At 46.1% G+C, this 71,587-nt stretch overlaps 1 protein-coding gene and 1 long non-coding RNA gene across 2 annotated transcripts; both read right to left on the bottom strand.

The window, feature by feature from the left end:
- Window positions 1–40,339: 40,339 nt before the first annotated feature.
- LOC132666996 (uncharacterized) lies at window positions 40,340–43,498 on the bottom strand. The gene is made up of 3 exons (XR_009604933.3): window positions 42,002–43,498; window positions 41,731–41,772; window positions 40,340–41,544 (listed from the first exon to the last, which is right to left on the bottom strand). It is a non-coding gene; the product is annotated as an uncharacterized LOC132666996 (long non-coding RNA).
- Window positions 43,499–58,442: 14,944 nt separating this feature from the next.
- Window positions 58,443–65,861, bottom strand: SRSF3 (serine and arginine rich splicing factor 3). The gene is made up of 6 exons (XM_081795738.1): window positions 65,785–65,861; window positions 63,988–64,195; window positions 62,602–62,736; window positions 60,353–60,391; window positions 60,029–60,115; window positions 58,443–59,875 (listed from the first exon to the last, which is right to left on the bottom strand). Exons 2-6 carry the CDS (start codon window positions 64,191–64,193, stop codon window positions 59,848–59,850), a joined length of 495 nt encoding a protein of 164 aa, XP_081651864.1. The 5' UTR covers window positions 64,194–64,195; window positions 65,785–65,861; the 3' UTR covers window positions 58,443–59,847.
- Between the last annotated feature and the right edge of the window lie 5,726 nt (window positions 65,862–71,587).

The raw sequence follows: 71,587 nt of genomic DNA, 5'->3' as shown, positions 1-71,587 counted from the left end.
CTCTGTGCTGACAGCTGAGAGCCTGAAGCCTGCCTCGGATTCTGTGTCTCCTTCTCTCTCTGCCCCTCCCCCACTCATGCTTTGTCTCTCTCTCTCTCTCTCTCTCTCAAAAATAAATAATCATTAAAAAAAAAAAGAAAAGAAAGTCTAGCAACTTTCTGCTTTTGCATTCTTGGGGGCCTTGAAACATGTGTGAGACTTTGATTACTCTGAGACCACCATGTTGTGAGAAATCATGTGAAGAGGCCACGTGCAAGACAACTGAACCCCTCCCCGACACACACCAAATAGCCCCATCTGACCTCCTAGCTCATGGCCAGCATTAATGTGCCAGCCATGTGAGCAGCACCCTCTTGAAAGTTGATTTCCCAGGCGAGCCTTCCCAGTCGAAGCCGCATGGAGTAGAGACAAGCCGTCCCCCATGTGCACCTGCCTGAATTATGGAATTGTGAGCAAATAACGATTGTGCTTGTCACCACGTTCTAACATGGTTTCTTGTTCATTAAAACAGGGCTCAATCATTTTCACTGTTATTTAACATCCGGTGGTCCCCATCTCCTGTCAGGGAGCACTTGGGTTATTTCCAATATTGTGTTATTCTATTCTGACTATTCTTATCCAATCCTCTAGGGCACACATGCCAGAATTTGTCTTGGATATACACCTAGGAGTAGAACTGCCCACCATCTTCCTGTCAGGAAAAGTGATTGAGAAACACCACCCAGTGTCTGGGCCCGTCTATCTCTTTCAGGATTATTGGAGCAAGCGTAAAGCACTGAACAAATAGTAGGGATTATCATTGTTTGCATTTTTGTGGAGGAACAAACAGGAATCCAAAACAATGAAGCAGTAATGTTGGAATTACAGATATCAGGCACCTGAGAGCAGACATTTGGTGGAAAAGGAAACTACCCACAGACACTGGGTTCACTGGCCCTCAAAGCTCCAAGACACCCTTCTCCCAGCCCCATTAGCTGAGAACAGCCTTCTGGATGATCCCCCAAAGAGTAGGAGTTATGTGATATTTCACTGTTTTCTTCTCTCATATTATCTTTAAGTACCTCCCAAAGAATAGCCCCGGCGTACACATCAAAGTCCTGAGGGTGTTGGGTTTGGATCTTTTGATTGCACAGAAGTGTGGAGTCTTAGGAAGTGATTTCAGAATTTCAGATTTATTATCTCACGCCTCACGATCTTTTCCTCCCTGCCTCCCCATCCACGACAGGTGTTGTGTGTGTGTGCGCGCGTGTGTGTGTTTTAAGTAGACTCTACACCCAACATGGAGCCTGAACTCCCGACCCAGAGATCAAGAGTCACCTGCTCTACCGGCTGAGCCAGCCAGGCACCCCCACGACAAGTGTTTTAGACTCATATTACAGATGGGGAAACGGAGGCCCCAGGAGGCACTGACTTTGGCTGAGGTGACACGGGCAGAGAGGCTGGGCAGGCCCAGGCCTCTGGCTGTGGCCCCACCCTCCCATCAGCTGCTTGTCCTTGTCTTTGCTTCCCTAGGATGGCTCTGAGCGTCACCCATAGTCATAATACCGCCAGGGCCATTGCCGAATGCCAACAGCTGCAACCACCAAGCCCCAAATGCTGGTGGCCCGAATCTCAGAGCGAGGAGGGAGACAATATCTCCTGTTCCACACATTCAGTTTGCTGTAAGGAATAATTGAACGGTTGTCCTCATCTCCTTTTGGGTACATGTAAGCAGCTCAAGGCTGGACTTAGGAAGAAAAGTGGGGGGTGTGTGTGCGGATGCTACTACCCACCGTAACAAATAAACTCTCCAACTGATTTTCAAGACAACCCAAAGAAGTGTATTTCTCACACACGTATGAATACAACTAAGGTGTTGTGGCTGGCGAGTGGCTGACCTCCACGTGGTGATTCAGGGATGCAGGTTCTTTCCACCCTGTAGTTCCCCATCCCCTAGGACATCAGGGTCTCTGCTTCCAGCAGGCCTATGCCTTTCTTCACATCTGGCTCAGAAGTCACGTGTATCATTTCCCACCCCCATTTCATTGATAAGAACTTGTCATGCGTCCCCACCTAGATGCAAGGGTCAATGTAGTCCCTGGATAGGGGCACAGATTTGTGATGAGCTGCTAGTCATCTGTGCCACAGCAGGAGAGAGAGGCAAATGAAAGCCTCTCCTTGCCTTCTACCCCCGCCCCCCACCTTCCTATAAGAGAGTCTTTTCCTTTTTTTTTTTTTTATGAGAGTCTTTTTTTTTTAAATGTTTATTCATTTCTGAGAGAGAGAGAGAGAGAGAGCACAAACGGGGGAGGAGCAGAGACAGAGACAGACACACACACAGAATCCGAAGCAGGCTCCAGGCTCTGAGCTGTCAGCACAGAGCCCCACATGGGGCTCGAACTCACAAACCGCGAGATCATGACCCGAGCCGAAGTCAGAAGCTTAACCGACTGAGCCACCCAGGTGCCCCAAGAGAGTCTTTTCCTGATGAGGTTCTGGACCTTGCCACAAGAAGAACAGTGCCACCTCTGAGCCGCGTGAACTTAGACCTCAATATCTTCATCTATAAGATGGGTACTTTCATATCCACGGTCTTACAACCTCCCTGAGAGGATGGAAAAACATGAAATAGGCCTGATACTCCTCAGTTCCCAAAGGAGGAAACCAGCACACAAAGAGACAGTGTGACTTGTCTAAAGTCACACAGCGGGATCCAATTTCCTCTCTCTGGTACACAGGTTTGTTTTGTTTTGTTTTGTTTTTACTAGTCAACATCAAAGTCTGCTGAGAACACTGAAATGCATGGAAAACCCCTTACTCAGCAAATCCATCTGAAAACTGCCTGGGGGCCTTGGAGGATTGTTAAGAAAGGGCCTTTTATTGCCTGAAATGCAGGTACAGAGACCCTGACAGGTTCTTGATGGGGTTTGTGGGAGCCAGCCTGGCTGGTGGGGCCGGGGGTGAGGCTTCAGGGAGGGCCCCATCCTCTATCACCGTGTAGAGGCCTGAACTCTCTCCATCAGACCTCGCTCCCTCTAGTTCACTGCCTCTCAACAGAGTGGGAAGAAAGGAAAACCCCTTTGGAAAAATGTTCAGATCCTGCAAACATATGGGCTCTCTCTGGAAGAAGACACAAGAAATAATGACTGCGTCACCCACGTCCGGGGCACCGAGCACCATCCAACTGCGTGGACAGTGCCCCCTGGAGTTGTGCTGTGTACAGCCTGCTTGGCCCCGGGGTACAAGGTAGGCTTATTCCTCATAATGTATCTTTGTAATCATTAATATCATTTTGTTTTTTTAATGTTTATTTATTTATTTTGAGAGAGAGAGAGAGAGAGAGAGAGAGAATCCCAAGTGGGCTCCACACTCAATGCAGAACCCAACGTGGGAATCAATGTCACAAATCATGAGATCATGATCTGAGCCAAAATCAAGAGTCGGACACTTAATCGACTGAGCCACCCAGGCGCCCCTCATTTTATTTTTTTATGTTTATTTACTTAGTTTTGAGAGAGAGAGAGCATGTGGGAGCTAGGTAGGGGCAGAGAGAGGGAGAGAGAGAATTCCAAGCAGGCTCTGTGCTGTCAGCACGATTTCTGGCCCTCTCCAAACCTACTGAATGAAAATTGGGTGAGGGTCAGCCAGCTATGCAAGTTCACAGGTCATTTGAAAAGTCTCCCGGGTGCCTGAGACATCCACATCCTCCACCCTCACAGCTTTGGGGACCCTGATGTAGTCTATCCAGGCTCAAGACCCCTTCCTCAGCTCAAGAAGTTCTCAGCAGACCCTTCTACCCTGGTGAGAACGAGAGAAGTAGGGATGGGGGTGCAGGAGGGGTGCTCGAGGCTGAGTGAGCAGAAGGCTGGCTTTTCCTCCTGGGCAGTCGGCACCCCCCACCCTGCAGCGCTGAAGCCCCCACTCCCTTCCCCCTCCCGCCCGCAGAACGCCAAGTCAGCCTCTCTGGAGGCACAGCTCAGGCTTGGCCTTGCCCGGGCTAGTCTTTTGTTACATCATCCTCTGGCCTTGCGGGTGCTAGGGGAGCCAGCCGCCCACTCACCGCTGGATACAACCAGCTAATTATATCACCCAGAGACCCAGGGCGGGGGCGTGTGGGCATTTTTCAGCTGACCCAGCCTGTTTCTACTTGCTCTGCATGATCGTTCTTGATTTTTCATAATAATAATAACCACTACCAGCCAGGAAAAAAAAAAAATCGCCCGGGGCTGTGGAGCAGGCTGCTGGAGCAGGAGCCCGGGGCCACCTGCTGCTCCAGAGAGACCTACTCAGCATTCTTGGTTTACAAAATGAAAAGCAAGTCTCCGGATTCCCAAATCAGGGCTCCGTAGGCGAAGCGGCTCTCAGGACAGGATACGCTGGAATCAGCAGAATCAAAAAGACAAATATTGTTTCGAGGGCATCAACAACAGTAGCACAGTAATGTAGTTTTTCCAAATCTTTCAAGTTCCATTTATAGTTTAGTCAAAAGTGCAGGGAGTTCTGCTTCTCCATAATTTCCTGTATTTATTTTTTTTGAGGAGACAATGCACTCACGTGTTTTGTAGTCAAAAGATGCAAAAGAAAATGCAGTGAAAATGTTCTATCCTATCCCTGCCCTCCAGCCACCCATTTCCTTCCCAGAGGCTGTGGCTGGTTGCTGCGTCTCCTGCCAGAGGTAGACCCGTGGACATCCAGGTCCCCAGTCCTTCCTCCAAACCCCAGGGGACAGACTGGTTTCAGAATCTAGAACTTTTCAGATTTCAGACATGTAATAAGGTGCAAACGCACGTACTCAGTAACACCCCCCACCCGATTAGGTTGTATATTAGGATGACTCACCTTTGGGGTTTCCGTACCGTCAGCTCCGTGCCCAGGGAACCCTGTCGGTCCCAGGCAAACAGGATGATTGGTCGCCCGAGGTCTGGGGTGTAAGATATTCACACTAATAGGGGTAAGTAACACTGCAAAATGTCTTCACATCCTTTTAGCTCTGGTATTGCTACCGTACAAATTTGACACAAACCAAAGATTGTGTATATATATGAATATATAAATATTCATATATTCCCATCACCTGGCCACATGGAAGCACAGTGTGGGGCACGTTGCTTTTTTCCACTCAATTTGTCCGACAGCTATTCCACGTCGGTACAAGGAGCCCCATTCCCTTTGCCATCGCATGGCACTCCATCATGTGGACAAACATTTTGGCTGCCCCTAGTCTTTCGTTATTACAAACACACATGGTTTTAGATGTAGCTGCCTGCATGGCAGGTAGCAAAGGAAGAATTGATCTTCATTTCTAATGCTTATTTGTGACTGAAAGTTTAAGTCCAAGCCTGATCAAGAGTCCGGCAAGGGGCGCTTGGGTGCCTCACAGTCAGTTAAGCAACCAACTCTTGATTTCAGCTCAGGTCATGATCTCACGATTCGTGAGTTTGAGCCCCATGATGGGCTCTGTACCGACAGCGGAGAGCCTTCTTGGGATTCTCTCTCTGTCCCTCTGTGTCTGCCCCTCCCCTGCATGCTCGCTCTCTCTCTCTCTCAAAATAAATAAGTAAACTTAAAAAAAAAAAAAAGGAGGCAAGATACAAGAAGTCCTGCTGACCTCTCCCAGACCTCCTGCACCTGTCCAAGCATTTAACATCATGAAAAGGCATCAAGAATGATTTTTTTTTTCCAAGTAAGAAAGACACATGCTGTACTAGGGTTCTCTAGAGAAACAGAACCAAATTTTGTATACACACTAAATATATATACAGGTATCCCTCGCTTTGCAAAAGTTTGCATTACCACACTCTGTTTTTATGCAAGACCTACGTTTGTACCTGGTTTTGCTAACCAAAAGAAATCTGAAGAGGACTGTCACTTTTACAAAAAAATGGGGGGGAGGGGGGTGCCGAGAGTGAAAATAGCGTTCAGTGTTTGTTCTGCACCCAGCTGTCGTAGACACAGCGCACTGGGGCAGGGAGAGTGGCGCCACCAACTGTAGCTCCCGCCCCCGGAACTGCCTTCAGCATCTCAGCACCAAGCGGCCACAGCTTTGAACTGTGTCTGTGAACATCCGTGCTTTATCTCAATTTATTTCATGCATCCATTAGCAAGATGTGTCCTAACAGATCTGAAAAGCCTAAGAGAAGTTTATTTCGGGTCTGAGAACACTCAAAAAAATTCCATGGAAGTTGACAGCAATTCCTTCTTCGCTTTCACCGTATGGGCTTACGAAAGTTTTTGTAGAACACTCTACTTTCTGTGTATGTATCCAGAGACAGACAGACAAATAGGTTTACTGTGAGGTACTGGGGTTTGTGCTTTTGGGGGAGGGCTGTTATGTCCCTCATTGTAGGGGCAGGGTGGCAATTTCAGCAAGAGTTGATGTTGCGACCTTGGAAGACCCTCCAGAGGCAGAATTCCTTTGTTTCTTAGAGTGTGGGTGGGAGCCTCGGTGGTCTTTTCTTGTAGGCCTTCAGCCGACTGGATGAGGCCCAACCACATTAAGGAGGGTAATTACCTCAATAGACTCAAAGTCTATTGATTTAAATGTTAATCACATCTAAAAGATACCCTCTCAGCGGAGCCCCTGGATGGCTCAGTGGGTTAAAGCCATTGAGTTCCGCTCAGGTCATGCCCACTCATGATCACTCAGTTTGTGAGTTCGAGCCCTGCACTGGGCTCTGTGATGACAGACAGCTCAGAGCCTGGAGCCTGCTTCCTATTCTTTGTCTCCCCTCTCTCTGCCCCTCCCCTGCTCTCTCTCTCAAAAATAAATAAACGTTGAAACAAAAAAAAGATACCTGGTGTTTGACCAAACAACTGGGTACTAAGTTAATACAAAATTAATCATCATACCTATTTAATGCTGGGGTATTTAATACTTCAGCTTTGAGCATTTGTCAGGGATGGGATGTGAAAGTCCCCACCTTTCCAGAATTAACAGTCACAGAGGGACACATAAAATAATCACAAAGCGTATGAAGCAGCTAGTATGGGATAAATGGCAAGGTTCTGAGCATGGCCTGAAAAAGTCCCCTCAAGTATAGTCCAGAAATCCAGAGATACACTGGAGTTCATGCCTAACACTGGGACGAGCAAGCTTCCCCTCTTGATTTTGCCCATTTTTAAATAAAAACATAAATCTTTAATAAAGAACAGCAGAGGGGCTCCTGGGTGGCTCAGTCGTTAAGCATATGACTTCAGATCAGGTCATGATCTCATGGTTTGTGAGCTGGGACCCAGTGTCGGGCTCTGTGCTGACAGTGCAGAGCCTGCTTCAGATTCTCTGTCTCCCTCTCTCTCTGCCCTTTCCCCCTCTCTCAAAAACAAATAAATAACATTAAAAAAAAAGAAGAAGAACACCAGAGCAGCCTTAAGAAAGCTAGAGAACACCAGCTGTCAATAAAGAACACAGGTATGACAGGGATCCTCCCTCCCTGACCTGTGACTGTTCATCAATTTCAGCTTCTGGTTGAGTTTCCAGACTTAACATATTTTCCCAAGTAGACCTGTAGTCAAGTTCCTAAGCTGCCAAACACTCCAAGATTTCAGAGGCTTCTTGTTCCACATAGATTCAAAAGGCCTTCCAGCTTCTCCTGTCTGCCAAGAGCTTTGCTCCAAGAACTAAGCCATTTTTCTGCTGGTTTACCTTGAGAACAAAACAGACCCAGAGTGTATTCATTCATTCATTCATTCATTCATTCATTCAGGTAGAGGCTATGGCTGCAAGAAGAGACATAAAGTACTATGCACCAGTAACAAAGGAAAACAGATTCACATGTGCAAAAATCCCACCCGGGTAGGTCTCAGTGACCAGGCCCAGTTAAAGAAAGAAGCTGGTTTGGGGTGCCTGGGTGGCTCGGTCGGTAGGCGTCCGACTTCAGCTCGGGTCATGATCTTGCGGTTCATGAGTTCGAGCCCCGCATCGGGCTCTGTGCTGACAGCTCAGAGCCTGGAGCCTGCTTCGGATTCTGTGTCTCCCCCCTCTCTCTGCTTCTCCCCCACTCACACTCTGTCTCTCTCTCAAAAGTAAACAAACATTAAAAAATAATTTAAAAATAATTTAAAAAATTAAAAAGAAGAAAGGAGCTGGATTTCATCAGAAGTCTGAATTAGGAGTCCCCTTCCCCAAATTAAAGGAGGATCCAGGTGGGGCTGAAATTTATGTAATGATGGAAAGAAGAAGAACACGATTATAAATGTAATATTGCCAGGCACTCCCCATGCAAATAAGTCCTGGAAGCCTCCCTTCATCAGCCTTACCATAAATCTACCCTGTTTATGGCTAAATAAAGATCAGGGAGGCGGTGGTGTACATGCAAGGAGTGGCACCTTAGGGGCCACAGTTTTAAAACTTAAAGGCCTAGACTAACCTGGGCCGGAGGAGAATACAAGAGAGGCGAGAGGGGATGGGGCCATCTTGCAGGGCCCAGCTTAGCCCAATCTCGTGTATCCTGTACCCCTGGCTGCCTCTATGTGGGGTGCTCTGCTGGGTGGTGTCCAATCCCTGCCTCCCCCAATAGCAATGATTACAGCAGCAACAACAAATTAGTATTATAGCAGCTGACATTTAATGAGCACTTTCTATGTGCCAGGCACTGTTCTAAGTACTTTCTCCATAGCTACTCGGTGAATATTCATAACAACTCTATGAAGCACCATTATGGTCATCCCCATTTTAAAGATTAGGAAACTGAGGTAGAAACAGATATGAAACTATTTGCCCAAGCCAGACAGAGACAGAACAAGGATTTGAACCCAGACAGGCTGGCTCCAGAGGCAAAGCTCTTACCCACTAATAACAATAACAGCTAACACTTAGGTGGGGATTACAACCAAAGCACAGAAAGGTCCAGGCACTCGCCCGAGTCGCACAGCTAGGAAGCTACAGAAGAGGGACTTGAACCAGGCAGTCTGGTTCCTGAGGCCACATTTTTGCGCACGGACCTGAACCCCTGTGCCATGACTGGATTTAAGGGTAATCTGAGAGCAGTGGTCACGGCTTCCATTTCTCTTCATTATGTGTGGTGCCTACACTGTAGAATTTAATAAGCACCCGATAAATACTCAGTGAATCTTCATCTAAAAGAACTCTTTCCGATATATACAGAATGTTCCAAGTTCATTGTAGAAAATTTGGAAAATACAGAAAGCGTCCAAGATGAAATGCAAACCATCCTCCCTACAGCAGGGATAACCACAGCTAACATTTTGGTATCTTTCCAGCCAGTGTTACAAAATATGGATCCCATTCTATGTCCTGTTTTGAAACCTTTTTTTCTCACTTATCAATACATCCCAAACATTTCCCATGACCTTACATTTTCTTCTGCAACTTTTACAGAGGAATAATCTGTGATTGCTCAAGTGTCCTGACCAGGGTGCTGCCAGCAAGGAGCCACAGTGTCCCCCACAAACAGCTCTCTCCCACCAACCTCTCCATCCCCCCCTTATGCTCACCATATACATTTGACCCTCTTCTACTTCCTGGTCTCTCTGGAAAGCTCATGGCATTCCCTCTGCCTTTCTCTTAGACTCAGGGTCTCCTCCACTCCTACCAAGGGCATGTCCCCATCTTTCTCAATCCTGTCCCCATACCTGTACAATCCTGTTTTCCCATCTCCAAGCCACACTGCACCCTTCTCACACCTTCCCTCAGCCATGATCAAACTTTCCCAGCCTGTGCCCCATTCCCGCAGGACTTGCTAGAAACAATCCAATTCCATCAGCGGGCTGGCATTAGGCAATGTGTGTTGCAATGCACGGAGCAGCAGGGAAGACAACACCAGCTTCGAGGTGCTGGAGGCTGCCGTGGGGGAGGCTGTCCCAGGGACGCAGGTGCATTTCGAGCAGGGGCCTTCGAAGCACAATGTCTTTTACCTAAAAGAGATCTCTTGTGGTGTGATTTCAAGCTACCAGACAGGGCCTGTGAGAGCTATTTTGGTGCAGGGAGCTCTTTTGATGTACCTTAAACCCCAACAGGGAGGCGAGGCCTAATCCACCCTAAGGGTGGGGCGGCCTGGGCGCCTTGCCCCATTAGGACGGAATGAAAGGCTTTTGAAGGTGGTGGCTCAAGACAGGTGGCTTCTTGATTGCAGCCACACTGTCTCAGCCAGGCTGGAGGAAAGAGGGGGGCTGTGCAGACAGCTGGCAGGAGGAGGAAGCCTGGGTGGGGTGATCCAGGAGATGGATGGGACTTCTTCCAGACTTGCTCCGCCTGACCTGTGCTCTGTGACTTCAGGCAGGTGCCTGCGCCTCTCCAGCATCATTGTCATGATAGCACCTATACTACCTACCTCACAGGTTTTTCTAAGATGAGATAACTTCAGTCAAAGTGTTTTGCCAGGGGTAAAACCTCAAAGTCAGGTGTGGTTAGACTTCTTTGACTCTTTCTTCTCTTTTTTCTTTTTTTCTTTCCTTTTTTTTTTTTTTTTTTTTTTGGAAGGTGCAGTGAGCAACTTTATTTTTAAGGCATTTTTTTCCCTAACTGCATTTTCCCCTACAGACAATTCAGAGGATGGAACTTACTGCTCAGAGAGCCACACCTGAGTCCCCTTAGCTCTGGCCTTCTGCAGCCCCCTATCTCTCTGCTCCCAGAGCAGCTCAGATTTTATCACTGGTACTTATTGGGGGACCAGCCTAATTCATTGGAACAGTGGTGGGGGGGGGGGGGGACCATCTTCCCAGATTGCCCAGGATTGAGGGCTTTCTCAGGATGTAGGATTTTCGGTGCTAAAACCAGGCCGGTTCTGGGTACATAAAGGATGGCTGGTCACCATAAGGGTACCTAGAAGTTATGTGGTTCAGTTGGTGAGTGTGTGAAGATGTGCTATGTGCATTTGTTTGTAAGATGCATGTGTATGTGTAGGGCTTGTATAATGTGTTGTATTTAGTGTGGTGTGGGTCATGTATGCATGTCGTTTGTGTGCAATGTGATGGGTTTTTTTTAAATCAGAGGTTTAAGTATATATTTTGTGTTCGGTGTAGTGTGGAATGTATGCCTGTCATCGGCATGAAGAGGGAGCGGTGCGTTGTGGTGTGTGGATGTGAGTGACTCACGTATTCTGCAAAATACATGGTGTTTGTAGTGCGTGCTCGTATAGGTGGTGCGCTAGTGTGTGTTGTGTGTGAGGTATTGAGGGACTTCTGCCTTTGGTGAGCAGAGTGAACGCCGTGATCAATGTCGGAACTGACAAGTACCAGTGGTGGGCAGGTACACGGCGTTGCGGTTTGCGCATGCTCCGAGTGCCGTGGTGCGTGGATTTTGTGTGGCGTGGGGAAGACGCGGATCATTTGTGAGCCAAAAGCAGAGTGTAGCCGTGTGTGGAGGTGTGTGCTAGTGTTATCTGTGCGGGGAGTGTTATCTGTGCAGGTGTCACCGCGTTTGTGCTGCTCTTGGGGGCTGCCTGGTAGGAGGCGCGGATCTCCGCGGTGGGGAGGGGGCCGGAGGACGAGAAGGGGCGGGACCGGGGCGGAGGGGGCGGGGGCGGGGCGGAGGGGGCGGGGGCGGGGCGGGGGCCCTCGGGCCAGACTCGCTCATGCTGCGGGCCTGGGGGCCCACTTGCGGGGCATTCTGGGAAGCGGGGCCGCGCCCACCGCAGGGGCCTCCGGGAAGTGGTGGAGGCGGGAGCGCTGAATTTGCACGTGGTGCCCAGCGTGTGTCTGCTCACCTGGTGCGGGCTGGGCTTTGTGACAGCCCCTCGGTGTCTACATTGTCTAACTTAAGGGCTCTTGGCAGCCGAGCGCCTTGCCTCCTACCTGTATTTCCCCCGTTAGTACTCCGGGCCAGCTCTTGAGGGGAGTTCTTATCCCCACCAGACAGGTGAATGACCTCAACCTCGGAGAGGTGAAGGAACCCGCTGCCCTCTGCCCTCGGCTCCCTGACGCGCCAACTTGCTGCAAGTGAGTTTACGGAGGAGAAAAACGCCATAGGGAAATGGAACTCTGGGTAGCGTGACCCTGAGTGTTCTCAAACACCTGTCGCAAGGTGCTTGCCAAAATCTCTCCTAAGACCTTTCTGAATTTCTAGCCCATGATGGAACTAGGTTTAGTGCCATAAAAGCAAAGTTGGAAGAATGAAGTTGTTGGATATGCTTATAGGGTAAAATATGATACTTCCCAGAGGGTATATAGCTGAATAATAAAGAAGCTAATTGTCCATAATTATGTTTAATACCCACTGTGGAGTAAAGGATTAACATCTTTTTAAACTCCACGTGGTCATAGTCCAGATTTGCTTCTGGTGGGATCGACGTCCTCCTCCACTTTCTCCTCCTCCTCCTTCTTCCTTCCATCTGTCCTCATTCCTTACTCTTTCTTCTACCCTTTTTCCTGTGCATTTGATCTGTTAAGTTGGATCATATGAAAGCGACCCTTTCTTTATGTAGATCAAAACGAGTTAAATGTTGGCAATTCTGTATGTTCAACCTAACACGTTTAGGAAAGCTCCTTTATGTTTTACAACATGCAGGGAAACTGTGTTGGATTAGAGTTACAGAAATTCTGAGATTCTCACAGATGAGAGCAGCTTGGGATTTATGCATTATAGCTAGAGGAGTGGCATGTGAGGTGTTGGAGCTGGCAAGTACTGGCTCCCTGGGTGATTATTAAATATTCAAGAATTTTGGAAGCCAATTGTTAAAAACCACTGATAGCTCGAAATTGGCTAAGTAGGGAGTATTTACACCGTGGAAATTGCCTTCCCTCCCCACCCTCCTTGGATCCAGTTTACCAACACACTACTAGCTATTAGGTTCATGTTGGGCCAAGTGAAGTCAGAGTAAAATAGCTTTCTCAGAACCAGATAGATCCTCAAATAGAAATCAGTACTGTGGGAAGAGTGGAATGGATGCTGGGGAGGAAACATTGAAAACTTGGGGATGAGCTAGCTATTATAGTTCACTTCAGTTAATATTTATCAAGCATTTACCATGTGCCAAACACTGTTTGAAGTACTCTATATATGTTAACTCATTTGGTCCGCACAGTGACCTTATGAAGTGGATATGATTAATATCCCTATTTTACAAATGGAGAAACTGAGGCTCAGAGAGGCTAAGCACCTTGGTCAAGGTTATACAGATAGCCGTAGACCTTGGCTGTTTAGCTCCAGGATGTATGCTCTTAACTACTATGTCACACTCACTGCCTGTATTAATATCTGTTGAGTTCTGCAGTGAAAACCCCAAATCTCATGGTCTTCCAATAAAGGTTTATTCTTGCTCATGTTACATGTTGGCTTTGTGTCAGCTGTAGCTCTTCACATGTCTTGTTCTGGGACCCAGGCTGAGGGAGCAGCCCCTGTGTTGGCCTTTCCCCCAGAGAAAAAAGCAATTCTAGTAACAATGTGATGATTCTTAAGATTCAAGTAATGTGTAGCGTACAATGCCTGTTCCCTCCCCCCTCCCCAGGCATTGCAAGTCACATGGCAACCTGCTTGGCAATGAATAATTAGGAGCTATTTTAGGTTAGGTTCCCCAGAAGTAGACTCTGAGTCAAGGATTTGTGGGTAAGTGATTTACTAAGGAAGTGTTCCTAGGAGAATCCAGAAAAGGAGTAAGGGGAACAGAACAGGGAAGGGGACAAAGCTAAGTATCATCAGGCAAAGTCCTGGGATGAACCTCACCCTGCAGGGCATCCTGGAGTGTAAATTACACCTCAGAGTCTGTCCCACCTCCAGGCAGGGGAGTTAGACTCTTGTATTTCCACAGCTGTCCGTCATTGGCTAAGGACTGCTCCATGGGAACATAGGCAACTGCGCAGTTTGGGCTTTCGGAATGCGGGTGAAGCAGCTCCAGTAGCCCCGGGACAGCCCTTTAAAAAGAGTCACAGGATGGGGCGCCTGGGTGGCTCAGTCGGTTGGGCGTCCGACTTCAGCTCAGGTCACGATCTTGCGGTCCGTGAGTTTGAGCCCCGCATCGGGCTCTGGGCTGATGGCTCAGAGCCTGGAGCCTGCTTCCGATTCTGTGTCTCCCTCTCTCTCTGCCCCTCCCCCGTTCATGCTCTGTCTCTCTCTGTCTCAAAAATAAATAAAACGTTAAAAAAAATTAAAAAAAAAAAAAGAGTCACAGGTGCATGGCTCTTAGAAACAAAGGCACACAGAAATCGGGAGAAGGATCAGAACCTGAAAAGAGATCTGAAAAGATCTGAGCAGAGAACCAGTAATGTCTGCTAAAGAAACATTAATGCCATCTTCCACACGGCCTTTACTTTACACTCTTATTGCTACATCAAAGGCATGACAGTGTTTCTCCTGTGGTTAATGGTGTGTCTTTGATGCCAGGCGGAGGAGCCACAGTTTACTGTGATTGGAACAATAGGCAATGGGAAGTCGTTACTGGTTGTTCATAATCTGGTGTAGTATTTGATGACCACAGATTTCTAACGTTGAAATCTCTCCAGAGTGAATAAAGATGTGTGCAATACTGCGGAGCTATTCTGACAGTAATAGCCCAGAGTTAGCACAGCCTCCGCAGGTTAAGAGCACAGTGTCCAAATAAGATGTCTCTACTCAGACCCCAGCTGCCAATTCAACGGGTCCCAGGCCATCCTCACTTCTAACCAATGGGCTACAAATTCAGAGGCTCCCATGACCCCTTCAAGTTCCATAATTTGCTGGGATGATTTATAGAATTCAGGAAAGGGCTATACTTAATAACAGTTTTAGAGGATGTAAATCAGAACTAGCCAAATGAAGAGACACACAGGTGAGGTCTGGGAGGGTCCCAAACATAGACTTTCCCTGCCCCCTTCCCTGTGGAATCAGGATGTGCCACCTTCCCAGCACATTGATGGATTTACTAGCCAGGAGGCTCCCCCAAGCTTTGGGTGTCCACAGTTTTTGTTGGGATTTCATTATATACACAATTGATTGAACTGACTCTCCAGCCCCCTCCTTTCCCAAGAGGAAGTTAGGCTGATACCATGTGGCTCAAATCCCCAACCCTCTAATCACATGGTTAGTCTTTCTGGTGTGACCAGCCCCATCCTGAATTACTCATTAACATAAACTCAGATGTGGTCTAAGGGTCCCATCGTAATTAACAACGATAGTCTATTTGGAAAATTAGGAAGGGTTTAGAATCTTCCCTGCAGGAACCCAGGACAAAGACCAAATTTTTTATATATAACATGTATCATCAGATTAAAGAATCATTGAGGGGCGCCTGGGTGGCTCAGTCAGTTGAGCATTTGACTCTTGATTTCAGTTCAGGTCATAATCTCACAGTTCATGGGATCAAGCCCTCCATAGGGGTCTGTGCTGACAGCAGGGGTCTGCTTGGGGTTCTCTTGCTCTTTCTCGAAATAAATAAACTTGGAAAAAAAAGAATCATATTGAACCCTAGCAGAATTTTCTTTTTAGGCTTATTTATTCCTTTTTAATAATCACCGAATGTGGGGCTCAAACATGCAACTCGGAGATCAAGAGTCACATGTTCTTGACTGAGCCCACCAGGTGCCCCGAGCAGAATTTTTAAAAATTCCACCGGTAGACATATATGTAAGAGCAAATGCAGTACACCAAAGACAAATAAAAAAAATCTTAAATGCAGCCAGGGAAATAAGACAGTTTATAAAGAAACTAAGATTAACAGCGGACTACCTTCAGCAGCAATAGAGGCTGGAAGATAACGAAAGGATATCTCCAAGAGAATTCTAAGGTAGGTTTCTCCAATTGAAAGGTAGAACATAAAATAAGTGTAAGACACCATAGTAAGATTTTTATATCATCATGAGGGAAAGCTAATGTGTTACTGAAGTCATCATCCCCGTTTAAAAACCAAAACTGGGGCACCTGGGTGTCTCAGTCGTTAAGCATCTGAGCCTTGACCTCAGCCCAGGTCTTCATCTCAGGGTCATGAGTTTAAGTACTTACATATATATACATATATATATATATATATATATATATATATATATATATATATATATACACACACACACATACACTACTTATTTTTATTTTTTTTTAACTTTATTTATTTTTGAGAGACAGAGAGAGACAGAGCATGAGCAGGGAAGGGGCAGAGAGAGAGGGAGACACAGAATCTGAAGCAGGTTCCAGGCTCTGAGCTGTCAGCACAGAGCCCAACGCGGGGCTCGAACTCACAAACTGTGAGATCATGACCTGAGCCGAAGTCGGATGCTCAACCGACAGCCGCCCAGGCACCCCTACATACATTCAATCTTAAATAAAACCCAAACCATTGTTTTAATGATTTCTGATGTAATTCATTCCAAAGTATATCACCCCATCCTTCGCTTCTTAACAGAAGGTTCAAATTCAACATTAGTGTGCTCTTAGATAGTGAGACTCCCGGAAATTACTGAGGTCTGCTAGGCTGTTTGCACCTGCATTAAATAGTCCCACACTGCTGTGCTTTCTACTTCTCTCTGCTTTCATAATTCGGTCTCAATGTAGTGGTTTTATTGAGCCTTTTAATCTGTTGCTGCATCTAATATGCAATTGTTTGAATATGGGCCAGGGGCTTTCACTGTCTTCCTAATGTCTATACCTCACTATGTGGCAGATTATTCCAAAAATGGGCACCACAACATATCATATCCAACATGTTCTTACAATGTAATGTTGACATTCCACCCACCACATATGCTTTCTCCCCTTGAATCTGAGTGGGCTCATGATGCTATGTGACTTATAAGGTCATAAAAGATGATACCGGTTCCACTCAGTCCTCTAGAAATGCTGGTTCTTGGAACCTAATCACCATGCCACAGGAAAGGGGCAAACCCACGTGGAGAGGCCACATATGGGTGTGTGTGGCAGACAGCTGAGGCCCCACTCACCAGCCTCTACCCATCTGAATGAGTGAGTGAGTCTTCAGGTGATTCTAGTCCCAGCCTTCGAGCCACCCTAACTGATGCCAAGTGGAGCAGAAACAAGTCGTCCCCGAGGAGCCCTGCCCAAATTACGGGTTTATGAGCAAAACAAATAATGGTTGTTTTCAGCCTCTAAGTTCGGGGTGGTATTCACGGCAATAGATAACTGGAAAACCATGTGGCTCCTTTTTCTTCACTGCTTAAAAGCTGCTCCAAGTGTTGGTTGGAGCTCTTTGGGAGCCTTAACCCAAAGGTGTCCCTTGCCGATTGTAAGGAAGTTCAAACGTAAGTTATTTCGTTTCCTCCTGCTCTAGACAAAGCTTCTTTGGTTTCAAGAAAAAGAAGCCCATTCAGTTTACCTCAGGAAAAGTTATCATGAAGGATCCAGCAGGCTCGTGGGAATCCAAGCACAGGAACTGCGGCCGCCATGCATGGGTATGTGTGGTCTTTCTGCCCCTCTGCACACATACCCTACTCCTTTCTCATTACGTATGTCTGGTTTATGTGCTCATCAATCCAGAAGTGGCTCATCATACCTTTTCCCACTTCTGTCTATATCACAACCTTTGTAATTCAAGTGCCATGACTGATTCCACGGCCATTCTTGGATTTCCCAATTCCCAGTTCTTGAAAAGGCATCTGACTGAAACAGCTCCTCTTTACTAAGCCAAGTCCCACAAAGCACGTGCAGTGGGGCTCTCACAGCCCAACTGACCTTGCTCAGTCGTCTGCCTTGGAACAATCAGCTGGGACCCTGAGGGCAGGTTTTCAGGTAACGGTCCTCCAGAAGGAATGTGGGTGGGGCACGCAGTGACTGCGTCTCTAGGACACCGCCTCAGTAAGGCTGTGAACTGGTCAGAAAAATGAAAGCTAAGACTGAGCATAAGCATGAGCTCCCGATGAGAGCAGCACATCATCAGGAACTGCCAGTCCAGTGGAGGATCAGGAACAGGGGAGGAGGAAGAGGAGCCATGGCTGGGAGCAGATGGTGGGATCTGCAAGCCTCGGTAAAGCTTGCAGGTGGCATTTCACCCTTGAAAGCTCCGTGGCATCCACATACAGAGTCTCTGGAGTCTAGCAGACTTCGTTCAAACTCCAGGTCAGCTAATTTAAAACCTGTGAGACTTCGGGCCAATTATCCTCACCCTCTCTGACCCTTGATTTCTTCATCTATAAAATGGGGATAACAGTACCAGCCTTGCAGGGTGAGGGTGGGAATGAAACAACTCTGTTAAGTATTTAACACACAGTCTGGCTCATCGCAGCTGCTCACTAACCGTGGGCTCCCTTTCTTCCTACCCTTTGGAGTTGGGAGTTCGCCCTTCCAGATTGTGAAATGTGCTGGGACAAAGATCCCATGACTGGAGCTCAGAAGGCTTCTCACCCATTACTCACCACTTCAAAGGAGTTCTCTGCCTCAGGGCTTTGCACCTTGCAAAGGTGAAACGAGCGTTGAGTGGGTCCAGAAACCCCCTGATGGACCCTGGAGCTACCGCCCTCACCCTTTTGGCTCCCCCAAATCTGCAAAACAATTAGGCTGCAATTAGGTTTGGAGTCATAACCAAAAAACACACATATTAAAAATCAGTGACTAGGGGCACCTACTTGGCTCAGTCTGCTCAGTCCGTTGAGTTTCTGACTTCAGCTCAGGTCATGATCTCACAGTTCTTGAGTTCGAGCCATGCATCGGGCTCAGTGCAGAGCCAGCCTCAGATCCTCTGTGCCCATCTCTCTCTCAAAAATAAAAATTAAAAACATTTAAAAAAAAATCAATGAATAGAGGACCTCCTGGCTGAGTCGGTGGAACGGTGGAGTGTGTGACTCTTGATCAGGGGGTCATAAGTTTGAGCCCCATGATGGGTAAAGACTTTACTTTTAAAAAATAATTTTAAGAGAAGACGTCAATGAATAGAAATTTATGGTGCAACAACACTGAAGCAGTGCTTTTGGATGGGTCCTCTCATTTTAAGAACTCAGTGAAATTCTGAAACCATGGGGTAGATCTCACTCCTCTGAAGACTGTCTGTCCTTAGGCAGTTCAACAGCAGTTACCCAATGGCAAACATCACACATCAAATGCCAGCGCTGAGGCTGAGCACTGGATCAGGCTTGGGGTCCATTCCCAGCCCTGCTGTTGACTAGTTGTGTGTCCTGGGCAAGTCACTCATTCTCCAAGTCTGGGTCTCCACACCTGTAACAGAGAGGTTGGGGGCACCTGGTGGCTCAGTAATTGAGCATCCAACTCTTGATTTTGGCTCAGGTCATGATCCCAGGGTCATGGGATGGAGCCCTGCATCAGGACCCACACAGAGCATGGAGCCTGCTTGAGATTTTCTCTCTCTCTCTCTCTCTCTCTCTCTCTCTCAATCTCTCTCTTCCCCTCTCCCTGTCTCTCCCTGGTTATGTGCACTCTTTCTCTAAAAAAAAAAAAAAGTTGGACTAGATGATTTCCAAGAGGCCTCAAACTCAGGGAAGGGGTATCTTGGCAGTTAAAAGAACCCTTAGTTGGTGTGCCTGTGTGGCTCAGTTAAGCGTTTGACTTTGGTTCAGGTCATGATCTCACGGTTCATGTGTTCAAGCCCTACGTCAGGCTCTGTGCTGACAGATCAGAGCTGGAGCCTGCTTCGGATTCTGTGTCTCCCTCTTTCTTTGCCGCTCCCCTGCTCGCTCTCTCTCTCTCTCTCTCTCAAAGATAAACATTAAAAATTCTTTTTCTTAAAGTTTATTTTTGAGAGAGAGCGCTAGTGAGGGAGGGGCAGAGAGAAAGGGAGACAGAAAATCCCAAGCTGGCTCCATGTTGCGAGCACAGAGCTCAACACAGGGCTTGAACTCATGAAACCATGAGATCATGACCTGAGCCAAAACCAAGAATTAGAACCTTAACTGACTGAACAACCCAGGCACCCCAGAATGGGCCTTTTATTTATTTATTTATTTACATTTATCTATCTATCTATCTATCTATCTATCTATCTATTTAGAGAGGGAAAGAATCAGAAAGGGCATTTTAAACCAGTGCCCCAGTTACTGGTTCTTGTCGGGGAAGCTTAGGAACCCCTGGCAGAGAGGGTGTGTCGGCCCTTCATGGCCTGGTGCATTGTGGGGAGGAAAGGGAAAGATGCAGGGGAAGCACGAGGTTCCCTGTGTGCCAACGGACCCTTCCCCAAGGTGGCATGGGGGCAGGGAGTGGCAGGGAAGGGAGAAGTGCCTCTATGAAGTGACTGAATATTTATCTGTTAGATGCAGTTTATTTTTATTTTATTTTTTTAAGTAGGCTTCATGCCCAGCCCGGAGCTCAGTTGCTGGGCTTGAACTCACAACCCTGAGATCAAGATCTGAGTTGAGATCAAAAGTTGGACGGTCAACCATCTGAGCCACCCAGGAGCCCCTAGTGAATGGAGTTTAATGGGAACAGACTAAGATGCCTAACTGGTAAGTTGTCCCCTCCCTTGCTGGCTCCTACTCCCTGAGGTGGGGCTCAACAGACAGATTGTATCAGTAACGGAGAAAAAGAAACTATCTTCTTTACACATCTGAGTGTCCTGCAAGTGAATTGTTTCTCTTGTTACATCACATCATCATCAAAGTGTCACATCATTGTCATCAAGAACTCTTCATAGGACAGTCTTTCAGGCTTTAAAGGCTGTGGGCCCGGGTCACTCAGGAACAAAGCCAGGTTTGGGCCCTTTTATGTCCTGGAAGCTGCCCTTCGTTCTCAGGGCAGGAGCCAGGAAGGACTCTTCCAGTCTGGCTGGGAAACAATTTGGGGGGCAGGAGGCTGGGGATTAAATCTTCCCCAAGGGATTTCACAGCCACCAAATTAAAGGGTAAGCCCACGCAGATGGATTTTGAAATTCCCAGATCATTGCTTCCCTGGCCTTGGCATTCTGGGTTTCCCCTCTGGTCATACTGCTTCTGGGCTGAATGGTTCGAATCCCTAGGGCTCTGCACACTTTGAGGGGGATTTCCTTTCTCTCTTTTTGCTTTTTCTAGGCACTTCTCACTCTGCCCTGGTACAGATGCAAAATTCGGAAATTCTGAACGTCAAATCTGTTTGATTATTAATCATGGAAATATTAATTATAATAAACTCAGATTTGAATCATCATGTATACTGTTTATAAGTTTTAAAAAATTGTGGTAAAATAAATATAACCTAAAATTTACCGTTTTAAGCACTTGAGTGTACAGTTCAGTGGCATTTAGTACATTCATGGTGTTGTGCAACCGTCACCTCTGTCTAGTACCGGAACATTTCCATCACCTTAAAAGGAAACCCCATACCCATTAATCAGCCACTTTCCGTTTCTCCTCCCCCAGCCACTGGCAACCACTAATCTCTCTTTCTTTGTATATTTGCCTGTTGTGGATATTTTACATAAATGAAATTATGTGTCTGGCTTCTTTTGCTAAGCATAATGTTTTCAAGGTTCATCCCTGTTGTCATGTATCAATACTTTGTTCCTTTTTAAGATTGAATAGTATTCCATTGTATTGGTATGCCACATTTTGTGTATCCGTTTGTCAGCAGACGTCCTTTATACTTTTTTTTTTTTAGTGTTTGTTTATTTTTGAGAGAGCTCGAGCGCGCGTGTGTGCACGCAAGTGGGGGAGGGGCAAAGGGAGAGGGAGACCAAGGATCTGAAGCAGCTCTGAGCTGATAGTAGAGATCCTGATGCAGGGCTCAAATCCAGGAATCATAAGATCATGACCTGAGCCAAAGTCGGGCGCTTAAGCGACTGAGCCACCCAGGTGCTCCCATCCTTTATGCTTTTAAAATGCTTTTATATACGTTATGTCAGCTGATCCTCACAGAAAGTCTGGGAGATAGGGAGGGACTATTCATTATTATAATGATTTTCCCCATTTTGTAGATAAGGAGACTGAGGCTCATAAAGGTGAAATTACTTGTCCAAGATCTCATAGCTGGTTAATGGTAAAGCCAGATTCAGAGTCCAGGTCTCTCCGGTTTGGATGACCCAAATCTTTGCTGGGCAGTTTGGTTTATAATCACTAGTTAGTGTCCTTCCACTGAGGACATTCTGAGGGGACATGTGCTCCCTATGGCAAGGCAGTTTAGGACCGGTGAGAGCCCAACCCTCGAACAGGCCTAATTTTAGGCCCAATTTTGTCCACTGTCAGAGTCCGTCACTGCCTACAAGGCCTGATCTTGCCAGGCCTCTGCTCAGACCTTCTTGAGGACCCCTGTTCTCTCTCTGCATGAAACCTCTTGGCCTTGGGATACCATAGGAGCCTAGAGCCCAGCAAGGGCAGAGACTGGATTTTGGTACCCTGTAGTCCCAGCACCAGGCCTGGCAGTCAGGATTCCCTAAATGTTTGCCAACTTTGAAGGGCCCAAAGGTGCTCTGATTTGGGCTATTTTTCTCCCCAGCAACATGTCACCGGTAGAAATCTCCCACCACCGTCCAGGGCAACTCCTTGGGCTTCGTGACTTGGAATGAATAACAGTCAGGGAGCTCAGGTCCTTAGCACAAATCAGCAGCACTTCAGGGATCCCACTCTACAGCAGTGAGGGTTCCATTCCTGCTAAAATAACAATGAAACCACATAATGAAAAGTTTGGAAAACTGAACAAAACAACAAAAATGACTCATTATCTTACTTCCCTAACACAACTGTTGTTTTGAAGAACTCCCTTCCACTAGATTCCCTCCCTCCCTTCCTTCCTTCCAGGTGTCATGAAAATAATACAAAATATTGTAATGTTTTAAAAATTATCAGGGCATCTGGTGGCTCAGTCGGTTAAGTGTCCGACTTCGACTCAGGTCATTATCTCGCGGTCCATGAATTCGAGCCCCACATCCAGCTCTGTGCTGACAGCTCAGAACCTGGAGTCTGCTTTGCATTCTGTGTCTCCCTCTCTCTCTCTCTCAATCTCTGCCCCTCCCCCACTCATATTCTGTCTCTCTCTCTCTCTCTCTCTCTCTCAAAAAAATAAACACTAAAAAAAAAAAAAATTCTCTAATATCTCATGACAACCACTGTGAACATTTTGCATATTTCCTTCTAGTCTTTTTCAACCTTGTTTCCATAATTCAGATTATACAGAATATACAATTTGCTTAGTATATATGTATTTTCTTATGTCACAGGTTTGTTTCTAATAATAAAATTGGGTGCCTGGGCATGCTGACAGCACAAAGCCTGCTTGGGATTCTCTCCCTCTCTCTCTCTCTCTGCCCATCCTCCACTCATTCTCTCTTTCAAAAATAAATAAACATTAAAAAAGAAGTAGTATGTGTTTATTATAGAAATTTGGGGGGGAAATTACAAAAAAGAAAGGAAATAAAAATTACCCAGACTATCCCTTCCACAAGATAGAAATTTTTAACATGCATTTATTTTACATGTTTATAATTCTGAATACAGATTTTTAAAAATCTTTTTTCTCACCTATCTTATGAACATTTTTCCATGCTGCCTCATAATCTTTATAGTTAACTTTATTTTATTTTTATTTTTATTTTTAACAGGTTACATATTTACATGATACAATATTCAAAAGATTCGCAGGCTCTTCAGTGGAAAGATCTCTTCCTACCTTGTTCCCCATTTGCCCATTTTCCCTCCCATGATGCTCACTGTTACCCATTTCCTGAGACTCTCCCTAAGGACTCTTCTACATATACGGAAACAAATAGGTATATATTTAAATACATTCCTTCCCCATTACTCCAGTTTTTACACTACATGAACTACTACACTCTTTGTCAACTTCTGTTTTAATGCAACAATATGTCTTAGAGGTTTTCCTATTTATATCCAAAGAGAGCTTCTTCCAGCGCCTGGCTGGCTCAGTAGGTAGAGCATATGACTCTTGATCTCAGGGTCATGAGTTCAAACCCCACTCTGGGCACAGAGTTTACTTAAAAATAAAAACAAAACAACAAAGACAACTTCTTTTTTTTCATACTGCATAGGATTCTGCTCCATATAGGTGTAGCATAATGTATTAAATAGACCCCATAGGCGCCTGGGTGGCTCAGTCAGTTGAGTGTCCAACTTCAGTTCAGGTCATGATCTCACCGTTTGTGGGTTCATGCCCCACATCAGGCTCTGTGCTGACCTTGGAGCCTGGAGCCTGCTTCAGATTCTGTGTCTCCTTCTCTCTCTGTCCTTCCTCGTTCATGCTCTTTCTCTCAAAGATAAATAAACATTAAAAAAAATTTTTTTAGGGGCACCTGGGTGGCTCAGTCAGTGGAGCGTCCGACTTCAGCTCAGGTCATGATCTCACCGTTCGTGAGTTTGAGCCCCGTGTCGGGCTCTGTGCTGACAGCTCAGAGCCTGGAGCCTGCTTCGGATTCTGTGTCTCCCTTTCTCTCTGCTCCTACCCTGCTTATACTCTGTCTCTCTCTCTCTCTCTCTCAATAAATAAACATTAAAAAAAAATTTTTAAGTAAAAAAATAGTCCCCATAGATGAACATTTAAGTCGTTGCCAATCTGTTGCAAACAATACTACAGTGACACCATACCTGTATCATTTCACATGTGTGAGCATCCATCTGTCCAATAAACTCAGAGAAGTGAAACTACTGGGTCCAAAAGTGAATGCATTTATAATGTTGAGAGCTGTGGCCAAACTGCACCCTGCAGGCAGCAGTAACATATGATTTAACCCAATGTCTAGCCTTAATTACTCTCCCTATCATCTGTTATCCCTAAATAACAGAGTTAGGACCAACTTCAGGCATAAACCAATTTCCCTTCGTGGGCACACAAATGTAGTCTGCAATATACTGGAGCCCTGTTAGATGACGGGCACTTGCTGGGTGCTGAGCTACAAAGACGTGTATGACAGGGTGCTGTCCTGGGGAGCTGGTCTAGGAGGGAGTGGGGGCCGGAAAGGTGGGGGCAAGGAGGAGGGGATATGTAAGAAGAGCCCCTGTCCAGCGGGCCCTAAACTCCCATAGAGGCAGAGCTGGGTCTGTTTTTCACTCTCATCCCAGCACCCAGCGGAGCACAGGGTAGGCAGCCAGTGCTCAATATATGCTGATTAAATAATTGAATGTCTGGTGTGGAGGAAGTGGGGACAGGCACCGGAACTGGGACAGTGGTCAGGTCAGGTTTCACAAAGGAGGAAGAACACTCGAGGGCTACCTTTTTGAGGATTAATTTCACCAAGTGAAATTCCAAGCCAGAGGGATGAATATCTGTTGGTCTCCTGACTCACAAAGCACAACTGGGCAGGTGCGATGACAGGGCGTTGCGGGGTGGGAATGGAGTGATGGGTGATAGCAATGATCTGGGGGCAGATCTGAATGGGTATAGTTTGGGGGTCCTTCTGATCAGCCCTGGACAAGGGGCATTCCCAAAATAAGGCTGAGGGTCTCTGCGCTGAGACACAGGAAGGGAAGGGAGAACAGCATGTGAGGACTGCCAGAGAGAAGTTCCCCATTTCCCCACTCTGGTGCAGAATGCAGCTGTGTGGGGAACAACCATTCTCTCTGCCCCGCCCCAGACTTAAGTACACCCTGTGCAGTCCAGAGGCCACACCCTGCCGGTGTGGGCTGCAGAAAGGATGCCCAGCCCCTGTCCCACCAAAGATTCCAAACCCTGGAGGCTGGTCTGATAGTTCACAAGCTCTGGCTCTATCCCCAGGAACGCAGGTGCCCGTTTTTCTCCTTAGGGAGGAAACCAGCATGATGTCAACTCCTCTAGTCCATTTCCTAGAATTTTAGAAAGAACAGTTAAAGATCTGACTCTTACAGAAAATCCAGCACTAACCCTTGTCCTATCAGCCTGCCCATTTTACAGGTGAGGAAACTGAGGTCTGGAGACGTGAGGTGGCCTGCCTGAGGTCACGGAGAGAGTTAGAAGCAGAGCTGGAGCTAGAAACCGAGCTCCTGGCTCTGCATCCAGGACTGTCTGCTCTGGACCAGGGGACGGAGGCCAGGACGGTGACCTAGATGTGGGGCCAGGGAAGGGAGACCAACGGAGAGCTGGAGGCAGGGTCAGAGCTGGGGTAGGGTTGGGGTCAGCTACCCACACCTGTCCCAGTTGCTGGGTTATAAATCCTCCAGGAATTCCAGAGATTCCACTCATGTCCAAGTTTTCTGCTTGGAAACAGATTTGCCAACATGGGTTTCAGAGAGGTGTCGGCCCAGAGAAGACAGGTGTGCTGAGAAGCAGCCTGGCTGAGGCAGGGGGTTGCCAGGCCATGGGATTGGTGGGACCACCTTGGCGGGGAGCTGTCCCAGCTCTGCACTCCCGGGATTCCAGAATGGCCTCTAGCAGTGACAAGACTTGCAGGCAATGTTCTGGGACCCCAGCCAGAGGGGGAAGGGGTGGCAGCAGGCCCAGACCCCTCTGTTTCCTGGACAAAGGGTGGGAAGCTACCCCTTCTCCTGGCCTCTGGGGACATTGACTCACCTTTGGAAACTGCTTGAGAGTTTGCCAGAATTGACGTTATCTGCATAAAATCCTTAAGAAGAGAGTCTCCCCTGGGGATTTAGACTCTGAAATACCTTTCTGGATATCCCTGCGTCCCTGGCCTACCCCCAGCCAGGGATCCCCGAGGGGTGAGGGGTATGTGCATTCCTTTGTCCTGAGATGGTAGAGAAACAATTCACGTACTAGAGTAGACAGACCTGAATGAAATGATGAAATAACAAAACCATCTCTTACCGCATTGAGTGTGTGCCTTCAGGTTCTTTGGTTTCTAGTAATCTTCATAGCACATCTGCAAGTGGGTTTGGGAGATAGGGAAACTGAGGCCCAGGCTGGTCATGTCACTTGTTCCAGGACACAGAGAGGAAAGAACCCAAAGTCAGGGCTCCATGGCTATGGCCTGGACAAAGTGACTCTGCCCATTCAGGTCCTCCCCTGAGGGTCCTTTCCCCACCCCCCCATCCCCACCCCCACCCCACCGCACCACCCACCCCAAGCCTCCTCTGGATGGTTGACTGGCTTTTCAACCAGCAACTTACTCAGAGGAAAATTGAAAATCACTGGTAGATCAGTGTTTTTATTTTTTTTTCCAGACTTTGTGGATTGTAAGTCACAGTAAGAAATGCATTTAATACCACAATGCAGTAACCAGACACACAAACATAATTCATAGCATTTAGAATAATTTGTAGTTACTTCATTTGTTTATTTACAAATATGTAAAACCAAATTCAAGTTTCAAGAAATAATGTTTCCCTTCCTGCCTGAGATGCACTCTGGCATTCTCTAATCTCTGCTATTCAGCGTCATTATTTTTGAAAAGTGCTCATGTGACTCACTGCATTGATTCCATGACCTGGCATTTGGGTTTTGAAGATTTCTTTTCCTTTTCAAATTTTTCTTTAAATTCTGGTTAGTTAACATACAATATTGCAATATTGGTTTCAGGGGGTAGAATTCGGTGATTCATCGCTTACATACAGCACCCAGTGCTCATCCCAACAAGTGCCCTACTTAGTACCCATCACCCATCTAGCCCATCTCCCACTCACCTCCCTCTTCAACCCTCAGTTTGTTCTCTATTAAGAGTCTCTTATGGAGCGCCTGGGTGGCTCAGTCGGTTAAGCGGCCGACTTCGGTTCAGGTCATGATCTTGCGGTCTGTGAGTTCGAGCCCCGCGTCGGGCTCTGTGCTGACAGCTCGGAGCCCGAAGCCTGTTTCAGATTCTGTGTCTCCCTCTCTCTGACCCTCCCCCATTCATGCTCTGTCTCTCTCTGTCTCAAAAATAAAATAAATGTTAAAAAAAAATTAAAAAAAAAAAGAGTCTCTTATGGTTTCTTTCACTCTCTCCACCCCCCCCTCCAACTTGTTCATCTGTTTTGTTTCTTAAATTCCACCTATGAGTGAAATCATATGGTGTTTGTCCTTCTCTGACTGACTTATTTTGCTTAGCATAATGCACTCTAGTTCCAACCACGTCATTGCAAATGGCAAGATTTCATTATTTTTGATGGCTGAGTAATTCCATTCCATCGTATATGTATATACCACATCTTCTTTATCCATTAATCAGTTGGTGGACATTTGGGCTCTTTCCATAACTTGGCTATTGTTGATAGTGCTGCTATAAACATTGGGGTATGTGTGTCCCTTTGAATCAGTATTTTTGTACCCTTTGGGTAAGTAATAATGCAATTGCTGGGTTATAGGATAGCTCTATTTTTAACTTTTAAAAAATTGTCTTAATGTTTATTTATTTTTGGGAGACAGGCAGAGCACAAGCAGGGGAGGGGCAGAGAGAGAGGGAGACAGAATGTGAAGCAGGCTCCAGGCTCTGAGCTGTCAGCACAGAGCCCAACACGGGGTTCGAACTTACAGACCATGAGGTCATGACCTGAGCCGAAATCGGACACTTCACCGACTGAGCCACCGGGAGTCCCTATTTTTAACTTTTTGAGGAAACTCCATACTGTTCTCCAGAGTGGCTGCACCAGTCTGCATTCCCACCAACAGTGCAAGAGGGTTCGTCTTTCTCTGCATCCTCTTCAACACCTGTTGTTTCTTGTGTTGTTAAGTTTAGCTACCCTGACAGCTGTGAGGTGGTATCTCATCGTGGTTTTGATTTATGTTTCCCTGACGATGAGTGATGTTGAGCATCTTTTCATGTGTCAGTTGGCCATCAGAATGTCTTCTTTGGAAAAATGTCCGTTCATGTCTTCTGCCCATTTCTTAACTGGATTATTTGTTTTTTGGGTGCTGAGTTTGATAAGGTCTTTATAGATTTTGGATATTAACCCTTTATCAGATATGTCATTTGCAAATACCTTCTCCCATTCCGTAGGCTGCCTTTTAGTTTTGTTGTTTCCTTCGCTGTGCAGAGGCTTCTTATCTTGATGAAGTCCCAATAGTTCATTTTTGCTTTTATTTCCCTTGCCTGCGGCAACATGTCTAGTAAGAAGTTGTTCTAGCTGAGGTCATAGAGGTTACTGCCTGTGTTCCCCTCTAGGATTTTGATGGTTTCCTGTCTCACATTTAGATCTTTCATCCATTTTGAGTTTATTTTTGTGTATGGTGTAAGAAAGTGGTCCAGGTTCATGCTTCTGCACGTCGCTGTCCAGTTTTCCCAACACCGTTTGTTGAAGAGACTGCCTTTTTTCCATTGGATATTCTTTCCTGCTTTGTCCGTGACCTGAAGTTTGAACAGTATCGTGGTGGTTGGCAACTGGTTCCCCCTCCCCTTGCCTGCAGGTGGGCAAGGCAGGCAGTGAGGACAGAGGCCCAAGAGTATATATTTTGTGTGTGGCATTGAAGACCCTGAAGACACAGGAAAGATACATCTGCCTGGATCTCACCTCCAGTTATTTATAAGCAGAGAAACAAAGTCCTCACACATAACACAAGGCTGACACAAATTAATGTCAGAAAGAATCAGTACCTCTTAAAGACTGCATTAAAGTATTCTACAGCTGCCATAACAAAATACCACAGGCCATGATTTAAACAAGTGTACTTGCTCATAGTTCTGGAGGCTGAAAGGCCAAGATCAGGGTTGCCAGAAGGCTTGATTTCTCTGGAAGCCTCTCCTTGGCCTGCAGACAGTTGCCCTGTTGCTGCCTCCTAACATGGTCGTCCCTCTGAGCATTCATGCCCCTAGAGTCTCTCTGTGCCTCCTAATCTCTTTTATGAGGACACCAGTTAGACTGGATTAGGGCCCACCCTAACGGCCCCATTTTAACTTAATTACCTGTGTAAGAGCCCTCTCTCCAAATACAGCCACATTTAAGGAACTGGGGTTTAAGTCTCTTCAACATATGAATGGGGAACGGTGTGGGCACAATTCTGGCCTAACAAGGAGCAACACTGCGTTCAGCACATCACCTCACGTAATTTCACCCCAGCCTGGGCCCTGCAGGCCTCATTCCTGTGTGAAAGATGGGGGAGCTGGTGCTGGGACAGGGGTCCACCAGCTGACAAGTAATGGCAGAACGTTTGAGTTCGCACCCCACCGTCTCACGTGTGGCCTTTTGTGGGAGAAGCAGAGGGAGCCAGGCTAAGCTCTCCAAGACTCTCCTGCAGGCGGAGGGGAGGTGAGCGAGGCCCCAGGAGTGGCAGGAGGCCGTGCCTGGACAGGATGGACCTGGCAGGTTTGTCCACATGGAGGAAGAGGAGCTGGCTTTCCAGGCAAGGAGGCTGAGAGCTGGAAGGCCCTCCTGAGAACTCGAGCTCTTCTCCCATCTGATGGTGAGGAGACTGGCGAGGGAAGTTTCCACAGTGTGGTCTGCCTGTGAGCATCCCGTGTCCTCCCTCTCCTCAGACCCGGCCTCGCTAGGTGTTTCTCGGAGCTCCCTGTGGAACGGAGATTCAGGTATTTACAGAACACTCTAGACATGGACACTGGGAGGAAATGGGACAGTGCAGAGGTCTCAGCCTCTAAGGGTGGCTGAAAATGTGCACAACACCTGAGGTGAAAGCAAGCAGTTCCTAATCACAAACATTCCTAGAGCATGAGGGTGTGGATTACACACACACACACACACACACACTCACTCACTCACATATACACACTTTTCCCCCCTTTTTAAACTTTTCACACAGAGGCACTCTGTAGCTGACTATGGAGTCAGCATCAGAGGGTCGTTTCTGTCTCCTGGCTTCTCTCCCTCTTCTCCCCGCATTCACTGGAATTTTCCAGGTCCTCCCATGCTTCTTCAAGTGAGGCTTTTGCTAGACAAACTGATCTTTCTGTGACAACAGTCAGTCACCTCTCAAAGTATTTGTTCTTTTGCTAAAAGACCTGACCAATGGTGTGCTGGTAAATGTTGAACCATCAGCTCTCCAGGGGGCTAAATAAATAAATAAATAAATAAATAAATAAACAAACAAACAAAAAATATATATATCAATAACTTTGAAAGAACCAATGATAAAAAAAAAAATTAGGGATGCCTGGGTGACTCAGTCAGTTGAGCGCCCGACTCGTAGTTTCAGCTCAGGTCATGATCTCATGGTTTGTGAGTTCAAGTCCCATATCAGGCTCTGCATGGAGCCTGCTTGGGATTCTCTCTCTCTCCCTCTCCCTCTGCCCTACCCCCCTCAAAATAAATAAACTTTTAAAAATATATAGTAAAATAACTAGAAACTGATGTGTTCTCAGTATACATTACTTTTATTTTTAATATAATATATCTGTGAGTTTATAGCCTCCATTTTCAACAGGGGTGAAAATGCGTTCTTGTTGGGGACAAAAACAATCTTATTCTTTTTATGTATAAAGATAGGCTTTCGGTACATAAACAGACATATAGCATGTCTTGTGACATTAAATTTTCATGGGGAGGGTGGTAGGAAATTGGGGAAAATGTCTGAAAAGGCTGTTTAGTAGGCAATAGTGAGCAAAAGGATGAGAAACACTGGTTTGTATAATTTAATTTTTTTAATTTTTTAACATTTATTTGTTTTTTTTTTTAATTTTTTTTAATGTTTATTTATTGAGACAGAGAGAGACAGAGCATGAACAGGGGAGGGTCAGAGAGAGGGAGACACAGAATCTGAAACAGGCTCCAGGCTCTGAGCTGTCAGCACAGAGCCCGACGCGGGGCTCGAACTCACGGACCGCAAGATCATGACCTGAGCCGAAGTCGGCCGCTTAAACGACTGAGCCACCCAGGCGCCCCAACATTTATTTGTTTTTGAGAGACAGAGAGAAACAGAGCGTGAACAGGGGAGGGGCAGAGAGAGAGGGAGACACAGAATCCTAAGCAGGCTGCAGGCTCTGAGCTCAGCACAGAGCCCGAGGCGGGGCTGGAACCCACAAACTGTGAGATCATGACCTGAGCTGAAGTCAGACTCTTAACTGACTGAGCCACCCAGGCGCCCCTAATTTTTTTTAGTTTTTTAAAATGTTTATTTATTTTTTATAAAGATTTTTTAATGTTTACTTATTTATTTTGAGAGAGAGAGTAGGGGCATAGAAGGAGAGAGACAGAATCCCAAGCAGGGTCCACAATCACCATGGAGCCCGACATGGGGCTTGATCCCATGACTGCGGGCGAGATCATGACCTGAGCTGGAATCAAGAGTCAGACGCTTAACCGACTAAACCACTCAGGCACCCCAATGTTTATTTAGTTTTGACAGAGAAATAGAGAGAGAAAGAATGAGCAGGTGAGGGGCAGAGAGGAGACAGAGAATCCAAAGCAAGCTCTGTGCTGTCAGCACAGAGCCCCACATGGAGCTCGACCCCACGAACCATGAGATCCTGACCTGAGCCGAAGTCAGCTGCTCAACCAACTGAGCCACCCAGGCACACCTATAGAATTTAATTTTCAGCGATGGCTGTGTTTAACAATCAGCTCACAAAATTCCTGAATCTTTAACAATTGACTTTTGCAAGTCTGTGTGAACTGGCTCTAGCACACCCCGCTTAGAGTGAGGCAGGCGGGCGCAAAGTAGAGGAGGGGGAAAGAAACCCCTCCTGCGGTATGGCAGGCTGGTAGGAAAGATAGTGTCAGGTGTTCAGAAGACACAGAGAATCTCTGGACCACCACAGATCAATGGGGGCCGCCCCTCTGTCAGCCACTGAGTGTCCGTCCAAGACCCTGGGTCCTGGCCTGTGCCATCCCATCAGGTGACTCCCCTGTCCTGGCAGGTGGGTGGCGGCATCCTGCAGGGCCCCCCAACCCAACGGGGCACAACAGGGATTTGTGCCCAGGCCCTCACCCTGGCGCTGGAGGGAGGCTCAGAGAATTCAAATCGTCTTTGTTCAGTGCCTCTGGTCGGGTGGTTCTGCTGAAAGACCTACCTCAGGCAGCAAGGGGAGTCAGGAAGGGAGGGGCCCGTATTCCCATGGGGAGCCAGAGGGGCCCATTCAGTGATGGGCCTTCTCATGAGATACTCCCGGCGATGAGGATGACACAGCCCTCAATTAGTCTCGATTAGGTTGGGCCCGTGGAAACTTGGACGGCTTTGGGCACTTTTCAGTGCTGTCTGGGGTGGGGGAAGAGGGTCAGGGCCCCAGGCATGCAGATCCCAACTGACGCCAGCATGGGGCCCCCAGCTGGGCTGACAGCTCTGTGGATGGTGGGAGGGGGTGGAGAAGCGTGACAGTGGTTGCTCTAATTGCTTCAGGGCAACCAGTTCAGAGTCAGCCAAAGGCACTTTGTTTTCTGTAAACAGGGCAGAGAGAGGAGAGGGCCCCGGAGACAGGAAGTGGGGGCTCCCTCTCCTCTAGTCTGTCTGTCCCCCTTTCTGACCCATTAGGAGGCTAAGGTCTTGCCCGCTCATCCCAGAGCCTCTGGACCCTGCATAAAACCTCTGCAAGGCTTTCAGAGTCTCATGTGCCGAAGGCCCAGCTGCCTCTCAAAAGGGTCAGGCTGAGAAGTGGCCCCAAGCTCCAACTTTCCTCTGTAGCCTTGCCTTTCCCTTTCCCTGTCCTGTAAAATGGGCTTAATCATTGCCTCCCCACCCGCTCAAGGCGTGGGAGGTAATTGGTATGAGTTGAGCGCTCTGACTCCCAGCGGAGGCTCTGGTGGTTCCGGGAGGGGGCGATCATTGCCTATTTGAGCCCCCAGCTGCCTGAGGCTTCTTTTTACAAAGGTCATTTATATGGTGCCCCCATTCACTCACTCTTCAAAAACTCACTGAGGACTTGCCCCACTCCCTATCCAACAAGACTGTCCCTGTTAGTCCCTTGACCAGCTTCTAGGAGCTTTTTCAGGCCTCCCTCCAGAGGCCCCTGAGGCCAGCCTGTTACTTGAAGCTCAGGGAGGTTGGTACCCACACTACTAGGTGATGGCCAGCCTCCAGCATGATCCAGGAAGGGTTGGCCCTGGGGCTCCAAACTGGACTGGTGGGCTACGTGCCTGGGAGGGCTGCCAAGGCCAGCCGGCCAGAGTTCAGGGGCAGGACTTACAGTTCTTACACTCATACCCACCCCCCACCCCCCCACACACACACATCTCAGTGCCTTTGCAAATGCTGTTCCCTCTGCCTGGAACATTCTTTCTTCTTTCTGTTCTACATCTGATTAACTTCCACTTATCTTTTATGCCCCAGCCCAGCCATCACATCCTCCAGGAAGCAGCCTTCTCATTTTCACATTTATAACAAATAACAAATGTCTGTGGTTACAGTTTTCATAGCAAAGGGAACCTGTTTATTGGAGCTGACTTTTTTCGGTGTGGAAATTTGGTTAATGTCTGTGTGTCTACTAGAGGCTTTTCCCAAAAGCAGGTGAAATGTCTGTTTTTGCTCATCATCACACCCCAGTCTAAAGATTTATTGGATTAATGGATGACACGAGTTGCCATCTCTGCGAGGCCCTCCCTATGTGGCGTTCACTACCTGTGCCGCCATCAGCTGTTCACGTGTCTGGTCTCTGGACAATGAGGTGACTCGGTGAGGAATGTGGGGAGCGAAGTCACACTAATTGGGTTCATATGGCCTCTGCCACTCACTAGCTAAATAATAACCCTAAGCAAGTTACTAAATGGCTCTGTGCCTCAGTTTCCCCATCTGTAAAATGAGGGTAACTAGTAAATGAGTTAATGTACGTGAGATGCTTACAGCAAGGTCAGGCAGGTAAGTGCTCCAATGAACGTGGGTGCTGTTACTATTTTTGTAGCTTAGGTCTCCAGTCCCCAGAACCGGGGGGCATAATAGGTGTTCAATAAAGGTTTATTTTTTTTTCGATGTTTATTTTTGAGAGAGAGAGGGAGAGAGAGAGCGCTGGGGAGGTACAGGGAGGGGGACAGAGGATCTGGAGCGGGCTCCGCGTTGACAGCAGAGAGCACAGAGAGCCTGATGCAGGGCTCAAGATCATGACCTGAGCCAAAGTTGGGCACTTAACCAACTGATCCACCCAGGCACCCTCAATAAAGGTTTCTTGATTGAACCAGCAACGTTTGGGATTGGTCCTGGAGAGAAGTAAACTGAGAGAGGAGACAGGGAGCCTGAGGTGAGGTAGAGAGAAGATAGATAACACAGAAGTCCAGCTGCCCCACATGCCCTGACAGGGGCAAGGCTTTTCCCACCTGACAGCACCAGTTCATTCCAAGAGGGGCAATTGATTCCAGTTTGCTTTTCCCCTGATACTTGTAGGACCTGCCTCATGGTTTCAAGGGACACCAGCACCACCAGCTGGCATCTGCTCCCCAGACGTCTGGGTTTCGGCTCTGCAACCTTTCTCTGACTTTCTAGATTTGATATATTTTTTTAATGTTTATTTTTTATTTTTAGAGAGAGAGAGACAGAGCACAAGCGGGAAAGGGGCAGAGAGAGAGGGAGACACAGAATCCGAAGCAGGCTCCAGGCTCTGAGCTGTCAGCACGGAGCCTGATGCGGGGCCTGAACCCACAGACCGTGAGATCATGACCTGAGCCGAAGTCGGACGCTTAACTGACTGTGCCATTCAGGCACCCCTTCTAGATTTGAACCATTGCAAACTTTTCTCTGTGTTCCTCTGACCCTAGGGAAACCCTACTGCCCCTTGCACTTGGGACCCTGGGATTCTCTGGCATTCTCTCTTTGCCTTTTCAATTCTTCAGTACCTAATTAACAATTCTTCATATTAGGTTCTCTCTGTGAAAATGACTGGTGTGGTTTCTGTGTCCTGAATGGACCCTGACTGATGAACTCATGTATCCTTGAACTTGAAGCTCAGAGTGATACAGTCAGAAGCTGGAGACTGCCCCACTCCCCTTGCGCCTTGCTTCAGCCCTAAGGGGTAACAGCGGCTTCGGCCCCTTTGCGGGAATCCTGTGGACCACGGAGGGATGGATATACTGCTCTCAGGGATATCTAATCAGCTCTGGAAAAACTGGGCCAACAGTTAAACCACACAAACAAAAGAGCTGCAACTCCACACAGAACCGCCTGCTTGGGCAAATGCCAAGACAAACAGTTGCAGAGCTCTGGGCCCCAGCAGGGCTGCAGGCTTCCTGGGCGGGCATGGAGTCATCTCAAGGAGGGGCTGGGCCCCCAGAGTCTCTCCTTCCTGGACTCCGAGTATTCCGTCATTCGCTCCAGGATTCTCTGGTACAGGCTGCCCTGTTCTTCTATTCTAGAACCTTCTGGTAAAATGTGGATCCCTGCAGGGCTTACCTTTCTGGTGCATGTCAAAGGCAGAGAAGTGCACAAAAGGGAGCCTCTAAAAATACTGATGCCTGGGCCCCACCCCAGAGATTCTTCTGGTCTGGCCCAGCATTGGTATTTATCAAAGCTCCCAAGTGATTCTACTGTGCAGTCAGAATTGAAATCCAGAGTTAAAAGAATGTATTAGCATGGCAGTTCTCAAATGTGAGAGTGCATCAGAATTACCTGGGGGGGCATGTCAAACCGTAGCCTGCTGGGCCTCCCCCTGCCCCCAGGTTTTAGGAGGTCTGGGGCAGAACCTGAGAATGTGCATTTCTTACAAGATCCTGGTCTGGGGACCACATTTTGGGAAGCCCCGGCGCTGGAGTTAGCTCAGGTTCAAATCCCACCTCTGCCGGATGTAGTTAACTATCCACCTGAGAAGGTTTTGAGAGGCCTGAAAGACACAACTTTCATAACACAAGACGAAGAGCCTTGCATGTAATAATGTTGAATGAACATTGTTATCGCTACGGTTATGATGTTTGGCAGGTGAGGCTACAGAAATCTTGAGTGATAGCATGTTAGTTTGAACCGTCATTTTAATCAGAGCCTCAGCTTCCCCATCTGTAAAATGGGGCTAATGATATCTTGGCACAGCCCACTTTTAAGGTAGTGGAAGGATCAAAGGAGTTCCCTGACGTGAACGCGTTTGGGATACTATAAAGCCCGGTAAGAGAGTTTTATTAGAAATGGGTCAGGCAGGCACAGCCTCAAACTGGAGCTCAGTGAAGAGATCTGAAACACATTCACACGCTGGTGAAAGAGGAATTCTAGTGCTTTCCTCCAGCTTGCCTGTCACCCTCAGGCGTTTGACACGCCTGAGTTGGGGAGTGGCTGGTTAGCTCTTCAAACATCTAAGGGGAAGAGATAGGGGGCTGGGGCACAGCCACCCCCACCTCACCAGAATTTCTGTTAAGAAAAGGAATGTGCTGGAAGAGCCCAAAGCTGTGCAATGAAATATTCCCTCCCTAGACCCTCGCCACACGCCACACGGTGGCCACCCAGGTGTCTTTCCTCCTTGATCCTTCCCCCTCCATCCTGTCTGCCGGCCCACCCACCTCTGACCTCTGCCCACCAGCTCCAGGCTGCCCTCCCAGGAAAGCCGAGGGGCAGGCAGCAAACCTATTCTCTGTTCAGGAACCCATTTACTTGGTTTCATCCCTTTTCAGTTCATCTCAGACACATACTGCATGTCTGTTGGCGTAAGTCTTTTTAAAAGGCTTGTTCACATTAATGCTTTCTGAACTTAAAAAAAAAAAAAAAAAAAGACAGCTGCCTGGGTGTCTCAGTTGGTTAAACAGCCGACTCTTGATTTCGGCTCAGCTCATGATCTCACCGTTGGTGAGTTCGAGTCCCAATTTGGGCTCTGCGCCGACAGCGCGGAGCCTGCTTGGGATTCTCTGCCTCCCTCTCTCTCTGCCTCTCTCTCTCTCTCTCAAAAATAAATAAATAAACACTGTTTTAAAAGACAAATTTGGGAGGAATGGCCTCCCAGGGGCTGGGCTGGAAAAAGCTGGTAGCCCTTGGAAGTTGAGGACAGGAGAAGTGAGTGGTCCCCACACTGGTGGTTGGGAGGAGCACTTGGACCTGACTTTACTCAGGGGCAGTTTGGCAGAAAGGTCAAAAGCCTGAAGATGTGCATTCTCTGACCTGGGATTCTGGTTGAGGAACCCTCCCAAAGAAATGTCACAAAATGGTCAGCCTGGTTTGAGTCTTGGCTCCAATGGTGGATGACTCTGGACAAGTTATGGCTTCCTCCCTAAAATAGGGCTTAATAATTGGATTCCATCACCCAGGGTTGAGGAAGAAATGAGACAATGCCTCACAGGTAGTAAGGTGCTCAGAGATGTTAGTATCTTGGTTGGAGTCCCCACCGATGCAGATCCCAAAACAGGGATTTGGAAGGGGAGCCCAGGAGGTTCATGGGGCCATGTAGGCATGACACAGGAGGGAAGGAAGCCCACACAGGGTGCATTTACGCATTTATCAAGCTCCACACAGAACAAGCTGCCTGCTTGGGAAAATGCTTGGACTTAGAGTTGGGAAGAGGAGGGGTACCTAAGTATTTATTCCTTTAAGTCTTAAAATGCTCAGGGGGCGTCTGGGTGGCTCAGTTGGTTAATCATCCAACTCTTGGTTTCAGCTCAGGTCATGATCTCACAGTTCGAGAGTTCGAGCCTCGCATTGGGCTCTGTATTGACAGCGTAGAGCCTGCTCCGGATTGTCTCCCTCTTTCTCTGCCCCTCCCCCACTCGCACGGGGCGCACCAGCGTGCGCTCTCTCTCTCTCTCAAAAATAAATAAACAAACATTTAAAAAACTACTTTCAACGGGGCACTTGGGTGGCTCCATCGGTTAAGCGTCCAACTTCGTCTCAGGTCATGATTTCAGTTTGTGAGTTGGAGCCCCACGTGGGGCTCTACGGTGACAGCTCAGAGTCTGGACCCTGCTTCAGATTCTGTGCCTCCCTCGTCTCTCTGCCCATCCCCTGCTTGTGCCTTGTCTCTCTAAACTAAATAAACATTTTTTAAAAATACTTTGAAATGCTCAGGACTCTCTGCCTCCACAATTCATTTACGTGAGCGGAAAATAAAGCTTTTTCTGACTTAAGCCACTTATTTTGCTTTCCTGTTACACGCAGCTGGGTTTAATCCTCACCTAAATGCTGGAGGCCAGTGGCTGTCCCATCAGGAAGTTGTCCAACTGACCCATGAAGACCCAATGGCACAGGCAGGTGCCAGGGAAATCACACCACACCAGGGAAATGATCTCACCAAGGGACCCTACTGGCCCTACCCCACCCTCCTGAAGCCTAATGATGCAGTGAAAAAAGTCCTCCAAGGTCAGGGTTCTCCCGTTTTGCCCAAATCCCTGGCTATCCGGCACCTCCTTGCTGCTCAAAGGTGCCGTGGCATCTCCCCAAGCTTGTGCCCCGCGCCCCCACCCTCCCCCACTCTCCTTCACAGCTTATGCGTTCTGCGGCCCCTCTCCTCGGCCTCTCCTCTGTTAGGCAGCAGCTAGCACATCCGACAAGTGGATTGGTGTTACTGGGTTAATGTGTCACCGTCCCAATGAGCAGATGTGCATTTTTGATAGGGCCAGAGGAAGACAAGGCCTCGCGTGCCCAGAGCCCAATGACGAAAGACGAGAAAATCACCAGAACAAGAGGCCGCCCTGGGGCTGGTCTCACTTCCCTGTTCCCCTCCGGTGCCCTCCTTCATCCCCTCCCTTGGCACAGCTGGTCGTGGCCACAGCTCCGCCTCACCAAGTGCCGGGGGCCCCCACCCTCCACCGCCATTTGGCCTCACTGCCGTACTGAAAGCGAAAGGAGGAGTTGGAACAGAAAGAAAAATAATAAAACCACTGAAAGAGCAGACACAGCTGGCAGAATATTGGAAAAATTCCCAGGCGGGAATTCCCAGCCCTCCAGGGCGCTGCCAGGCTGAGGACATTCTTAAAGGGCAATCCTAAAGTTCGCTCTCGGCACCTGAGCCCCGGTCCCTCCCCCTCCCCCACCAGAGGGGGTATAAGTGTGAGTCGGTGGGCGGCGCTGTTTTGCGGTGGGAGCAGAGCTAGGGTGGAAGGGAGAGGGTAGGGCTAAGGGGGACACCGAGAGGCGGGGACCCTGGTCGCTAGGCTAGGCAGCGCCTGAGAGTCAAGCCCTTCTGGGGTTTCCGGGGCCGGGGCCTTTCCCTGGGGCAGAAGGCAGCGAGCAGAAGGCTTGGCAAAACCCCGGGGCGCAGAGGGGCGCCTGCAGGTGTGGGGAGGGGCGCTGGAAAGAGGCGGCCCTGGCAGCAGCTGGGCGGGGGCAGCCAGAAAATTAAACTGGCTGCTCTTACTGAAGCCGCAGGGAGATCGTGCATCCGCTCAGGAAACGTGGATGAGAACTGGACGAGATTGAAACGGGGAGCTGGCTTGGGCTGCTGGGAGCCTGGAGTGGGCACGGCGGTGGTGGGCAGGCCGCCCAAGACAAGGGCAGGGGTACCGCCGCCCCCGGCTGTGCGGCCCCGGCCCACACAGGGGCCGGAGCTGGGACTTCCAGAAGGGAATGCAGGGGCCCTGCAGCCGGGAGGGGGCCGCGGGAGCGGGGGCGGTGGCGCACCTGAACACCGGGCTTGCGGATTGGCTGATGGAATTCGCAGAGGAGGCGGAGTCTGGCCACTGTGCAAATCATCACGTCTTCTGGCCTCGCCTGGAGGCCTTCGGAGCTCCTGGTTGCACGCTCAGGGCTCGACCCACCGGGAAGGCGCTCTCACCGCTCATGAATTGCAATGAATACTAATACAAGTAATCCACACTGAACTGTCAGTCAGTCCTATGATCTGCCAAGTTCATTAATTCCAGGCAAGGTAAGCCCAATCTACGGATACCTCTCCCCCTCTTCAGTGAGGCCAGGGGACTGCACTGCCCCCCCCCCCGCACCCCCCCCCCCCGCCCCGAACCTCCAAGTCCGCCTGGCCAGCTGCCCCCCAGTTGATTCCACACACACTCGCAGATCCATCTTCTGAAAGCGCTGGATCCCCACTCCCCTCCCTGGTCTTTGCCACCCTCCAGACCGGTCCACATTACCTGCCAAGCTGACCTCACCCCTTCTTACTGCGGGTACTGGAGTAGTGAGGAAACACGGTCAGAGCACAGGCTCTGGGTTTGAATCCTGCCTCCACCACTCCATGCCTAAGCTTTCTCGTCCGTGAACCAGAGACAAGACCCATGCTTCCTTTAGGTGGGCATTTTGAGGGTGAAATGAGTAAATATATATAAAGTACTTGAAACAGGGCAGGGCATGTAGTAAGCTCTCAATAAATGGGAGCTATCATTATTTGTAGTGTTCTGATTTCTATTTATTATTTACATGGCTTATTAGGATAAATGACATTTGTTATTTATATCTGTTATTATGCTAGAATGTCTACAGAGGAGGCAGTCTGGTTTACCAACTTCATCCTGGTAATTTGAGCAGTGTTTAGCACCCAGAAGACACTCAGTGGGGTGTGTTGGATTTATTTATTGTTGTAAACTCTGTTCCAACCAAACTCTTCCTCACGTATACGTTCCTACCTCCATGCCTTTGCTCATGCTGTTCCCACCTCTTGAAGGGCCTTACCCCATCCAGCATAATAATTCCTCCTGCTTCGAATTTCCAGCTCCCTGCCTCCTCTCCCCTCAGAGGACCTCCCTGGGCTCAGAAACCTGCACGGAACAAGCATTCACTCAAGGCTCAGTGGTTTGTGGCTGGGGGTTTTTTATGCTTTGGCCCCAAAACAGAGTTTCCTCACTGACCTGGCACTTAGTGCTCACCGCCTCCTGCGGTGGCCCCTAAGAAGAAGGAGCACCCCAGCTCCCATTTGTGTCCTTTATCTTGTAGCTTTGACGTTCAGAGAGGGCTCCCCAGGTGAAGCCCCCCTGAATAACTAGACATAACTAGACGTGTGGTCTCCAAACCACAGTTTCTGGGCTTCCTGTTTGGTGAGTTGAGAGACATGGCATCTGTTTGCCTAAGAAATATGAGCCAGGCAGCTCCACATCAACAGGCGGCTTTCCACCCCGGACGGGGCAACAGCTGCCTGTAACTTGGCTGTTTATGCACTAAAAAAAGAAATTCCATGGTGACCAGTTGACTCAAGCCAGCTCCCAATGTGAGGCGGTAGTTTCAAAGTGATCCCAATGACACCAGATGCTCTCCACCCAGTCCTTAATAAAGAGAAAAAAGAAAACAAGGGCAAAACTTCAACAGGAGTATGCCTGAGTCAGTACTCGAAGCCGCCTGGAGGGGGCAGCGTCTGAGCTGAAGTTGGATCTGGAAGGTGTTGGCCTAACAGCCCCTCCAGGCAGGCTGGTCCCCTGAAAACTCCCCTTCCCCAGAGACGGGGCACTTACCACTTTCCAGCAAGGCCCCTTCCACCATTAGAAAGGTCCTGTCTGGAAAAAAGAAAAAGAAAAAGAAAGAAAGTGAGACAAAGAAAGAAACAAAGAAAGAGAGAGGGAAAGAAAGAAAGAAAGAAAGAAGAGAAAAAGAAAGAAAAGCGAGAAAAAGAAAGAAAGAAAGAAAGAAAGAAAAAGAAAGAAAGAAAGGAAGAAGAAAAAAAAAAAAAAAAAAAGAAAGGTCCTGTCTGGAAGGCTGGAGAAGGGCAGAGGACAGGAGACTGACCTTACAAGTGGCAGGTATGGTCTAGGCTACACAAGGGCCTTCTTGGGGCGCCTGGGTGGCTCAGTCAGTTGAGTGTCCCACTTCAGCTCAGGTCATGATCTCACGGTCCCTGAGTTCGAGCCCCGCATCGGGCTCTGTGCTGGAGCCTGAATCTGATGCTGTGTCTCCCTCTCTCTCTGCCCCTCCCCTGCTCACACTCTCTCTCTCTAAAAAAATAAACATTAAAAAAAAAAGGGGGGGAGCCTTCTTGAATAGCGTGATTTCATGTTTTCTCCACAAGCAACGGACACACACTCACCACACACTAGGCCTCCTAAGTGCATGGCATATCTCTGAATCCTCACACATGGCCAGGAAGGCAGGCCCGATTATTTCTGCCATTTTACAGGTGGAGAAAAGGAAGTCCAGGAAGCACCTGCGCCACTTGAAAATAGCTGAGCTGGTTCGAACCTGGCTCTGCTGGGCCCAGAGTCCATTCATTTTTTTTTTTTTTAAGTTATTTGTTTATGAGAGAGAGCGTGTGCATGGGAGGGGCAGAGGGAGAGAGAGAGAGGGAGACTGAGCAAGTGAGAGAGAGAGGATCCCAAGCAGGCTCCACGCTGTCAGCACAGAGCCCGACATGGGGGCTTGAACCCACGAACCATGAGATCATGACTGAGCTGAAATCAAGACGCTTAACCGACTGAGCCACCCAGGTGCCCCCAGAATCCATTCTTAACTCTGGGGCTAAGTGGAACTTAGTGTCCTCGGCCCTGCCTGTCCCACTGGAGAGCCACCCCCGCCTCTCCAGCACCAGCGTCATGCTTCGCTCCTCCCAGTGGCTACTATCTATGTGAACTTTGCACTCTGCCCTTCTTAACCCAGGTGAAGGGCTTGCTGATAAAGGTTTATGGTTTCCTCCCAGCCTTGCTGGCGACAGACACCTGAGCCTGCTGCTTCCCCCTTCCCCCATCCCCACACTCACGTATACAAAGTCACCAGCCACCCTCACACACACAACACACATACATACCCACACGTTCACATATAGACACATAGACACTCGTACATTCACACACACACGCGCGTGCGCGCGCGCACCCCTCTTTGGTGGTTGATGGCTGAAGACTGACAGGCTTAGAGATTTACTTTCTAGAAAGTCATACCTGCCTCTCCTTGCTGCCCTTCCCCAGCTATCGGGCTTACAAGCTTCTGCCTCATTTCATGTTTAATAATGAGCCACTCTGGAAGGACCACGGTGGACACTTCTCTTGCCCACAGGCCAGCCTGGGCGTCCTCAGCAGGGAGTTGGGAACCAGCTTTCTTCCCCCATGCTGCCACCTTGTGGCCGGAGCTCGGAACTGCAGGTTCCCTGCTGGGGGTATAACCACTTCCCAGAAAGGTTCCAGTAGCCAAGTGGGCTGTTAAGGGAGGTCTACATCCAACCGTCCCCAGTCCACAGATGCACAAGCTAAGTAATGAAGATGCCCTCTTCCTTCACCCGATCCTTACAGGCACGCTCCGTTGGCGGGAGTGACGGGAGACGGATGTATGAACCACTTGGACCGGGACCCTCATGGCAACCAAGCCCACAATCATCATACAATCACGGGACTCTTGGCTTATATCCGTGTCTTCTTGACATCCTTAAAACCAACCCAATAGTGGATTTGGCTAAACAACCTGTGACAGCAGGTGACTGTGTGACCTCTGACACTAACCCAGGAGCTACTCTTCCCTCCTTCCCTAGGGTTCTGGAGGGTCTGCCTTTGGCTTCTCACCTGGAGCTTGAGCTCAGAGGTAGGTGTGACAGACTGACCACCTGACCTCACTTGTTGCGTCCAAGGACAGTCTTCCAGGCCTCTGTCTTTGTGAGGCAATCCAGGATATGTCCCCACCTTTCCTCCTTGAGCCCAGAGCCAATGTGTTTCACGCAAAGTGATTTCATCCAGTCTCTTAGTTTTACTCAGTTTTATTTTTGGCCCTTTGCTGCCGTGGGATGAGTTAATTCTATTCCCTAGGTGATGGCTCACGGTCATCATTAGTCCTGGCTAGTCCCCTCTCGTTTTATGTATTCCCCTTTACTCTATGAGTCCCTCCCATTTCCCTGCCCCAGAGGCAGCCATCCTAGGATATCTTTTTATTTGTATGCATTCTGCAGTGCAGGGTTTTGTAGGCGCGTATTGCCACCAAGCATGGAGCATCGCGTAGTGCCTTGTTCTTTTATTACCCTCTTTAGGTGCACGTTACTTAACGTGTCTGGGGACAGGATCAATGGATACAACATGTGAGAGAGTGGTAGTGCCTTAAGAGTTCACTGAGACTCTCTGCGCTGATGATAATGGAAGTGACTGCACCGAGTTATGTTTCCTAGAACAGACCCTCAGGATTGTGAGCCATGGCACCCTGATGAGGCACGGCTGCCCGCAGGCCTGGGTCCTCACCTCAGCTCTGCGGGACTTACCAAGAGCTCTGGCAGGTCTTTCGCCCTCTGACCGTGTCCTCATCCAATAAATAACAGGTTAACCCAGGGCCCTTCGAAGGTTTCTTCTACCTTAAACAGTCTTTGAAAGCTGTTGTCTAGGATTCACCAGCCCTAGAATGTATTTAGTCTCTGAGATTCCTACTGAACACCCACTGCGAAGCCAGGCTGTCTAGGTTCCAATTCCAGCTTCCCCGCTTGCTACGGGACATTGGACAAATTACTTTTCATTCTTAAAATGGAGATGGTGGGGTGCCTGGCTGGCCCAGTCAGCAGAGCGTGTGACTCGTGATCTCGGGGTTGTGAGTTCGAGCCCCACATTCTGTTCGAGCCCCGTGTTGGGCCCTGCACTGACAGTGTGGAGCCTGCTTGAGATTCTGTCTCTCCTCTCTCTCCCTGCGCCCCCCTGCCATGCTTTCTCTTTCAAAATAAATAAATAAACTAAAAAAAATTTTTTTAATAAAAATGGAGATAGCCATAGCACCTACTGTCTGAGGGGGAGATTAAATGAGTTAATACAGGTGAACAGTGCCTGGCACCTACTAAGCGTTCAGTAAGGTTATTGCTGTTTTTATTTAAACCCTATAATAACCCTATGAAGTAGTGTAATTAGTTCCATTTTACAGACGACAAGACCAAGGTCCAAGGAGCAAAGCAATTTGCCCAGGCTTGCTTAGTAGTATTGCCGGGAGCCAATTCCAGGTCTCCAGACTCTGAATACTGTGCCCTTCCCCCCGCAGACAGACACAGGACCTCAATCCCCAGTGTGCAACCTGAAGTTGTTGCGCAAAACCTTCTCGCTGCTGATCTGATGCGAGGTGACCCAGGGGCCATTGTGGAGACAGCCGCTGGCCCTGGTGGTCTTTTCGGTCTTCGTCGGCATCCTTCTCCCATACCGTGACCCCTTCTAAGGAAGAACCTGCTTCCTCCGGGGGGTTCGTGGGTGTTCATGTTCGCCAGGCAGCCTCTGAGCCGCCCCGAATCCCAAGGTCAGGCCTGTTAGTAGCATATACATTCAGCAGGGATGTGCCAGAAGAGAGTGGGCCCGACGAGTCAGACCTTGGGTTCTAGTCCCGGCTGTGCCATTTCCTCTGGGCTAAGTTTGCTTCAGTTTCCACATCTGTATAATGGGCAGTAACGCTGAACAAAGTTGCAGGAGCACTAAGTTTTAAGAGACTCTTCCAATCTTGACCGAATGCTAGCAGTTGCCCGATCCCTGTAGAACAAAATGCCTGTTATATAGCCTGATGTGGCCTGAAATGACTTGTCCCCCACTGTGTGCATTTAACATTTTTCCTTTCCCCTCCGGGAAGAGGACTGTCTGGACCTCTGCCATCGTTCCAAAGAAACCACCTCATTCTTTTGGGGGAGTTGCCAAATCCTGGAATGTCAATGCTGGAAAGGACCTTGTGGGCCTTCTGGTCCTAGCGTGGCACACTTGTCTCTCAAGGGCCACCCGCGCCTGAAGCAGTAAGGGAGGCCGGGTCGGAGCTCCAGCGGAAGGAAGAGCACCGTGGTCCTTCTGCTCCAGGTACAGCCCGGAGGGGATGCAGGCCGCCACGTGAGCTCCGTGCCACCTCCAGCTCTGCTGCCTCCTACAGAGGTGCAAGCCGAGTACATGAAGGTCTCTTGTCATCTTTCACCTGACCCTCAGGGCTACCAGATCTGCCAGCCACGTTTGACACAGGAGGTAGGTTTGTGCACCACTCGGACCAGCATAGGGCGGGGCCTACATCACACACGACTACTTACGATCATCACACAACTAGGGTTCCCGGGCTGATGGCTCTATCTTTTCGGCGTTCTTTAGAATTATCATAGTAGATTTCAGGAAACAACTTGACCCCCACCTCCATGCACAATTTTAACCATGGAAACAATGCACCTTTGTTACTATAGCCATTAAAACAGCGCAGGCTTCTTTCTTTTAGAAAACAATGGAAATATTTGCTGGGAACCCCCCGACAGCCAGCTAGAAGAAAAGGCCAGAAAAGAGCAAACACAGGGTATAGAGCACCCTTTAAAGTGAGGGAAAAGCTCAGAAGGACAGCACTTATGTGCTGGCAGGCCTAAGGACAGCACAAAACGTGGGAAAGAAAAAGGAGGTGCCTAAAAACCCCACCTAACTGCGGTGTTTTTCCACGACCTGCCCACTCCCGGGACTCTAGGATTGGGCAGGCCACGAACAGGAGCTCGTCTTCAGTGGGGAGTGTGAAATCTTGGGCACAGGCTCCCTGCGAGGGATGGGTGGCTGAGACCCACCTCTGAGGCCCCTCCTGGTCCTGACACAAGTGCTGGGCTTGGGCTCAGAAGCTGGGGAGTTTTAAAAAACTGACTTAACCTTCCTACTATCTTTGTGACCTTGGGGAAGGCACTTCCTCTTTCTAGAATTCAGTTTCCTCATTTGTAAAGTGGGGCCATGATATCACCTCTCTCACACCCTGTAAACACTAATGAAGAAACTTCCTACTCCAAACACACAAAATAAAACAGGATTTTTTAAAATGTTTTTATTTATTTTTGAGAGAGCCAGGGGTGGGGGGGTGGGGAGGGGCAGAGAGAAGGGGAGACAGAGGATCCAAGGCAGGCTCTGCGCTGACAGCAAAGAGCCAGATGCAGGGCTTGAACTCACAAACTGAACCCTGAGATCATGACCTGAGCTGGACACTTCAAACCGACAGCCACCCCGGTCCGGTGCCCCAAGAAAACAGGATTCAAAACAAAACAAAACAAAACCTACTTATAAAAAGCAGAAGCTATTGGATCACTTTATTCTTTTTGTTAGGTGTTCTATAATTTTTCTACCATGATCATGGATTACCTTTGAATTAAATGTGCGTAATTAAAAGGGATGGAATAGAGCTGATGTGAGGGGAAAATGCTGAGCTCGGCAACTTTCGGGGACTCCTCTGCACCTCTTGTGGATGCTTTACACGCTGTTACCTCAGGTTTCTGTCTCAACAAGCCTGGAATGGAAGCAGTGGGGCTCCCCCTTCTCGACTCCAAAGACTGAGTTCCCAGAGCCGCCAAAGGCCTTGCCATCACGAGGCCAAGGCCCCGGTGATGCGCCAGGAGCGGGCATTCAAATGCACAGCACTTTTATCAAGGTCAGACTTCCAACTCTGGGAAAAGCAGAACCTTCTTCCTTTCCTGCAACCTGACCACAGAGCCTCTGAGAAAAGCCTTCCCCATCCGAGCAACACTCTGGGAACCTGCTTCCTCCACCTCAGGTCAGGTTCATTTATTATTAAAGAACAGTCTTGTGTCCGGCCAAAGGTTTCTGTGTATGAACTTAATTTTTTTTTTAAGTTTATTCATTTATTTTTGAGAGAGAGAGAGAGCAGAGGAGGAGGAGGACAGAGAGAGGAGAGAGAGAGGTGCCCCAGAAACAAATATTTTAAAAGTAAGTTCAAGGGCGCCTGGGTGGCTCAATTGGTTAAGTGTCCCATTCTTGGTTTTGGCTCAGGTCATGATCTCGTGGTTGTGCGTTCAAGTCCTGCGTTGGGCTCCATGCTGGCAGTGCAGAGCCTGCTTGGGATTCTCTCTGCCTCTCTCCTGCTCATGCTCTCTCTCTGTCTCTCAAATAAACTTAAAAAGAAAACTTAAAAAAAGTATTTCTGTGTAAAAGCATTGTTTGCATGTGGTATTCTCCTTCTCTTCAGTAGCAACACAGTGCATTCTCTAAACCAAATCTCTATACTGTGATAAGAAACATCTAGTAACGATTTAATATAAATGCTTTTCTGAAAAAAGGAGGAAAAAAAAAAGCAAGTTAAATCTCGAAATGTCCTGCCATGTATATGCAGACTGCTTCTTTCAAAGGGCAAATACTGATCAATGGGGCTTTTGAAATCCCGTGGAGGGGCGGGGGTAGGCAGCCCACCTGTTCTCCCAAGCTCCAGAGTCACCACCTGCCGCCGACACACACACACACACACACACACACACACACACACACGTCTGCACCCTGGCAACACAGCGCCCCACCCAAGACGCTGCCCCACCCTGATACTGAAACCGAGGCTGATGGGGCAATGTCTGAGCCGCCCAGGGGAATGGGTAAGATGAGGCCTTCTGTGGCCCAGAAAACCCTCCTTAAAAGAGCCGGTACCATTCTTCCACCCACAGGTGTCCGCCTGTTTGTTGCTCAAGAGTTCCAACCTGGCCACAGTAAGGAAGTGATACAGTGGAGCAGAGGATCGGGGGACCGCCTCGAAGCTGGCAGGGACACAAACCACCGCCTGAATCTGACCTGCACCGACTCCTGGAGCCGTGGACTGTTTGCTCTCTGTCTGAGGCTTTATCTGCCAGGGAGATGGGCAAGCGGCCAGGGCCCTCTCGGGTGAGGGGTTGAACAGCCAGGCGGCGGCACGCTGCCATACCAGATGTCATGGCTGGTCACTCAGAGGAGCTCTGGGCCAGGAGTCAGGAGGCCGAGGGCCGGGAGATGGCTCCAGCTGGGCTCCATGCATCTGAGCGACTCTCTCCCCCACAACCCTTCACTTCAGGCCCTCCAAGTGTGGAGTAAAGGGCTGGGCAGCAGAAGGATTTCTCATCCGTGCTGCACGAGTCTCGCAGACATTTGTGTTTAAAGTATATACACATAGGTCGAACGATTTTCTTAAAGTATTTTGTTAAAGATAAAACCTATTCAACCATGTGCATATTAACATGCTGAAGTTAATCTGTGCTTTTAGGTTGTTTTGGGGTAGACTTCCCTGTCACTTCTGGAATTGCAACATGTTAAAAAATGTAATCATTTGTATTTACTTCTCTCTATGACCAAAATACGGGAAAAAATGGGTTCTAAGGTCAATCTAAGACTGCATTCATCAAAACATTACTTTTCTTGTCTTTATAAGCCAGTATTATCCAGCAGAATTTACACTTTTTATAGCAATATCATCTAAACTGTTTTATGCAATTTATATTTCTTATAGAAGATTTCTTTCCAAAAATACACTGGGCTAGTTTTCACCTTTGAAAATCACCATCCCCAATAACCTCTAATTCCTCCTCTGGCTCGGACTTTCCACTCATCTCCAATTCTAATCCCTGGACAAATTCATAGGGTCTTAAACTTAGTCCGCAGAGAACCTTGAAACCTCTTGCCTTTGACACGAGGCTTTTTTCTTTATATAACTAGCTTTGTACCCAAATCCCATTCTTCAGCACTCAGCTCAAGTACAACCTCTTCTATACAAAACACTTAACATGGTCTTGGACCTAAGCCTCTGTTTCTTCATCTGCAAAACGTGATAGCAGAACCTCCCTCAAGTGGTGAGGTTTAAGTGAACTGGTGGAAGGTGTATCTAAAATACCAAAACATCGACACATGAGTGCAAGGAGCGCTCACTATTCTATTGTCTTTATTACTGTCTCTCGTGTTATCGTCACAGTGGAAAAGACTTTGGAATCAATGAAGTCTCAGTTCTACCATGCAATAAATGTGTGACCTCAGGCAAAGAATTTGGCCCAGTATTCTCAATGGGGTAGTAATGCCTCCTAGTGGGTGGTTGGGGAATTGATGTGGTGTTTTTAGGACTGTCCCATTGGTCACGGAGCATAACCAGCTTTAGGGGAAGGGGACAGAGATACTAGATGTCTGGCACACAAAAGATTGCCCATGTCGTGGGACTGGGTCAATATGGGTCAGGTACATAGTATGAAAGGTGCCTGGATAAGGCCATTATTAAAGAGAATGAGTAAATGGAATAAAGACATTGTCTAGAAATAATTGAATTGCCCTGTGCATTCAGACTACTCAATTTTTCCTAATTCCTAATTCCAGTTATTCCTCTTCTTCTATCAAGGGATATGTGCTATTTAATACACAATATTTTGGTGCCAGGAACTGTTTTGAGCATGTATCATTTCACTTAAAAACCTCCTAAACCCAGGGGACAGGTACTCATCATTTACTCCCCTCCCCCTACTCCATGTGATAAGGAAGTTATTTTTGACATTACAGTGTTAAGGCCCAGCACATCCGTGAGAACACTGTGTGTACTTCATTTCTCCAATTCATCAGTGTGTTGTCTTGGCATGTTATCCTTACCCCCACCTCTTATCATATTCAAGTAAGTCTGAACGAATCTCTCATGACTTCCTGGCTCCAGTTTTTATTCTGGTGTCTACATGTGCCTTCACTTTCATTTTCCTGTAAGGCAAGTATGGAATGGTTTCAAGCAGGTTCAAGCATCTGACTTATGTCTTCTGGCAGTTACACCTGACTTTCGTAAAGAAATACATACCTTTAATAAAATGCTTTCCTTTTTTAATCTTAGTTAAGGCTTCATCTTGATTTTTTTTTTTATAATGAACATAGAAAATGGACTTCACTTTCAAATAGTCAAGGATCTTTTACAATTTTTTTTTATTTTTTTTTATTTTTTACTGTACCTATCTAAGCTTCTTGAGTAATGGGAAATAATAACCCCAATATCATAGTTGGTAATGAGAAAAAGCACCACACGTGTGCTCAGCATACAATAATTTGAGTTCCCTTTCCGTCTGATTGTCTACCTTTTCTCTCCACACCTTGCTCAAGGGGGATATCCCCAACACCAACACTGTGAATGTGCTGAAAGAAGGCTCAAGCAAAGTGCCATTTTCTGGTGACAACAATCTCATCCAGCTGATAGGTGACACACCAGAGCAGGTGCCTAAGGGACGCTGGATTTTCAGTCCAGCCCCACAGCCTCTCTACAGAAGCTGCTTCTCCCTGCAAGATTAAGAGGCAAGAACAGGGATGGGCACAGGGTATGGCCAGTGGGAAGGATCCCAGGCCAAGGGCATGGATAGGCTTTGTTCCATATACAAGGGAGGCCTGGGGTAAGGAAAAGACAAATAGACCAATAGGACGACTGTGGGATCAGTAGATCTTAATCCTTACTGCTCTTTAGAATCACCTGAGGAACTTTTAAAGTGTACAGACATCAAGTTCCCACCTCAGATAAAATGTATCAGGACTTCTGGGGACCAGGGTCCAGGTGTTAGTGATTTTTCAGAAGTTTTCCAGGTGATTCCAATATGTAGGCAAAGAGTGGAAAGTCACTGACCTACAGACTCATCAATGATACCATGTTAGGTCTGTTTTGTTATCCCCAACTTTACAAGAAAGAAATTAAGGAAAATAAGTGACTTGCCCCAGGCACACAGCCAAAAGATGGAAATCTGAATCCAGACTGGACTAATTTGAAAACCCATTTTTATTTATTTTTTCCAAGTCTATTTATTTTGAGAAAGAGAGAGAACATGCATGTGTTTGCAAGTGGGGGAACGGCAGAGAGAAAATCCCAAGCAGGGATCCATCCCGATGTATGAGGTATGGCTTGATCTCACAAACCCATGAGATCATGACCTGAGCGGAAATCAAAAGACACTCACCTGACTGAGCCACCCAGGCGTCCCTGAAAACCCGTATTTTTTTCTTAACTGATGCCAGAGATGAACCTTTTTTTTAAGGTTTATGTATTTTGAGAGGAATAGTGAATGGGGACGGGGCAGAGAGAGGGAGAGAGAATCTCAAGCAGGCTCTGCACTGCCAGTGCAGTTCAAACCCATGAAACTTGTGAGATCGTGACCTGAGCCAAAGCCAAGAGCCGGATGCTTAACCGAGCCACCCAGGTGCCCTGAAAATCCATTTTTTAAAGAGCCATCTAACACTCCTCTAACCCTTCATCCTATCTTTCCCACCCACCTCCCTATATCCCTAGGACTTCAGAAGCTCCTTTCTTGAAATCTGCCCAGATCCTTTTAACCACAGAGGTCTCTCTTAACCTTGGACCCCTGAAGTCCATTCCTTCAAACTGTACAGACTCAAAACTTGGTAAAGGACCAGGGTCAGTAGAAACACATTGTCAGTATGTACTGGGGAATGTGAAGAATGAACTGGGGGCACTCTTGCCTACCCAGCACCATAAAGGAGTCAGTTTCACTAAAAAGTCATTCCTTGGGTACTTACTGCATACAAGTGTGAGGCTATTACTAACTAAGCAGTATATCATCACATGGTGAGTGACACATATATGTCACATTACTACATTCTCAAGATAGTAACAGGAAGCAGTTGTTTTCTATTTCTGTTCTTCGGATGAGAAAATGAAACCCTAGAGATTATGCAGCTGGTCCAAAGTCATGAGCTAGAAGCAAGGAAGCCAGAATTCCAATCCTGACTACTGGCTTCAAAGCCTGAAGGCCTTAACATTATGATGCTCCCTGAAACTAGCACTGGATTAGCTGTTGAGGCAGTCCTTGTCCCAGCTCTGCCAACGTATCCTTGTTGTCACCTTGGGCAAATTCAGCTTCTCACCTCTAGCCGTAACACTGGAACTATGGATTCTAAGACCCCTTCCAGTTAACCCACGCCTGGTCCTGCAACCTGCGCTACACCCTTCCAGCTCAATCACTACTGGACTGCAACCTTGGACAACTTGCCCAGCCGTCTCTGTACTTCAATCTCAATAAAGTGGGATGATCACATCTGCCTTATAACTAATCATCTCTCTTAATCATTTTCTTCCTGTCAACTGCCATCAAACCCAAAAAGTTGGCCCTGGTTTAGGAACCAGTCTTGGATGAGGCACATGGTAAGAACTTAACCTTTCCTTTCATCCATCTGTTGAGAATTAATCATAATCATCTGAAGAATGGAGCATTCTTCCAGGTCAGTAGACTGCAGCTGCTAGTGGACAATGAAGTAGCTTTAATCAGGGTTCCTGGGTGGCTCAGTTAAGCATCCGACTCTTGATTTTGGCTCAGGTCATGATCTCAGGGTGATGAGACAGAACCCCATGGCAGGCTCCATGCTGGGTTAAGTCTCTCCCTCTCCCTGCTAAAATTAAAAAAAAATTTTAAATAGCTTTAATTAACAAGTCCACTGTCAAAATGTAAGCAATCATTGAGATGTGCCTGCTTTTTCCCCCAAGCAAATAAGAAATGTTGCACAATAGACTCCTAACTTGAACCACCTGGTTTTGAAGCCAGAGAAGGTGCTTTCTTGAATCTGCAATAGCTTTGTCCAGCCAAGGAATTCGCCTGCATTGTTTTCCCGAAGAGTCCACTTGAAGAGAAGAGAAGAGAAAAAAGAGGGAGGGAGGGAGGGAGGGAGGGAGGGAAAGAAAGAAAGAAAGAAAGAAAGAAAGAAAGAAAGAAAGAAAGAAAGGAAAGAAAGAAAGAAAGAAAGAAAGAAAGAAAGAAAGAAAGAAAAAGAAAAGAGAGAGAGAGAAAGAAAGGGGAGCACCTGGGTGGTTCAGTCAGTTAAGCAACCGACTTCGGCTCAGGTCATGATCTCACAGCTCATGTGTTCAAGCCCTGTGTTGGGCTCTGTGCTGACAGCTCAGAGCCTGGAGCCTGCTTCAGATTCTGCATCTCCCTCTCTCTGCCCCTCCCCCACTTGCAGTCTCAAAAATAAACATTAAAAATAAATTGTGCATTTTTCTCTATTAGGTTGATGGTTAACGGGGCACCTGGGTGGCTCAGTTAAGCGTGCAACTTCAGCTCAGATCATGATTTCATGGTTCATACGTTGCAGTCCTGCATCAGGCTCTGCACTGACAAGTGTGGAGCTGGCCTGGGATTCTTTTCCTCTTTGCCACTACTTGCACTTTCTCAAAAATAAGCTTTTAAAGTTAAAAGGCCCCAAAATTTACCGTTCCTTGCCTATAAGATGCCACATGCACCAGTGTTGCTCACATTCCAGAGTTAAAACTAGGGTGGTGTTAAGACTAGACCAGAGTAGCCACAGCAACTACCCGTAGCTTCAAACCACTCACAAGGTGAATAACGAACTCAGACACATCAGTGTCAACCTATTCACGATGTACAGCTTTGTCTTCCACAGACAAGGACAACATGGACATTCAGTGGTCCTTTGCAAGAAATCTTAGCTGACTGCTTTTGGTACCTGCTCAGATGGCAGCATGTACTGCATTTAGTATATACACCTCAAATATGCAGGCTTCAGGTGTGTAAAAAAGACAACCTGGACACATGGTTAGCATTTCTTGCTGTATTAATACTTGCTCATCATGGGGCACCTGTGTGACTCGGTTGAGTATCTGACTTTAGATTTTGGCTCGGGTCATTATCTCCTGGCTCATGAGGTCAAGCCCCACATCCAGCTCTGCGCTGATGCGAGACACGCTGTCCCTCTCAAAATAAGTACTTGGTTCATCCCATGTATCTAAATTTCTAGGGGGGGGGGGGAAACACACACCTTTTACCAAGTTACCTCTAAAAAAAACCAGAGGTCACATACAATTTACACGTTTTGCCATGAATATGTTTGCAATTAAAAAGAGAGCCCCCAGAGGCACCTGGGTGGCTCAGTTAAGCATCCAACTCTTGAGGCTCGGGCCACGATCTCAGTTCGGGAGTTTGAGCCCCACTTCGGGCTCCATGCTAACAGTGCAGAGCCTGCTTGGGATTCTCTGCCCCTCCCCTGCGCTCTCAAGATTAAAGAGCGAGAAGCCCCAAATCCTGACAATCAACTGAATGACAAATTGCAGCTTATGAACGGGTTGAGAAAGCTAAGGTGTAGAACGGAATACAAGGGCTTTCGAGTCAAGGCTGGCCTGGGTTATAAATACACTACTTGTTTAGTAGGATGAGGAATGTGTGAGAACTTTCTTCCCTGTTATTCACCTCTCAAGTGGTTCAACATCACATAAGAAAAAGGCCCCGCACGATGTTCAGCAGAGTGGTACTCAAAAAACTTTCTTTCCTGACCACTGCAAGAGTCCTTACCAAAGCATCCAGCACTCTAAAGCATGGGTTCCTAGCCCCTCCAAATGATAGGTGTGTTCATCCACTCCTTACTATCCACAAAGAACGCAGCTTCTGCTCCCAACCTCACTCCTGGGGAGTCAATTTCATGTCGGGTGGACAGTTATATACATTGCCAACTGAAGTCCGACCAGGACTGCCAGTTCAATTTCTTGTCCCCGTTGAATCGGACAGCTGGAATGTAGGAGCCAGCCATTAATGCAATCTGATACATCAATCAACTTCTCAGCGTCCAGCCAGGAAAATGAACAAGTTATCCCACACCCGTTTATTTGGTAGTACAACCAAAAGAAGTCAAAAATCCTGACTTGGAACTACTTCCAATTCATGGTTATAGAATCCTTTACCTCCAAACCCTAATGCAGTTTGCACACTCAATTGCTTACACCCTCAACTCCTACTTTATGATTAAGGTACTCATTTCTTCACCTGATTCCTTATGGCCTTTGCTTATCTATGAGCTCCACTTTTAGTCCCAACACCTTGCCATCTGATCCAATTCACTTGTTTTCCTCTGTTGCTAAGGGACTTTTCAAAGATCCCTCAACTAAAGATTTGCACCTCATGCCATGTCCAAAAACCTTTCTTGTAGGCCACATGAAGCCCTACAACCAATAGCTCTCAAGTCATCCTAAAATGGATTAAACACTAAGAAATTAGTGAAGCTTAGGTCTCACTCTTGAACTCAGGTCAAACAACTACTTGCTAGATACTGAGCTACTATGTGTATCCTTGAATCCCACTCCACAAAGTCCCTGGGTCTTGGACTACCATAGAAGAAAAGTAGGACACAAAAACAATTGAATGACAAATTTACATTCCAATTTATAACTGTTTGTAAAGCACTCTTGTTGAATCTTTTTGTTGCTGTTTAAAGTTTTTATCTATAAAGAAATTCTGGAGGCAGAGAGCCAGCTGGAATGGGCTATTAGCATTAAGCAACCTTCCCCCTTGGCTTTAATTTGCAGTTCGGATGGTTAAAAAAAAAAAAAACAAAAAACCCACCCCTGGAAGGATAGTAACTTGCCCCATATGAAATCTCAGTGAGATACATACTGAAACAAAGGTGCCATTTACAGGTGAAGCAGAGTTAAGGGTACTTGGCTGGCTCAGTGGGTAGAGGGCAGGACTTGACTTTGAGCCCCTTATCAGTAATAGAGATTAAAGAATAAAAATAAAAGCAGTAAAAATCGCCCATGTACTATTTTTCTGAAGAGCTCAACTGTGCTCTGCAAAGAATATTCTCCATAGAAGAACCTCTCCAAATTACTAGGAAGCAAGTAACGTTTCCAGAAAGTTTCACTTTCTCAAAACCCAAGTATATACCTGCACCAAAAGTTGTAGTAAAGGCACTAAATGACCCCATTTCTAAGACTTTAGTAGAACAATCCTTAATATACAATGTTATGTATGTCACATAGAATGGAAGAAAAAGTAAAGTAGTATTATACACATTATTTCAGGTTGTTAGTTTGGGAAACTTTTTGGCTGTTACATGTTCTGAAGGATTAACAAGAACTGAGATACTGAAGGAGTCTAAAAACTGTATCATGAATTTCTGCAATCCCAATTTAAAAAAAAAAATCAAGCAGGTGATGTTAGGTTTATCAAAAGACAAATTTTCAATGTCGTCTTCTCAGAACCTCCCAAGTGTGCTGTACAACTGAATTCTTTTGAGGTATCCAAGGAATATTTAATAGGATGAAGAAAATTTGTGAGGACACAGAAAACTGAATTCAACACTATCAGTTGTTTTGATAAAAATATACTCCAACCCAGTTTTTCTTCAGCTACTTTAATCAGAAGTCTTTTGTTCTCAAAAAAAAAAAAAAGAAAAAGAAAAACCAGAAGTCTAGTACAAAAATATACAACTGAAAGACATTACCACCAACTAGATCTGTCAACTAAATTGTGTTGAGAATTCTGAAAATAAAAAGTACTACACCAGTGGTCTTAATCAGGGACATTTATCACCTAACTCTTCCAAGTAACACAGTGCTTACTCTTAAAAAAGCAAATGAGCCTGGCAACAGGCTGTGTATATTTTAAAAAACTTCTATGATCAACACCATTCCTGATAAAGAATTATAATAATATGAACCATATTAACTAATAAAAAAGCAGGACTTCTCATCCAGATATAGGTGAGTCCAACTAAAAGAGATGCCATCTAATGACCACACCTTTGTAAGGAAATATTAAAAGTATATAAACAGTAGATAAGAGGTATCTACGATCTGATAAAATTCAAATTTCTCTGGCTAATTTATCTTCACCTTTCTGCTTAAGACATGAAGGTCAGAAGTAGCCCACAATTAAGTGAGAACTACAGATAATCATTTTGAAAAAGCATAAAACAATCCTTCTGTTTCCTTCAATTACCACCCAGGATTAACAGTGACCTCTAGGGAACACCTGCAGTCACTACACTAAGAGGTCAGTTTTTGTGACTGACCTCTTGCAGTATTACACTCCTCCATTCAGGACACAGTACGCAGTTGGCTAATGAAACTTAATTTTTGCAATTAGAGTAGCCAGAACTTTTAATGGCCACAGCTAAGTGTGCAATAAGGTTTTTAACAGTTTCTATCCTCCATTATTTTTTGTCACAAGCCATAAAATTGCTGGGGCTTCTGGTTAAAGTGACTGCAAATTTGGCCTAGAAGTCAGGATAACTCCCTGAGATCAACTTTATCTTAAGTTCTGTATAAGCCACATTATAACCATGACCTATCTCCTTTTTACAGAAATCCAATTTAGGACTTTGCAAGTTGTATATTGCCAAAAACATCCCTATCAATGTCCGAAGTAATTAGTGATGTACCATATTACTTCCATGACCTTTAGGATCTTGCCTTGTTCTGAACAAGTTTTAAAACGCTATGAGGAAATGCCAAAAGACAAAAGGCCCAAAGCCAGAGCTCCCAGTACATCAAGAGTCGTTAAGTATCTTCTATAAGAAGGCTCATCCCAAATCTGAATTCTACCTTGTGACACCAATCTTCCTTTGTTGGTATCTGCATGAAAGGTTAGTAAGGACCACTGGAAATTTATTTAGGCCCTCCCTACACCTTATAAAGTATCTTTACAGACTGAACTCAATGCAGTGACTTCTTTCAAATTAAAGAAAGTCAGTATAGCATATTCCAAAACTATCTTTAAGTAGCACATTTAAGGAAACTAAGCCACAAGGTAGTTGCATTATGATTTAATCTAATCGCACAAAAATTTGAAATTACAACTCCTCTGGGTTTCTAAGAGGAAGGTTATGCATGCCTCCATATTCAATTCTGCACCGTTACATTTGAACCATATAGTGAAATTTACATCATAATGGATCAATTTAGAATTTCCATGCAACACCTCTAATTATATAAAATGGAAGCAATTTTTAAAGCTTTGTGGAAGGTCTCATGCTAATAATAAAGCCTTTTCTATGGGCCACTTTGGGTTATAATGTACCAGGTTGCTATACTTTAAGATGTTGGTCACGGAGTATCACGCTCTTTGAACTGGCTCCTACTCCTAAAAAATGGTTAAGTATGATCACTTAGGTGACACCAAGAATTCCCTTCAGCCTCAATTGTGTTTAAGATTTGTGTAACCAACAGATTTCCATGGGACAAGAAGAACTATGGTAATAGTGGGTTCGACTATTACACAATTATGCTAATATTTTATTAATTCAAAAGCACTTTACAAGAAAATATAAGTATGGCTTCCAATAGGAATGTTATACCTGGACTTGATACCAAGCTCACAGATTTTAGTTTTGCAAGGAAAAACAGGCTTTCAGGTTAAACAACAATTTGTAACCAAAACTTTAATCCCAAGGATTCTCACAAACATATTACAAATGACAGCATGAAAAAAAATCTTGCACAGTAACTCAAAGTTCAGCTCTACAATGTACCCTTAAACTGGCAGGACACTGGTATTTTGAATAGTTTCAAATTTCCAAAGAGAGAATGTTATATAGAGCTGTGTGTTCATACACAGCAATCCTGTTAAAATGAACTTATGACCTAAAGCAAAAGTAAACTTTCTTGAAACTTCCAATTCTACACCAACTGGACCACCTCTGCCCAGTACGAAGACAACTAGGATTCATTTTATTTTAAACCTCTAACCTAGTTTAATAGTGCAGCTTAATTTTTAGCTGCTGACTTGGGTTCACAGCAGCTTTTAAAGACTGTTCAATTACAGCTGCATGCACACTATCTCAGCTATGGAAAAACTGTTCAATTTTTGCCAGTTTTGTCTTCATAATATGAAATGTCAAGCTTTAACTGGGCAGGAGCTAATAGGTTTATTATCAGTCTATGTAAGACTAAACTTCTAAGCAAATTCAATTTTGCTTAAGGGAACATTGTAAAGTAACAACTCTTAATATTACATGCCTCATATGATCCATTCAAATCATAGAGAATTACATCTTTATGTGTCACTGTTCCAAGAGACAAACAAATGTGAACAGCTAAAACATCTTAAAAATGCACCAAGCTTATGAAGTCTCAAACAAAACTTGAATTTTCTGTACATACTCCTGTCAAATGAAGTTATTTCCTGTACACCACTCCTCTTGCAAACTGGTCTTCTATTTCCTTTCATTTGACCTAGATCGGCTAAAAGACAGAAAACCAAAAGTTACATACATAACTCAGTGACATAACCAGGGAATAAAGTTTTTATGGGAAAAATAAAAATCAAAACAGCCTAAGATCACCTTCTCTTTTTAACAAGTTATTTATAAATGATCAAGTCATCAAAAATCTTACCTACGAGACCTAGAAAAGGATCGGGACGGCTTGTGATTTCTCTCCCGAGACAGTGATCTCTCTCTCCTCCTATCTCTAGAAAGGGACCTAAAACCAGAGGAAAAAGAAAAATAGGGCCATTCAGAATTATGCACAACAAATATCCTAAGTCGTCTTCAAAAACTAAAAGCTGGTTCACTCGTGCAACTTATTAACACTGGCTCTATATGCTACTTTTTCATTACTAAAGCCAGTCTTTTACCATTAACCACATCATTTGGAACATAGCTCAGGAACAGCAGAAACATGACTTTCTGAAAGTGGCCAAAAAAGGTAGTTATTTACCTGCTCCGGCTGCGGGAGAAGCTTCTCCGTCTTGGAGATCTAAAAGCAGAAACAGGAAAATTAGGCTAATTGTCAATTAGTATTTATGGCGTGAGGCATTTCCCAACTTTTCAATTTCACTGTTGGGCCCAGTGAATGTGCCGAAGAACTGGCACCCATCGTCCAAAAACAAAACAAAACCGAAAAAACAAAACCAAAAACAAAACCAAAAACAAAAAAAAAAACCAAAACAGAAAAAAAAAAAACAGAAAAGAAAAAAAGGCACAGAAGGATTAAGGAACCAAAAGCTCAAGTGAAAAGCAGGTATTCCAACCATGGATTCACTTTAACAAAGAATGCTTCACAGCAGATCTGTCCAATGCAAAACTTCATGTCAAACTAACTTCACTACCCAAACACCACACCAAAATATAGTCCCACAAGTAGTTCCAAAAACAGTACCATAAACCAGTATTTGGAACCCATGCAAACCTGTAAGTCCATGACAAGACTTAGGTACCAGGTGGATAGTGTAATTTTGTGAAAACGCGCTAGGTGTAAATACTGATGCCATTAAGTGCTACATTAGAACTGCATTTGTGATCGTCACATTAAAGAGTGTGTTTAGGCTTATAAAAATTACCTTAGCTTGGCCCACTTTACCCCCAAAATTTAAAATTTGAAAACTGTTAGTAAAACCATTTAAAGGTGATAGGATTCAACAAATTTTTGCTAGAAAAGAAAGCTAAATCTGTTAGGAGTTATTAAAATTTTTAGTTTGGCATCTCACACATGCAAATAAGTTTCACCTGAAGGTCTAGTTACATTATGAGTTCCCTATCACCCTTAAAAGTTTTATTCAAGCAATATATATGTACGTTACCATTCAATTATGCACAGCCAGCCTTTGATCCAGAAAAAAGAATTACTTTAAGCCGCTTACTCCTTATTTTAACCAGCAGTAAACTGTATAAGCAGGAAAAACTTACTAGTTTTGGGTTTCAACAAGCTAGAAATGGTGAGGTGAGGCTGCCGGACTGACGGCCAGGAAGAATTTGCTGAAAAGGTTTTGCCAGATGTTGCGTTGGATTTAGTTGGTTGGCGAAGGGGGTGTTGTGGATTTTTCCTGCTTTTTTGTTAGCCGAAGGCTGCTGCTGTAGTTGTTGTGAAGACATTTGGTAAATAAACAGCTGAGCTGATTGGCCAGGAATGTGTGGGCGGTCGAGGTGGCTGCTGCCGATTTGGTTAAGGTTGGAGAGAAGGCTGAGAGAAAACAGCATGCTCGGGAACCAAAGGGCGGTGCAACCTGACGACTGGCCATGCCTGGGTCATGTGAAACGACACCAGCCAAGCTGAATGGGGCGCGCTGGTCACATGACGCTGAAAGGGCTAGTTGACTGGCTAATGCAGACTCAGAGGGTGGTGAGAAGAGACATGATGGTGACTCTGTAACGGGGTTCATTTTTATTAATAGATGGACCAAAAAGCACAAAAAAAAAATGAAAAACAAGCCATCAGTACAACCATCTATTTAGCTAACAAATACTCTTTATTATGATGGGCAACAGTGTGTTGTTTTGTTTTTCAAAATAGCAAAAGGGGCAAGATTTTGAACTCCTATCTCCTAGAAGGACTTCACTCACCTGTAAGAGGTAAATTAAGTCCTATAGAAACTATTTTGGAGGAGATGTGGAGTTAGCATCCAGACAATACTGCCTGGTCCAAGAATGATGCCATTTTCAATTATAAAAAAACTGAAATCTCTCCTATTTGGTTTTGAAGAACAGATGACTGGGATTACTTTTTTAGCCCCCTTTATCGGTCAGTGACTTAAGTTAGTTTCAGAATGATTTCTACTTTACCAGTTTTAACATTACAACAGCTGCCTGTTTGATAAATACTACAATCGTGCTAATAGAAAACACATTTTTGTGAAGAGCTAGAGTTGAATGTAATGTTTGTCATTATGGAGTCAAGAAATGGAAAAAGGCCTAAATTGAAGTATAAGGGAAGACTTGGAAAGATGCAACTAGAAGATGAACTAGAAGATAGATCCAAGATAGAAGTTACTGACTACCAACATGAACAGTGACCTAGAGACAAAAGCCAACACTCAGCACAACTCACATACCCCAAACTACACCCAGCAAATGTTTCATAAAAACCTCCGATTCTTCAAAGTTTAAAACCCACCAACAAACTTTGAGAGAAATACCTGCTCCTATTAGCTACTCCGTTACACCAATACCTCTAAACACGCTCTCAAGTACCTGCGACGAGGTGGAGGACTCCTTCTCCGATAATCATCTCGAGGGCGACGACCCCAAGAAGGAGGTGGGCCACGATTTCTACTTCTCTTTTCACCATTCGAGAGTTCCACTCTTACTCGGCAGCCACATAGTGTTCTAAGGAAAGAAACATTACTAAATTTAAAAGAGCAAAGCCGTGTATACTAAAGCAAAAAGAAAGCACTCCTACTTAGCCTTTTCTGTAAACTACACACCTGAAACATCTGTAGAATCCTTAATAGCAAAACAAGTTTTTCTAATAAAGAAAACCAACTTCCTTATGCTTTAATGCCTTGTTAGAGCCAGTCTAAATCATTGGGCTCAATGTTAATTTGTTAAGTTACAAGTGTGAAAACCTTGGATTCTTCCTCAAAGAACCAGTTCATCTGTACATCCTGCTGGGACTTCAAGCTCCCAGAACTTGTTTACTGATCTTGATGTTACTAGATTGTTGGTCTTTCTCTTCCCCAGATAACCCCAATTCTCCATGCCAACAGCAGTGAACAAAAGCATTTTGGCCATTTTACATCACCATCTCCCCTCAATCATCACACAATAGCTGACCCGTTAGGAAACTGAAGCTGAGGAAAGTCTGAAAAAAGTTATCCTACACCTCTTGTTTCACATCTGTTCAGAGAAACCACCTTTATTGGGCCAGCGATTAAGAGGTGGGAACCTGGAAAAATGTGTTTCTACCATCTGCTTGGATAAATGACCTTCTCTACAGCTTTACAGCCAACCCTCAGATCCCCTAACTTTTGGATCTTAAAGATTAACCATTTCCCCTGGTTTCCTGAAATCCAATGGTTTTCCAACAAGCAGGAAGGAGAGAAGGGCAGCACCTGGTCATTCTTAAAACTCAGGTGTTACTTACCAGCCATTAATGGGACACTAAACACACAAAACACAGCTACATATTCCACACTTCGTAAGTATTTCAAACACATAAAAGATAATGGTACAATAAAGCCCATGCAACCATTATCCAACTATGAGAATTATCGGATTGTGGCCATTCTTACTTGAAAAGATCTGATTTCACAATTGTTTCAGAAACAATTCAAAGGTGACACCACAAGTGACAACTTTGTGGAAGGTTTAGATTAAAATGCTTCAACCACATTTTGGATGCAAACATCCACCAAGAATCGACCATTAAACATTTTCTTCAATGGCCACTTGAGTAAAAAGTTACTTCCTATTGATCTTCAGTAAAACTTTTTCTTTGCAGAAGAGGCGTATGTTAAGTCTCCAGTAACATTAACTTCAGACAGCCAAGAAGCTATCTAAAAGTCACATAACCTAGGAATTTTAAACATTAAAAAACACAAGCAACATATTTGTCATCAGCATTAGTCATTAAATTACCTCCCATCTAGCTCTCGAACAGCATCAGCTGCATCTCGGGGATCTTCAAATTCAACAAAAGCAAAGCCGGGAGGGTTTCTAGCAACCCACACACTTCGGAGTGGTCCATAATAGCCAAAAGCTCGTTCCAATTCAGTCTTGTTACCATTGTTTCCAAGATTACCTACATAAACTTTACAGTCCAGTGGACAGGAATCACGATGCATTTCTGTAATTAAAAAAAAAATTACCCGAAATGTTAATCATTTACCCAATAAACCTACACAGTGAAAAAAGATCCTTAGAAAAGAATGCTGAAACACTAAAAACCAAACAATTACTACCCTTGAAGCACCCATTTCTCTCTAATCTGTACCTCTAACTACCAGGAAGCCAGCACAAAATGCATTAAGAAGAAAAATGCCTCCTGGAAAAATTGGTGGGGGAGTGGAAAGCACTGAAGAAGCATTACAATCTGGGCAGTTAGTAACTTTACCAATTATTATAACTAATATCAAAGATAAAGCACTTAAGGTAGAGTAACTTGTGCAGAACCGAATCCTAGAGACGTAATAACCAAACCTAATAACCGAAGGGATACTACTGTGTCTTCGTGTAATTAAAACCTTAACCAGTTTCATTCCTAAAGTGTTAGGAATCCAGACACAAGCGCACATATTCCAATTCTATGTATATAAAATATCCAACAGGTAAACGCAGAGACAGATTCATGGTTAACAGAGGCTGGGTGAGAGGGCAGAGGGAATGAGACCAGCTGCTTAATGGGAATAGGTCTCCTTAGGAGGTAACAAAAATGTTTTGGAACTAGACAGATATGACAGTTGCACAGCACTGAGAATGTACTAAATACTACTTAACCGCACACTTTAAAACGAAGCTTATGTTAATTTCAGGGGGGATTTGTTAGTGCAAAAATTTACTGCACTTTGGGGGCTTATATTTGCTAGAACTTCAGTACAAGTCACTTCCAAAACGAATCTAACCAACTTGTAGGACAGATTCAATTGCAAAGAGTAATGAACCCAATAACTCAGCTTAAGGGCTTCTCATAAACACCACGTTCTGCTCACTCGGGGCTTATCCAATTAAAAAAACTAGTCCAGACACATCCTATTTGCATGACCCCACCCTGTACCCAGGAGTCTTGAGACCAAACCATTGCTGGAGATTTTTTTTTAACTTCGCTGTGAGCAGTTTCAGGAGTTAAGTATCAAAGGTAAGCTGCTGCAAGTACAGTGTGGCTCAAGGAAGACCGATCAGTTTAAAAAAAAAAAAAAAAAGTGGTAAGACTGTAAAAAGTCAAATTAAGATGAAAATACAGGTGACTACACAAACCACGTAACATGGATTGAAAGGTCCAGCCTTGATTAGTGACTGTGGAAAAAAAATCCTGAGCTTCCGAAGAAAACGTGGGGGTGGGGGAAAAAAGGCGCCATAAATTGAAAGGCCGCGGCCCGGAGTACAATTCGGTTAGCGGCCCCCTATCCCGCCTCAACTTTCGGGTTATCCCACTTCTCAGTTCACCACCACCACCTCTCCCCCACTCCCCCGGATAGGGGAAGATTATAAACACCTCCACTTCGAGACCGAGGTACATTCTCTGATGGGCCAGGAGCCCCCGCCACCGCCCCATGCTGAACGTCACAAAATGGCGGCGGCGTCTCTTTGTCTCAACCTGGCGCCATTGGGCCTGGCCCCACCGCGGTCCTGTTAAGTGCCATTTCCCACTGCACTCCTTTAATCGCTGGTCTCTTACCGAAATCTTGGGTTACAAAGCAGACGCTCAAAACCACACACCCTCGGATGGGTCTTCCCGCTTCCCGCTCCCCTCCGGCCCGGCTCCCGCAGATGCTCTCGCTGACCTGGCGTCCACGAAATGGCGGACCACCGCCTTCTCCTCGCCCTTATTTATACGCCATGCTGAAGTCACATGATTGGACGGGCTCGCCCAATGAGAGACGGAGGAGGCTGTGACGTAGCGGCCATCAACTCAACGAGAATCGCGGTTGCTGGGAGCGCGCTCTGGCGGTGCCGCTTGGCCCGTGGAGACGTACGCTGCCGCGCTCCAGTCGCCTTAGGCCTGGGGCTTCCTCGGGTGTTTCCGGGTGGCAGACCTCCAAGTTACCCTCGATCCCCTCTCCCTCATCTCCAGATACACTAGGGTTTCATAACACCACTGCTGTTACTCCCAAACGCTGATAGAGCCGTTTGCCCCAAATAAGATTTAGATCGTAAACTTATTACTTAGTCCACGAGAACGGTTAGACTGGAACTAAAGCATCGTGTTTACAGACGAGCTTCAGAGTTGCTCCCAAGGTCACTGAGCTGTGGGTGACAAAACTGCCACCAGATCGTGCCCGCCCGCGTCTTACACTACGGAAAAGCCCGATCCTGGAAAGTCGGCCCAACTCTGGCTGGTTTCCCGCCTCTCACCCAAACTGCAGGATTTGGCAGAGAAGGGTGGCGTCATCATCCCGGACTCTTGAAAGGTTTAATAGAAACTCAAACGCAAATGAGACCGGCCAGGCCATCTGGACGCTCACCTTTACCAAATAACAGTAAAAAGAAATTTCTGAAAAGAATTAGTTTAAATTCCGGGCCCCCAAACAAATGCCAGGAAGGGTATGTCTGGCCTCTCTCCGGGAAAAGCCTGCCTGCATATTGACGACTTGGGGGTGGGGCTGGGGTTCTTGGACCACTCACACCTTCCTCTGTTTTCCACTTCCTCCTAGGAAAACAGAGCCTCAAGAATAATTCACTACTGGGAGAGAAATACCGCAATCGTGCTCGAAAAATCGCTAACCCCTCCCTCTCTGGAACAGTGAGTCAAGCTACGAAGTTTGTCTGGTGTCGTGAAACCTACGCCCCTACTCCCCCCACCCCCCCTTCAGTGCTGTCTGACTTATTGTTAAAATTTAAATTTGCTTTCAAGAAAAAGAAAACTAATACCTTGTATTTTCAGTTACAAAAATGAAAAAGATATGCCAGTATTTACTTATCACTCCCGGATATTTTCTTTTGAATCCTTATCTCGTGGCTCTAAAAGGTTGGGGGTGGGGGGTGGAATGCAAAGATTTAATCGCTCTGAGCCTTAGTTTTCTCATCGTAGAATAGGAATTTCATACTGCAGGGAAAGAGGAGGGACAGGAACTACAGTCGAAGAGCCAGGACCTGTGCTGGCCTTACCTGGGGTGTTTCCCAGGTGAAGGGGGATTCTAGCATACCCTTTCTCTTTCTCTTCTTGCTTTTCTTCCCTTCTCTAAATATTTCTCTCTTCTGGCTCACTTCTGTTGTCTCGATTTGATCCCCTCCTCTGGGTAAGCTTTTCTCCTGGTTTGAATTTTATTTTCTTCTGCCAAAGCAAAGGCTTTGAAGTGAGACAGTCCTGGATCTGGACTATCAAAGTCCCACTACTACATACTGCTAAAGTGTCTTGAAAAGAATCCCCAGGGCGCCTGGGTGGCTCAGTTGATTGAGCGTCTGACTTTCACTCGGGTCATGATCTCGTAATTCTGTAGGTTTGAGCCCTATGTCTGGCTCTGTGCTGACAGCTCAGAGCCTGGAGCCTGTTTCAGATTCTGTGTCTCCTTTCTCTGCCCCTCTCCTCGTGCTCTGTCTCTGTCTCTCAAAAATAAATAAATGTAAAAAAACAAAAAGAAAACCACAAAAAACCAACAAAGAATCTCTTACCCTGTCTCAGGATTATTTCCTTCTGTAAAATGGGATAATAATACCAGCCTTTCGGGGTTGTTATGTGCTGTCTCCTCTCACAGGAACTTCAGCTTTTGTCTGTGGTGGTCACTCCTGCATTCCTAGGGCCTAGGAACAAATCTGGCACACAGCACATAAACATATTTAATTATTTAATTACTTAGAAGAAAGTACGAAGATCACCTGACAATCTCTATTCAAAAAAATGCTGACTCTTCAAAGAATATCCTATCCATTCCCACCATTTTTCCTGTCTTTGGGTTTGTGAGTGTAATGCTAGTCTAGCGTGCATCTTTCAATGGAGCACTCTTAATCCCTCCAGCTGTATTCCAGAATACATTTTGAACCTCCTTTGGCCATCCACACACACTTTCCACCTTCTGGTAACTACAGCCAAGTGAATGATCCATTTAAATTATGGATTATTTTTAATGTTGCTTTAAATATATTCAATCATCAACCACTCTTGTCCAGATTCTAGAACCACATGAAGCTGTCAGAGGGACATGTCAATATTTGTGGGTAGGGACAAGGAATGGAGATCATACGTTGTAGTAAACATCCCTTGATTTCATTTGGGGAACTACCTTCCTCGTGGTAGACCATGGCATTGATTCAGGTGTGGTTGGGTTCATGAAAGCATTCTAGTTCTTAGCACCCCCTCGCTACACCAATTAGTTCAGGAATGGATGAGTAATACAATCAGACCAGTCAACTGCTAATTCTAGTCCTGCTGTTAGGCCAACCAGAGATGTGCTCATTTCCTCTGACTAGTGGGTTACCTGAGCCAGGGAAGCCATCCTCTTTCTAGAGGGAAGAGGCAGCCCTTAGAGGATCCAACCTACAGGGAGGGAGAGAGCTGAGAGATGGGAAATAAAGAGCCCTGGAACTCTAGTTAAAGAAGCCCTGAACCCAGTTCTATTTTTGGAATTCCCTAGTAGCATACATTCCTAACACTTCACCAAATTTGCCTAAGCCACTTGAGTTAGGTTTTTTGTTTTTTGTTTTTTGTTTTTTTTCCTGACATTTGCAAACAGAAATACTCCAGGGGGACTGGGTGGCTCAGTTGGTTAAGCATCCGACTTCAGCTCAGGTCATGATCTCACAGTTTGAGTTCCAGCCCATCATCTGGCTCTGTGCTGACAGCTCAGGCCCTGGAGCCTGCTTCAGATTCTGTCCTCTCTCTCTGCCCCTCCCCAGCTTGTGCTCTGTGGGGCTCAAACTCACAAGCCACGAGATCATGACCTTAGCTGAAGCTGGTCACTTAACTGCCTGAGGCACCCAGACACCCCTAAAGTATTAATTCTTATACATATATATTTGTGCCTGGCCATAAGTAATATTTTTTCCTTAAAAAAAAAAGTACTTAGTGAATAGTTAATGGGTGCATTTGAGAATCAGAAGAAAACTCAGGGCCATGGTTCTCAATTTGAGGTACTGAGAAAGTCGGTGTTAGAGTAATTTTTGTGTTTGGAGTTTTTCTTTTTTTAAAAATTTTTTTTTACCATTTATTTTTGAGAGACAGAGCAAGTATCTGTCTGTCTGTCTCTCTCTAGAAAAAAAAAAAAAAAAGAAAAAAGAAAAAAAAATTCCCAGCCTACTTCAGCTCAGGTCATGATCTCGCAGTCCATGAGTTCGAGCCCCACATCAGGCTCTGTGCTGACAGTTCAGAGCCTGGAGCCTGCTTCAGATTCTATGTCCCCCCTCTCCCCCACTCATGCTCTGTCTTGCTCTGTCTCTCAAAAATAAATGTTAAAAAATTAAAAAAAAAAAAAGAAAAACTCCAAACACAAAAATTACTCTAACATCGACTTTCTCAGTACCTCAAATTGAGAACCATGGCCCTGAGTTTTTTTCTGATTCTCAAATGCACCCATTAACTATTCACTAAGTACTTTTTTTTTTAAAGGAAAAAATATTACTTATGGGCAGGCACGAATATATATGTATAAGAATTAATACTTTAGGGACGCCTGGGTGCCTCAGTCGGTTAAGTGACCAGCTTCAGCTCAGGTCATGATCTCGTGGCTTGTGAGTTTGAGCCCCACATTGGGTTCTGCACTGGTGGTGCACAGCCTGCTTGGGATTCCCCCCCACCCCCCCCCCTTCTTTCCGTCTCTCTCTCTGTCCCTTCCCCACTTGTGCTTCCCCACTTGAGTCTACCAACATAAATAAACTTTAAAAAAAAAAAGAATTGACACTTAAAATATTGTGATTGACTTCAAGTATCCAAAGGAAAATCTAATAAGAGCCTGGGCTATAGCAATAGTCCATTAACTACTTGGCTCAGTGACTGTGTTGGCAGCAAGCAGATGGCACATTCAACAAAGAGTTAACTGAAGACGTAATTATTTACAGAGGCTCGGGCAGGGCTAAGGAGGGGGGAGGGGATGGTTAGAGGTGGAATAACTAACTGGACTAATCTCTCTTCCCACAGTCCCATATCTTACAGTGGTGCCTTCCGTTGCCCAAAACCCCTGGGAAACCTGAGGACAAGAGAGCTGAGTGATGCAAGCTTAGAATCAGCCTCACAGCAACAGAACAGGGCAGAGAACACCAGAAAACTGATTCATGGCTGTGTTATCCAATAAAGCAGCCACTGGACAAACACAACTATTTGAGTCCAAAAAAAATTTTTTTAAACAAGAAGTCTATGTTGTTGTTGTCTTTTTAATGTTTATTTATTTTTGAGAGAGAGAGAGAGAGAGAGAGAGAGAGAGGGAGAGAGACACAGAATCCAAAACAGGCTCCAGGCTCTGAACTGTCAGCACAGAGCCCCACGTAGGGCTCCAACTCATGAGCCGTGAGCTCATGACCTGAGGTGAAGCCCGATGCTTAACTGACTGAGCTACCCAGGCGCCCCTATTTGAGTCCAAATTAACATGTGTTGTAAATGTAAAATACATGTTGGATTCCCAACACTTAGTATATTTTTTTTGTATATATTTTTATATTTATTTTAAATTAAATTTAAATTTATTTTACTATATGTTAATTTACATCTAAATTAACATATGGTGCAACAATGATTTCAGGAGTATATTCCTTGATGCCCCTTACCCATTTAGCCCATCCCCCCTCCCACAACCCCTCCAGTAACTCTGTTCTCCGTCTATAAGAGTTTCTTATGTTTTGTCCCCCTCCCTGTTTTTATATTATGTTTGCTTCCCTTCCCCTATGTTCATCTGTTCTGTGTCTTAAAGTCCTCATATGAGTGAAGTCATATGATATTTGTCTTTCTCTGACTAATTTCGCGTAACATAATACCCTCTAGTTCCATTCGTGTAGTTGCAAATGGCAAGATTTCATTCTTTTTCTTTCTTTTTTTAAATCTTTATTTATTTTTGAGAGAGAGAGACAGAGTGCAAGCTGGAGAGGAACACAGAGAGAGAGACACAGAATTTGAAGTAGGCTCCAGGCTCTGAGCTGTCAGCACAGAGCCTGACACAGGGCTCGAACTCATGAACCACGAGATCATGACCCAAGCTGAAGTCAGACACCCAACTGACTGAGCCACCCAGGCACCCCAAGATTTCATTCTTTTTGATTGCCGAGTAATACTCCATTGTATGTATATACCACATCTTCTTTATCCATTCACCCATTGATGGACATTTGGGCTCTTTCCATACTTTGGCTATTGTTGATAGTACTGATGTAAACATTGGGGTGCGTGCCAACACTTAGTATATTAGAAAATGTAAAAATCTCGTTTTTATATTGATTATATGTTGAAATGATACTTTTGTGGTGTTTTGAGTTAAATATATTATTAAAATTAACTTAGGGGTGCCTGGCTGGCTCAGTCCACAGGGCATCTAACTCTTGATCTCTGATCATGAGTTCAAACCCCACATTGGGTGCAGAGATTACTTTAAAAAAAAAAGGG

The sequence above is a fragment of the Panthera onca genome, chromosome B2 (assembly GCF_046562875.1).
Source record: "Panthera onca isolate mPanOnc1 chromosome B2, mPanOnc1 haplotype 2, whole genome shotgun sequence".
Taxonomy (NCBI): Eukaryota; Metazoa; Chordata; class Mammalia; order Carnivora; family Felidae; genus Panthera; species Panthera onca.
The sequence above is the reverse complement of the archived record's forward strand: the minus strand, read 5'-3'. Positions and strand labels throughout refer to the sequence as shown.

Bases quoted from the DNA above. Each gene is read 5' to 3' on its own strand.
- SRSF3 (XM_081795738.1), bottom strand. From the start codon at position 64,193: ATGCATCGTGATTCCTGTCCACTGGACTGTAAAGTTTATGTAGGTAAT. The intron at 60,392-62,601 runs GTACTTGAGAGC...TTCTGCTTTTAG, and splicing joins AGTCCTCCACCTCGTCGCAG to ATCTCCAAGACGGAGAAGCT. The intron at 59,876-60,028 runs GTAAGATTTTTG...TCTGTCTTTTAG, and splicing joins TCCTTTTCTAGGTCTCGTAG to CCGATCTAGGTCAAATGAAA.